Source organism: Anolis carolinensis, chromosome 1 (assembly GCF_035594765.1).
Source record: "Anolis carolinensis isolate JA03-04 chromosome 1, rAnoCar3.1.pri, whole genome shotgun sequence".
NCBI classification, from domain to species: Eukaryota; Metazoa; Chordata; class Lepidosauria; order Squamata; family Dactyloidae; genus Anolis; species Anolis carolinensis.
The window spans coordinates 152,994,840-153,066,928 of NC_085841.1; the positions used below are offsets into that span (position 1 = coordinate 152,994,840).

A 72,089-nucleotide genomic window follows, 5' to 3' on the forward strand; every position below is an offset into this window, starting at 1 on the left:
TCCTCTCAGCCTTCTCTTCTGCAGGCTAAACAATGATTACCAGCTAATAAAGCCTCTACTCATACTGCTTGATCAGACCCTTTTTCATTGTAGTCGGAATCCTCTATACACTTTCAAGCTTGAACGCATCTCCATTTATCTGCGTTGCCCAAAGTTGGACATATTATTCCAGGTGCGGTCTGACCACGGCAGAGTAGAGTGGGAACAGGACTGCCTTGGATCTAGACGACTATATTCCCCTGTTAATGCATGCCTAAAGCCCATTGGATATTTGCTCTGCCGCAAACCATAGTAGGCTCATTGTTATGTTGTTGTCCACGAGGACTCACAGACAGTTTTCTCACACAGTGCTGTCAAGCTAGGCATCCAAAGAAATGTCGCTTGGAGTTACATTATGTTTAACAAAGTGAAGTTTCTTTCATTTGTCCCTGTTGAACTCAATAAAGTTACTTTTGGTCCATCTCTGTAGTCTGAAGTCACAAAGTTTTTTCTCTCCCTCAATAGTGACGCTCTAGAGGTAGAAGGATTTTTGGTGAGAAATTACTCCATGAAATCCTAGGTAGGATATGCATCCTCTTAGGGTTCATTACGAATTTCATTCAATTCCCTTTTTTAATTTTTTTGGTTCAAACATTATTTCCCTCATGAGCCAGGAATTTTTGGTCTTCTCCAGATCCTAAGAGTTCCTGTACAGAAAGAGCAGTGATATATTTGATGAGGATACTTCGGATATTCATTTAAGGTGAAGGAATACGCCAGAGTCATATTTTTTTGATATATCTGTCCATCTGAACCTTTGAGGACGTGTTTTGCCACGGGGATTAATACAACACCTTGACTTTGGCCAGCACTTCTCTAAAGTTTCATCTTTCACTGTCCCATCGGCTTGAGCGGTTGTGGTCGACGCAGTGGCCGCGGTACGGACGCCTTTGGTCCCCCTTTCCCTCTGGCCACGCACGTGGACGGTGGCGTTTGCCCGTCAGGGCGTGTGCCTTTGCGGCTGCTAGTGACCTCTGGGCGCAGGTTCCGTCGAGTGCGAACCGAATTTTGCTGGCTTGTTGGTATAACTCAGAGGGTCAAATCGTCAAAGTCAGAGGAACACCATCAAATTTGGACAAATTTCTCAAAATGTAAACCTTGGGTCCCATCACCTTGAAAGGCTGTGATTGACGCTGTTGCTGCGGAACGGCCGCCTTTGGATGTTCTGGCCCTCTGGCCGCGCACGTGGACGGTGGCGTTTGCCCATCAGGGCGTGTGCCTTTGCGGCTGCTAGTGACCTCTGGGTGCAGGTTCTGTGGCGTGGGAACTTCAATTTGCTGGCTTGTTGGCAGGGACAATAGAAGAGGGTGGAATCACCGCACCGCAGAAAGCAGGACACCTTGGCCTTGTCCACCTCTTTTTCAAATTTTCTTCTTCCACTTTCCCTTCGCCTTTAAAGGCAGTGTACTCGACGCTGTGGCCGCGGGATGACCGCATTTTGTTCCCCCCGCAATCTTACCGCGCACGCGGGCGGTGGCGTTTGCCCATCAGGGCGTGTGCCTTTGCGGCTGCTAGTGACCTCTGGGCGGATGTCCTCTGGCTACGGAAGTGCTTCTTGCTGCCTTGTTGGCAGCGACGGTAGAAGAGGGTGTAATCACCGCACCGCTGAAAGCGGGACACCTCGGCCTTGTCCACCACTTTTCTAAATTTTCTTCTTCCACTGTCCCATCACCTTGAGAGGCGGTTGTCGACGCTGTTGCCGAGGGACAGACGCCTAAGGTTCCCCTCGCCCTCTGTCCGCGCCCGAGGACGGTGCCCTTTGCCTGTCAGGGCGTGTGCCTTTGCGGCTGCTAGTGACCCTTGGGCGCAGGTTCTGTTTGTTGGTAGGACGATAGAAGAGGGTGGAATCTCACCGCAGAAAGTCTTACACTCAGAAGTAAGACTTGTAGTCTTCAACTATCTATGGAGAACTCTCGGACAGATTCAGAAAAGAAATTCCTGTTGGACATCAACGGCGTCACTTCCTTCAAGTCCATGCCATCCTGATGCTATGCCTGTAATATCACTACCTCCTTGAATCGGACGGGCAATAAAACATGGAGGATGGACCAGTTGGATCTTCTAACACTCCCAGGCACTGTCTTGTTTTTCAAAAAGGAATTCTTTTCAAAAGTGCCGTTTTTTCCCACGCTCTGCCTTCCTAACGGTCAAGCTCTCACATCTGCAGGTTTCTGGACTACGGCATTGCGATGACAATGCCAGTATGCGGTCCTCCAATTTTTGCATGAAGTCTCTTTTCTTTTTTTGTGTAGTGTGGACACAGCTCTGCAAAACCTCTACTAACTTGCAGACCACAGTCCACACCTACAGTGAGATGTTGCAAGAATAAAGTAAAGGTCTGTCAAACCCTCCTCATCCAATCCATGCTGTTGACAGTTATACATCTCTGTGGTTCCCTTTGGCTTCCTTCTCAACCCAGCTTTGGTCATTTACCTTTAATAACACCAGACACACACACAACTCTTCCCTCTAGTTCAACGCCATAGAAACATTAACCTGACATCAGAGCCGTAAAACATTCCAGTTCCAAAAAGCCTTCGAGGACTGTGGGGTGGATCGCTGGCAGATGAAGAATTGGTTTCCAGGCAAAGAGTATTTCGCACTTTATTGATTTTTAACTCTCAAACTACCTCATCTATGTGTAATTATTCAGCCCTCGGCCACAGAGCCGTGTTTTTACACCTCTGTTTTTTAAGCAGGTAATGCTGTGACAGCTTTCTTATTTTATGTGTTATTGATGCAACATTTCCTTTAACAAATATAAAATTTTGGGGTTTAATTGTTCACATTGTATTGCTGACGGCCACGCCCCATGGAAGCTGCTCAGAGTCCCTCCGGGAAGATGGGCCGGGTAATAACAATTAAGATCTTACTGTGGTATTAGAACAATCATTATTGATGTCATGATGTCCACGATTTCCCTGTGGAATGCCAGCTAGCTTGTGTCCTCCCGGGAAGGGTGCGGCCAGGGCCGCTGACGGTTTGCTGTCATGGAGTGTGCCTTTGTGGCGGCTACAGACTGTGTTGCTATGGTCTGGTTGACACATTAGTCAGTGGGGCTTGGGCCCACATTTCACTAGCAGATGTGAAGAATACACGCCCTTCCCCATGTGGGTTCTGTGGTGGGCGTGGGGCCAGCCAACGGTGGCCGGCCCCCCTGGTCAGTGGGGCTTGGGCCCACAGTTCACTAGCAGACGTGAAGAATACACGCCCTTCCCCATGTGGGTTCTGTGGTGGGCGTGGGGTCGGCCAACGGTGGCCGGCCCCCCTGGTCAGTGGGGCTTGGGCCCACATTTCACTAGCAGACGTGAAGAATACACGCCCTTCCCCATGTGGGTTCTGTGGTGGGCGTGGGGCCGGCCAACGGTGGCCGGCCCCCCCTGGTCAGTGGGGCTTGGGCTCACAGTTCACTAGCAGACGTGAAGAATACACGCCCTTCCCCATGTGGGTTCTGTGGTGGGTGTGGGGCCGGCCAACGGTGGCCGGCCCCCCTGGTCAGAGGGGCTTGGGCCCACAGTTCACTAGCAGACGTGAAGAAGACACGTCTGAGGGGCTTGCGCCCACATTTCCAGGTATTTTACTTCTCTCTCTGTCTCTGGAAAGCGTGCCGGCCAACGGTGGCCGGCCCCCCTGAGCAGTATTTCAAGGTGCGGGCCTTGCCGCCTGTGGGTGTATCTTTCTTTCCTTTTGTTTTTGCTGCCTCACGGCCTACGTGGTCGTGTTTCCCGCGGTGCACCGCATCTCTCTTCTCTCTCGGCTGTCGTTCTTACCCCTTAGTGCGATTTGGCACAGAAGCCTCCTTGGGGGCGGCCACTCTTTCTTCCTTTTCGGGAAGCGTGCCGGGCAACGGTGGCCGGCCCCCCTGAGCAGTATTTTAAGGTGCGGGCCTTGCTGCCTGTGGGTGTATCTTTCTTTCCTTTTGTTTTTGCTGCCTCACGGCCTATGTGGTCGTGTTTCCCGCGGTGCACCGCATCTCTCTTCTCTCTCGGCTGTCGTTCTTTACCCCTTTGTGCGATTTGGCACAGAAGCCTCCTTGGGGGCGGCCACTCTTTCTTCCTTTTCGGGAAGCATGCCGGGCAACGGTGGCCGGCCCCCCTGGGCAATATTTCAACGTGCGGGCCTTGCCGCCTGTGGGTGTATCTTTCTTTCCTTTTGTTTTTGCTGCCTCACGGCCTACGTGGTCGTGTTTCCCGCGGTGCACCGCATCTCTCTTCTCTCTCGACTGTCGTTCTTTACCCCTTTGTGCGATTTGGCACAGAAGCCTCCTTGGGGGCGGCCACTCTTTCTTCCTTTTCGGGAAGCGTGCCGGGCAACGGTGGCCGGCCCCCCTGAGCAGTATTTTAAGGTGCGGGCCTTGCCGCCTGTGGGTATATCTTTCTTTTGTTTTGTTTTTGCTGCCTCACGGCCTACGTGGTCGTGTTTCCCGCGATGCACCGCATCTCTCTTCTCTCTCGGCTGTCGTTCTTTACCCCTTTGTGCGATTTGGCACAGAAGCCTCCTTGGGGGCGGCCACTCTTTCTTCCTTTTCGGGAAGCGGGCCGGGCAACGGTGGCCGGCCCCCCTGAGCAGTATTTTAAGGTGCGGGCCTTGCCGCCTGTGGGTATATCTTTCTTTTGTTTTGTTTTTGCTGCCTCACGGCCTATGTGGTCGTGTTTCCCGCGGTGCACCGCATCTCTCTTCTCTCTCGACTGTCGTTCTTTACCCCTTTGTGCGATTTGGCACAGAAGCCTCCTTGGGGGCGGCCACTCTTTCTTCCTTTTCGGGAAGCGTGCCGGGCAACGGTGGCCGGCCCCCCTGAGCAGTATTTTAAGGTGCGGGCCTTGCCGCCTGTGGGTATATCTTTCTTTTGTTTTGTTTTTGCTGCCTCACGGCCTACGTGGTCGTGTTTCCCGCGATGCACCGCATCTCTCTTCTCTCTCGGCTGTCGTTCTTTACCCCTTTGTGCGATTTGGCACAGAAGCCTCCTTGGGGGCGGCCACTCTTTCTTCCTTTTCGGGAAGCGGGCCGGGCAACGGTGGCCGGCCCCCCTGAGCAGTATTTTAAGGTGCGGGCCTTGCCGCCTGTGGGTATATCTTTCTTTTGTTTTGTTTTTGCTGCCTCACGGCCTATGTGGTCGTGTTTCCCGCGGTGCACCGCATCTCTCTTCTCTCTCGACTGTCGTTCTTTACCCCTTTGTGCGATTTGGCACAGAAGCCTCCTTGGGGGCGGCCACTCTTTCTTCCTTTTCGGGAAGCGTGCCGGGCAACGGTGGCCGGCCCCCCTGAGCAGTATTTTAAGGTGCGGGCCTTGCCGCCTGTGGGTATATCTTTCTTTTGTTTTGTTTTTGCTGCCTCACGGCCTACGTGGTCGTGTTTCCCGCGATGCACCGCATCTCTCTTCTCTCTCGGCTGTCGTTCTTTACCCCTTTGTGCGATTTGGCACAGAAGCCTCCTTGGGGGCGGCCACTCTTTCTTCCTTTTCGGGAAGCGTGCCGGGCAATGGTGGCCGGCCCCCCTGAGCAGTATTTTAAGGTGCGGGCCTTGCCGCCTGTGGGTATATCTTTCTTTTGTTTTGTTTTTGCTGCCTCACGGCCTACGTGGTCGTGTTTCCCACGATGCACCGCATCTCTCTTCTCTCTCGGCTGTCGTTCTTACCCCTTTGTGCGATTTGGCACAGAAGCCTCCTTGGGGGCGGCCACTCTTTCTTCCTTTTCGGGAAGCGTGCCGGGCAACGGTGGCCGGCCCCCCTGAGCAGTATTTTAAGGTGTGGGCCTTGCCGCCTGTGGGTATATCTTTCTTTTGTTTTGTTTTTGCTGCCTCACGGCCTACGTGGTCGTGTTTCCCGCGATGCACCGCATCTCTCTTCTCTCTCGGCTGTCGTTCTTACCCCTTTGTGCGATTTGGCACAGAAGCCTCCTTGGGGGCGGCCACTCTTTCTTCCTTTTCGGAAAGCGTGCCGGCCAACGGTGGCCGGCCCCCATGGGCAATATTTCAAGGTATGGGCCTTGCCGGCTGTGGCTTTTTCTTTCTTTTCTTTTCTTGCCTCCAGTAAGTTACAACACAATCACACAATAAACACAATCAGAACACCAAAAAAAGCCCAAAACCCACAACAGGCAATGTGCCATGCTTTCTATATTTAGTAATATATATAATACAAAATAATAAATACAGCCAGACTTTTGAGCTGCAAGGATATTCAGTGCAATTCAACCAGACCAATAAAAGATTAACCTTCGAAAAAGGCAACCAGGCTTTGAAACAGTGATACTACTCTGAATCTGACCAACCAAAGATTTCCCCTAGATGGCAAGCACCCAGGCTTTGAACCACCGAGGCTATTCATTACAATTCTACCCCCCTAAAAGGCAACTACCTAACCTTCCAAGCAGCAAGCCTATTCCTTTCTATTCCACCTCACCAAACAAGGATTCCCATAAGAAAATGGCCAGGCTTTCAGGCTACAAAGCTATTATTCACTGTTATTCCACCTACCTAACAAAGAATTCCCATACACCACAGCAACGCGTGGCCGGGCACAGTAAACTATAAAATTGTGCAATAAATCTTAGGAAAGGGCAAACGCTCTGCAATTTAGCAAACAAGCAGGGTGGATTGTGTTCTCCCACTGTACCAAATTTGATCAGTATAGCTGAAAAAATGAGAGCAGGAGAGCCCCCGACCCCCCCCCTGGGGCTGTTTTTGGGCGACCGCGCATGCGCGTCCGCCATTAACGAATTAATTTCGAAAATAACGAATTTTCGTTAATTTCGAAAATTTTGGGGACAAAATTCGTAAATAGCAACAAAAACGAAAAACTGCCCCCTCTAGTTTTGAAACGAGTTTAGAATCAAATTTTTCATGGATCGATCAAGCCTAATAGATATATTTGACAAGGCCTCACATTCTTTGGGAGAATATGCTTTTTTCCTGGCTGTGAAAGTCATCAGCAAATTAAAAACTTCTATCCCCTAGGTTTCTGTTTTAATAAGGAATGGTTTCCAGATGAGTAGGAAATCCCACCCCCCCATTTTTTTAAAGTATCTCTTTGCTACAGTTTGATGTGTCCATTTATTTAATTCACATCATATATTTCTGTTCCTCAGCTCTAGCACTCAGAGAAGATTATATTCTTACAGATTCTTTGTATGTTAATCAATTTAGATGTAGGTGACTTGCATGAATGTCATTAGAAGTTCTATAACAATGCTCATGTATGTATACAACAAAATTGACACATTTTGAAGGCCTCTCAACTATTATACAACCATACATCTGATTTCAGAAGATATTCTATATCAATTTCTGCTTGCTCCCTTACGAAAGGAATAGCTGTTTCTACTCTAGAGGAGATAGGAGCTGCAGGCGCACATGCTCTTTCCCTGCAACAGGCAATTTTCCAAGGCATTTTAGGAAGGCTTCCCATTTCTGAGGGAAGGAAGAGGCTTTGATCTGGAGGTATGCTACCCTGGGTTTCCTTTAAAAAGCCCTCTCTTCTCTCTTGATTTGCAGATGCTGTAGTGATGCCTTTTTCCCCCTCGTGCTTTTCCTTCTAGCAGCTGCCTCTCTCCCTGCACTCCATGTGTAACCAAAAGAAGCCAATTTTTGACAGCCACTGTTCTGTTGAAGCCGGTTAAAAAATGGTGGTGAAGCCCATCCCATTAAAGGCTTCTTAACCAACCAAACCAACCAAACAAGCTAAAGGCAAACGTTCATAAACAATCCGTGCACAAGCCTACTGTTCACTCAACAGTTTAGTAATCTCTGAAGATAGCCATTCAATACTGAGGCCCCTTCCACACAGTCCTTATACCCCAGGATCTGATCCCAGGTTATCTGGTTTGAACAGGATTATATGAGTCCCCACTTCCAGAAAACCTGGGATAAACAAATAATCTGGGGTACAGAGCCTGGGATACAGGGACAGTGTGGAAGGAGCCTGAGTGAAAACAAAGGAGAATTCCTAAAGCAGGCAGTCAAAGATCTTGTAATTTCATTTTCTTTTTCAGTAAGAGAAGAAAATATTAGCAATGAAAGCATTAGAAACCAAATAAACAATTTGTTAAAGGAAATATTCTCTTTCTAAAACCACATCCAACATTTTTGGTCCAACACCTTCTTGAGAAGGTTTTGCCTATTTTGATAATTTTCAGCTGTGTCACTCTCTGATGTGATATTTTAACAAGGGATTTTCTTCCCCTTGTCTTGCTACTAAACTCTGTGTGAGCACATGGTGCCCTTGTGATTCCTCTTCTTATATGAAAATCTCTCATTTGATTTTGTGGCCTTTCTCCAAAGCCAATCTATATTCTTCTAATAACTTTAGTTCACATCAGGTGATAAGATTTGTTTTTTTCATTCTTGCAGGTATTGCTTATCATTTTTAAAAAATGAGGTAGGAATTCTTATGCACATTTTAATATTCACAATGTTACACAAATTTTCAAATTGAAAATGCAACCCGTCAAGTGTTCCTATTCAGTTGAACACACAATGAAATAACAGTAACACCCCTAGACTGCGTGAGCACTGGAAACCAACACGGAGGCCAATAAACAATCTAATATCTTTATTAATGCAATAAAAGAATAAAACAAAAGTATGCAGAGTATATAGTCAAGCAATTGTCCTTTTAGGAAAGATCAAAAATAGTCCAAATAAATTAAGTTATATGTCCAGCATTAGAGTCCAAAGTCTACAATCCAATAACCGAAACACACTCAAACTCCTTGGAAGTTTGAGTGGGGAAAGAGCAAGGATTCACCGGGAGATTCTTGAAGTAAAGTCCAGACATGGATTCGAGGCTAGGCAAGGTAATTCGTGGTGGATCTGAAACGCAGTCCAAACTTGAACAGGAGTGAAAACGCAACTCCCGGTCTACTCATGAGTAAGCACACTGAAGGGCCGCTTAGGAGCTCGGAAACAAGGGACGATGTTCTTCTTTGATTAGTCACGTTGACACCGCAATAGGGAGAGTTCAGTACAGAACTTTTATGGAAGTTCAAGAGCTCTCCCCAACAGGTGTTTAACTCCCCAATTGTTCCCAGAGAAAGTAGCTGTTTCAACATGCCTGCCTCCCCAAAACTTCCCAAGGGAAATGGTTTAATTACAATAGTCTCTCTCCGCTAATCTCGCGCTTCGTCTCAGAAACTGCTTATGGGAGCAATGTGTTTTGAGAAAGGATTTCCTATCAAACACAACACTTTCCGGGGAACCAGGCTCTGTTTCAAGGGCATCTGTAATTGGCTTTGGCATGAAAATGTCAACAGGGGACATCTGGAATGGAACAGAATCTTGCTGAGATGGGAAAAAACCCATATCCTCTTCAGTTTGATCTATGATGGCTAAGGGGTCATGGGTCAAAGGTCCCTGAGACATCACAATAACCAGGTTTTGAACTCTTTTCAAAATGTGGCCAGAGTTGGGGCTAATCTCGTTTCCCGGAAAGTTATCGGTAGCCAGTGGAGCTGTTTTAATAGGAGGGTTGTCCACTCTCTATAATCCAAATAGAAATAAATGTTATTTATCATGGACTGTGGCATAATGTAATATAATCCTTTTTGTGCTATGCATGTTCATCTTAGAATCCCTTGTCAGGGGGATCAACAGCCTCATTATTATGTGTCCACTCTTCTAGGCCTTATTCTGGATACACGATATTTTAAATAGACAATTATTATCCAATCAGTAGCCACCTAGCCATATTTCACTAGAATATCCATAGTAGAGATATCCACATGATTCTGAAGACTTATATTGAGAAAACATACATTTGTTGGAATTCTGTCTTGGTATATAACCACCAGTTCCAGTTGCAACTTATAGTCCTTCTCAATCCACTGTCATCACCATCACAATCACCACCATTAACATGAAAACCTAAGGAATTGTATCAATTCCCTGTAGGTTTATTAGTGTGTAGCGATCTCATCACACTTATCAATTTAAGCATACTAGGTCAGTTGAGGGATTGATGAGCATGCAGGCCATCACATGACATCCCTCATCTTCCAGTAGAGTCCCATCTCAAACCGGTGTGTAAGTGTCCTAGGATACTTCCTTGTCAACATGGAAAGGTTCCATACACTTCTGCCCCATTTGGGTGATACTTTTCCTGTGTGAAGGAGGAAGCATCACCATACCAGATTGATGCATGGAGTGAGAGAGTTGCCCCGCCCACCTGCCATTTCACTTGCTAGTGAAATAAGATAGAGGGAGGACCCTTGTGTGACAAGTTCTCAAAACAGGTTAATTTGTTCTCTTCCAAAATGACAACTGGTTGTAAACATTGATTTTTTTTCTCATCAGAAATTGTGACTCTTCATTCTCATCACCTTTTTGTTTACAAATCTGATCATTTAATGTTGAATACTATCAGGTTTCTAATAACATTTACCATAACCATATTTAATTTTGTTTGGAGAACACCCTGATCTAAAATATTATTTTCCTCATTTCCTCTACCTCTTCTAATCTCCCCCACCCTCCTTGTCCTCCTGTCCTCCTTCTCCTTGTGAAAGTGTGGACAAATATCTGTGACAGGAGCTTATCATTCCCTTTTTCACCTCCCTCAGAGCATTCAAATATCTGAAGACAAGACAGAAAAGGAAGGAAACTTGTAAAATGCCACCTTTGCTAAAATCTGTGCTGGTTTTGGATGAAATGTGCCATATATCTTCCATGTGTTGCCCTGTATGCTTTGTCTCATCACGTTACTTCTCTTATCATGTGTCACATTACCAGAAATTGACCCAGTTTAGTTCACAATAAGACACACAGGAGGAGAGCAGCGGTAGACTCCTTCATAGCTATTCAAGCTAGGCACTTTACCCTTCAGCCTAGAAATGAAGAACAAATGCCACCAAACCATCCAACAATAGCTACTCATAGAAAGGAAAGTAAATTGCCAAATTCTCTAAGGACAATAGCTGAGAGAGCTGATGGAAGTTAATTTAGGGACTTCTGATACATTCCTTGCTGGGCCCAAGCTCTTATTAAAGCTAAATGGCAGGCCATGAACTCCAGCCATGCCTGAGATATTCTTCAAATAACCTGCAACATAGGGACTGAATCCAATAGTGCAGTAGTCTTGGGAAGAGTGGGAAAAAAGATTAAGTTCATTGTTCATCCAACTGATTTGATGAACAGTCACTCCTTAGAATTCAATGAGGTTGCACCAGTGTAGCTGATGAAAGAATCAGGTTGACAGGGATGCAGGTAGTTTTCAATAAACAGGATATTAGGAGAGGAAAAAAAACAATAAAGAGATACTCAAGACAGAAGGAAATCACCCTCAGAAGCAATATCTCATTAAGAGGATGGCTTGTTGTGAGTAAATGTCAAGAGGATTCTGTTTCCGCATTATGTCTATACAGATATAGTAAACTTTATATAGTCATAGCTCCAAGCACATGCTATATGAAACTTTTGCCCTATCTATCTATCTATCTATCTATCTATCTATCTATCTATCTTGCCCATCAATTAATTAGCACTGTTATACGAAAGCCTAAACATTATTAATTAACTGATGGGCAGTTGATGAGGCAAAGTCTTGTCCTTTTTGTTAAGATTCCCTGGGATTAGGCTATCAATGACTCTTAACTATTATAAACCATGGTCTCAGAGGCAATGCACTTCTGAGAACTGGGTGTTATGAAAATTACAACCAAAGTATTTTTGAACTTATTTATTTATTTATTTATTTGTTTTACAGCATTTATATTCTGCCCTTCCCACCCCGAAGGGTACTCAGGGCAGATCACAGAACATATACACAGCAAACATTCAGTGCCGTTGGACATACAAGACACAACAGATAGAGGTATTTATGGCATTTTCCAACTTTGATATCCTGGAGGTTGCATTCGGTTCCCACCACAGTGAATTGCTGTTGCTCCATCCTCTATGATGCTGAGCCCTTTCCTCCTTGTTCTTTGATCACTGGCATTTCTGGTATTTTCTTTTTTTTATGGTGCTGCAAAATATCTACCTGCTTAAGCGGTGCCTAATTTCTCTACTCACAGCTACAGGTGTTTTCGGACTGCTAAGATGGACAGTGGGCTGGGCTGAAGGTCAGGTACTCACCCCAACTCGGGCTTCAAACTGCCAACCTTATATCCCATCTGTAGCTTACCCATCAGTCTATAGTTGTCCATCAGGGAAATGGTGTGCAGAAGTAAACAAATCTTCAGTGTTAGAATACATTTTTTCCTTAATGCAACAACACCTTAATGCAACGACACCATATAACACTTGCCTGTATTCCCCAGTGCTTGTCCCATGAAAGTATTTTTGGTCAGACCGTTGTGGTCATTTCCTTTCTTGGGCTTAGGTCACATTGCCAAAAACATATTTGGGGATTTTTTTTTATTTTGGGCAGGCAGCAGAGGGCAGAGTGTTTCCCAAGATTCCCTACATGGGACAATTTGGCCCCATAAGCTCCATCAGTCGCCCATTCTATAATACACATACAGGAGACAGCAGTGGGGTTTGGTTTGAGGATCTCCTTTAGGTACCAAAATCTAAGGCTGATCAAGTCCCATTATATAGAATGACATCATGAAATGGTCTTCCATGTTTTATTTTATTTTTTTCTAATTGGGGGATCCTGGGAGATGCAGAAAAAGAAAACAATCTAATTTCCAGCTATTACTCCCTGCATTGGCTCTGATATGAGTCTGATCTGAAAACCTTATGAGTAGGTTCTGGTGAAACACATCAAGTCATAAGGGCAAGGAAGGTAAGGACTGGTTGCCACATGCAGAGATGTCTTTCTGCATGATGAAGGGGTTTCTCTTGTCCTTGACTCATGGCTGTGAATTATCAATTTTAAAAATAATTACAGGAAATCTGATATTGGCATTTCTTCATTCCAGCCACATGTTAGGATAGGCACTCTGAAAATTGCTTTCACAGTGGGAGAGCTTATATTCTTTCAAATGGGAGAAAATTATTTATAGCATAAGGAACTGTACTTCCTGGAGACCTTTAAGAATATGGGACAAGTAGCCACTCTGAAAAAAGGCAACTAGTGCTGAATTGACATTTATCTCCAGTCCTGGAGAAGCTTGGACCAAACCAATATTGTTAATCATGCTTAAGCTTAAAATCAATGTAACAACATAGTTCGAAAACAAATGTAAGTTCTATAAACTGTAAGTATTAAGCAAACATAGAGCTCTTAGAAAGGGGGCTCTCAATGTTTTCCCCTTTCTTTGTGGGCAGAGGAATCAGGGGATAAAATGTCATTTAAGTTTATGAGGGCAGTAGGAATTCTCTGATGGCTTTTTGTGTGAATATTTACTGTTAGAATATAATAAAACTGTTAGAAGTGACACTAACTCAGTTCCTTTATATTTGTAAAACTATTTTCTTTTTGCAGCCCTTTTATATACTTTACATTTACAACGACCTGTGATCTAAAACCATTGGGAGCAGGCTTAGGTGCCACTGATTTTTATTTTTAACCAACTTTTAGTTCTTCCTAATGTTTAGGTGGACTCTTCTTTCTTGTCATGTGAATCCAATGGTTCAGAATCTACCATCTGGAGTAGAATTTATTGCCTACACAAACCTCTCTCAGATGCTAGAAACATAGAATCTTAGAGCTGACAGGATTGATAAGGGTGATCTAGTCCAAATCTCTGCCATTCAAGAATGCACAACTAAAACATGATTTTCTCTTGTGCTTTTTATAAAGTTAAGCTGATAATTCTACAAGGAGATTTGAATCTATCCAATTTCCAATTTCAGATTATTTTATTAGTGGGATGTGAAAGCAATAACTACCTTCTAGTTTGTGATTTCCACCTCCAGCAATTGAAAAATCAGGGTGGAATAGCGGACTTTTAAAAACACAGCTGGCTATGGAATATCCAAAAGTACAGATAGGATGACATGTAACATGGTGCTCTTTTTGTGTACTGAAGTTCGTTTAGTTGAGAGGGGAGTGAAAAGCAGCATCACATGGTTCAGTTGAACAACTCCCTCACCCTTTGTTGGATTAGTCATCCATGTCATGACGCTCAGGTTTCAGACAGGACAGACGGCTGAACTTGTTTGGCCTGCAATTCATTTTAGCATTTATAGATGGCACCAGAGCCATTCTTGAAAAGGGAGGAGGGTTCAACTTGTTAAGAAATAGGGATGTGGATAAGGGAATAATTAACTGCAGAATGCTGTTGGGCACAGAGTCTGCAAATCTTGGAGTAGTATTTTCTTCATGAGCCTATATGGAAGAGAAAAAAATAGTGGATGAAAAGTTCCCATACCAACTTCCTTTTTGTGACACAATTTTTCAGGAAAGACAGACAGGCATCCTGGATACAAAATAATTAACTGAGAAAAGTGATAGCAGATGGCTCCCTCAGGAAAAAGTGTTCTGGGTCATTGTCACATTGACATTCAGAAAGAGAAGCCTGGAAAGGGAGAGATGGCAGAAGGAGAGAGTGAGAAGGAAGAATGTTTAAGGAAAATGGGTATTACTCAAAGCTAAGAATGCTCTGTACTGTCAAAGAATCACATCTGACTTTCAAATGTAGGAACTTTGCTTTATTAGTATTAACTTTTTTTTTCTTTTTGCTTATCATTGAAAGTTTATAAGAAGCTTTGTGGGCATACTTTAAAAATAAAGCATTGTATTGCATTTTAACTTTACCAAAAATGCAATTTCTACAATACAATGGTGGAAATAAAAAAGGCGGGTTCAATATGCATTTGTTGACAATGAATGACAGATTAGTCATTGGCAATGGAATTAGGAAAAAGTTACAATTAGACCCACTTTCACCTGCTTCTTTTGAGTAATAAGTAACCCATCTTGTCTATATGAAACATGGAGACTCTAGTATAATGATGCACATAGGCACCACATATCCAAATTATATTACAAGATTTTGAGTTTTTATCACACAAAAATGTAAAAATGTTTATCTGTGTTTAAAAAGGACACATTTCTGAACACTTTTTGAAAGTAAGCATTATCATAGTGATTTACATCTATTTTTTGCATTTTTCAAGTTATTAATTTTATATGTCTTTCATAACGTGAATGTTTTTACTCAATTTTTAGAGTTGCATCGGGTAAATTACAAGCTCATTAAAATGTGGTTTTCTGATCGCAATTTCTATTGGGACTCATGTCTAATTGCAGAACAGAATAAATTTTTATAAATTTACAAAAATCAATTAATTTCTCCCTAATCACATGTTCAGGGAAAATTATTATAATTTTAAATGTAACTTCATTTCCTTTGTTTCCTGGGAGTGACAAAGAACCAACCAAAGGAGGATATTTCCATGCCATCCATCCTTTCATAAAATAGGGTTGTTGTGTGTTTTCTGGGCTGTATAGCCATGTTCCAGAAGTATTCTCTCCTGACGTTTCACCCACATATATGTGGGTGAAACTTCAGGAGACAATACTTCTGGAACATGGCCATATAGCCCGGAAAACACACAACAACCTTGTGATACTGGCCATGAAAGCCTTCGACAACACTTTTATAAAATGATTCTAGAAAAGTGGGGTTGGTAATATATGGGATTTTAAAAGAAGAGATTGGCAATAAGGAAGATGTTATAGAGTAGGATATGGCTTAGTAACTTAAGGATGACTCAAAAAGCTCTCCATGGTGTAATATTTTGTAGGGTTCCTGGTTGAGTCCAGATTGTTGTCAGTGGAACTATGTTAACAGAAATTGATCCCTCGACATGCTAGCTCAGGGTAGCTCTGAAGATCACACTAAATGAATTTAACTTTGGGATGCTTTAAACCAGAGAGAGGTATAAGCAGAATCATTTTATTCATGGAGAGCAGAACCCTTGAATATGACCATCTTTCTCTAAAGTAATGCTTGTAAATGTTTGGTAAATCTGTCAAATATTCCTTGAATTGTAGGTGGCAGAAAAAGAATGGCAAGCTTTTTAGAAGTGTACTCTTTCTAATGAGTGGTGCTAAGTCCAAACTTTATTGAATGTTAATCAGTATTGCCAGAACATTATCAATGCTGTTTTCTCATCATCTCCCTCTCACACACACCCATTTTGCATTACTTGAATTTTTTTTCTACTGTCTCCCAAAGAGCTTAGAACCAATTACTTCTCTTGTTTTCCTAAAGAGATCATCAGAGTACATTGTTACCATGAAAGAAGATTGCGGGGCAGTAGGGAGGAGGGAAAATGAGAAATCCATTTGCTTTAGTAACATGAAAGAGCAGTGTTCTAATGGAATCTCATACCACACTTAGAAATGCTAACACTGAAAAATAATCATCTAAATTTAATATGGGAAAAGGATATGTATGTTAACTATTGCTTAAATGAGAAGTCATATATATACACACACACACACACACACACATACATAAACACACACACACAGTCTATGTAACTGAAGATTATTTTACCTGTGACTTTTAACTGAAATTGAAATGTACAATTTCTTAGCTGGCATGGAGACAACACCAGATGCTTTCATTATTGTAAACAGTTCTTGTAAGAACACAGATGATACTGAATTTTCAACAAATAGAATATTTCACTATTTCATGCTGGTAACATCCCAATTAGTAGGCATGGGAGACAATTTTGTTCATTTCAAATTTGATGCAAATTTTGCAGTTCTCAGATCAATATGAAAATGGGAACTTGGTTTGCCAGTTGTGTTTCCTCAGATTTTGTGGTGTAGTAGTTCTTAAAAAGAGAAATAGGCAAATAAAAATGCAAAAGTATGTACAAAGACAAATTATTTACTGTACTCACTTGAGGAAATATGTACAAAAATGTAAAAACACATACCAAAATTATTAGCTAGTTCATTAATATATTATCCTTATTCTGTGCATCACAAATGTACCCACAAGAGTTCCCTCAAGTACAATTTCACAACTACAACAGTGCCTGCAGAAGGCATGCAGATTGGGATCAATATATTTTAAAATAAATTTTCAAATTGATCTGGGTGTGAAAAATCAAATGCTAAAAAAATGGGAAATGCAAATCAATAGATTTTTCCACAGCCTGCTTCACACCTCAGAGCTAGGGTGAGATTTTTTAAAAGGAAAACCTCCATTGAGATATCTCCTTACCTAAGATTGTTTGAACATTCTGTGCTGAATATGAATAGAAAAAAATATGAATAGCAATGAACTAGGCAGTGCTAGGATTCAGCTGCATTTGGTAGATATCTCTACATCTGGTAAGATTGATGGGGAACTGAAATCTTTTAACAGTGAATGAATAATGTCTTGCAGTGGAATCACTCCTCATATGGGACCTCTATTTGCACTAATTGATATAACTATCAGAGTATCTCACACATACATCTAAGTATAGACAAAGGAAGCTGTTACTTTTTCTATCTCCACTACACTTTGCATTACAGAACTGTTCAATCAATTCCCTGCAGTAAAAGCTGACCAATTTCCCACTCCTAGCTTGGGCTCATCAATATTCCCCCCAGCACACCAGCCTTTAAAGAACTTCAGCACATTTTTGTAGTTCCATTCTCATCTTCTCAGCTCTATTTAAATGCCACGAACTTTACTTGGTTGAGGCCATCTCACATCAGTTCTAGTTTCATCACCCTTCCATTGTTAACTTCAACTAGCTTTGTGTATAAAAAGCAAGCTTAAAATTAAAGATATCCTGAATTAAATAAATAAATAAATAAATAAAATAAAACACTGGAAGCCTGAGATATGGTGTTCAAACAGATCAGCAAATTAAAGTAACTCTCAGAGGTCCTATTTATTTGTTAAAGCACTTCAGAAAATATTTCTATGCCTGACATAATAAAGCATATTTGTTATGCTTCAATAACTTTGGATTTCTTACTCTATAAATTGTTAAAAGCTAACACCACCAGTTCCTTCTTGTTTTCTTGTTCACAACACAAAGGCTATACTGTATATGACCCACCAGTTAGAAAAGATGCTATCAGCAAGGCATGTTGGCTCCAGGACTTCAATACACCCATTATTGCTTGCCAGAAAATATGGCTACTAGGTTGACTTGATGGCCTCAAGTTATGCATGGCTGAGCACAGATACATCAAATGCTTCAGCATGATTTAGTTATGACCCTCTTGCATGTAGTTTCTTGATTTCTATTTTCTAAAGGCCTTGGTAGTATTGTATTTAATAAAGCATATATCGTCTCGAGCTATATACATACAACTCCAGCAGGATATTTGTTAGGTCAGAGAGCTGTACCAAACTAGGGGCTTCACAAATTGTCCAGTAGACTTAAAAATCAGGAATGGATGAATAATTCTCTTCACTCTTGTGAAATCCATTCATTGTGCAAAACAATTTTTCACAAATAATTTTTCCCAAAAAGGGGTTCCCATATGAGAAAATCATTGAAGAATGTGCAAAGGTAGTGAGCAGAAAGATTTCAAAATTGTTATTCCACATGTGAACATGAAAATAAATGAAGATTTACATGCCTATTCTGAATGTGCAAGCTGTGCTAAAAGTAAAATTGTAGGATGAAAAAAGATAAATTGTGTTTCAGAGCATGTCTGCAGTTTCCTTCCAGTTTCTTTAAGACTACATACCTCATGGGTAAATCATCTGCTGCTCCCTTCTTCTCTCTGTTTGCATACATGTCTTAGCTAATAAAGAATTCTTGAGAACTTGAAAGTGTGCACTATACAATTTGTGCTTTTTAGACCACCTAGTAAAAGGCATTATTATTCTTTATTTTTTTGTTTTGGCCAACAAAGCTTTGTATTTATTTAAGAAGCATCTGGCGTACATTAATCTGTGAAATAACCAGAGTAAGAGGATATTCCATCTAGCTATCTTTCTTTCATAGTCTCATTCCTATCCTGAAACACATTTTGATACCTAGGGCATACCCTGAAGCAGATTAGTATTTGCACTATAATTAAAGAAACTGAATGGGGCCAAAATAAACAAGAACCAAGACATTTTTAGATTTGCTTTCTTTATGTATATGTTTTGAAGTCAGGGAGAAATGAGGTGTAGGACTGAGGAAGAGAGTGTGACATGCATGATAATATTCCAAAGCAAACCCCATGCTGTGGGCCAGATTTGCTGAACTTGTCTCAGAGAGGTGTAAATTACATTTCCATGCCCAGAATGGCAAGGAAGATTCATGTTCAATAAATTGTGTCACATGGTTACTTTCTCAGACAAAAGCTGTGAAGAAGCACATCTTCCCTAGTCCTCAGCTATTGACACCCCAACAGTTTGAAGCAATATTTGCAATCTGAATGTGTTTCTGAATGTTATAAAAATCCTTAGATTTGGCTATGAAACTTTCTCCAAAGAAAGTGAAATGGGAAAAGTTGAAATGGGTCCAATTTACATTTTCTCTAGTCAAACAGGAATATATGTATCTCCCTCATGTAATGTGTAGTCTTTCTAGGCACAGTCACCCAAGTTCCTTTAGTTCCACACATACCCTGTTTCCCCTAAAATAAGACATCCTCAGAAAATAAGACCTAGTAGAGGTTTAGCTGAATTGCTAAATATAAGGCCTCCCCCAAAAGTAAGACCTAGCAAAGTTTTTGTTTGGAAGCATGTCCGTCAAACAACACCAAAGCATGCAGGATTGGTAAATGTACGTACCATAGAGTGTTGTACGAGGGTTATCCAGAAAGTTCAGTACGTTTTGGAATTAAAAATAAACAAAGTATAGGAGAAAACATTTACCATATTCAGTTGAAAGCCAGACCCAAATACTAGTTTTCACCATAGTCCCCACTGAAATCTAGGTAGGCTGTCAAATGGTGCGCTCAGCTTTCCGATCGCTCTTTTGTTTTGCAGATGCTTGCAAGGAAGGTTTTTTGGGACAGGAAAGGTGTGCTTCTTGAAAAACCTTAAAAGAGCACCTTCTTTGCAAGCATCTGCAAAACAAAAGAGCGATCGAGGAAGAGCGATCGGAAAGCTGAGCGCATCATTTGACAGCTGAGGGAAGGGAAACCAGCCTGGTTCAGGACGCAAGCCAGGCGGAAATCTTGGGGGGGAGGGCTTTTCAAACACTTTTATCGCTATGATAACTACCTAGATTTCAGTGGGGACTATGGTGAAAACTAGTATTTGGGTCTGGCTTTCAACTGAATATGGTAAATGTTTTCTCCTATACTTTGTTTATTTTTAAATTCCAAAACGTACTGAACTTTCTGGATAGCCCTCGTACATGGAAATATTAGTAGTAACAAGAAATTATTGATAGGATTCAGATTTTGTCTGGTTATGCTGGCTTGTGATGACAACTACTGTACAGTATATAATAAAAGTTCATTTTTTTCAACAATAAATGTGAATTCTTCTTCATAGAAAAATAAGACATCCCCTGAAAATAAGACCTAGTGCATCTTTGGGAGCAAAAATTAATATAAGACACTGTCTTATTTTCGGGGAAACACGGTACAACAGAATAGATAAAATTTCCAACTATGTAATAGAAATTGTCTTCAGTGATTTGGCTGATAATCAAAAGAACGTGATCTCATAATTTCTCCTAGATTATTCAACTACCTTTGCTGATATCAAGTCTGCTAAATCTGGGGAGATCTCTGTGCACACCATGCTGAGAGGAATTAAGCTAAACTTAGAGTTAGATTTATGATAGTGAAATATAGAGGGATATTTCCCTGTTAAAAACAATCCCAAATCTGGTGTCATAAAAGGTTTTTCTTTTTTTGAGGCAGTTGCTACTCCTTGCCTAAGATGACTATATTGAGCTAGACCTACAACAGTTTGAAATAGTTTAAGATTCAAGACCATCATTAAGCATTTTGGCTCTTTAACATTTTCTGTCATTTAATTAATAAACAATGTAAGGGGAACATCTGGAATAAATATAGTACAACCCCCTTATCTGCAGGGAATATGTTCCAAGACTCATGCATGCTGTGTATTCCTGAGACAATGGATAATAGCAAACTCAATATTTTGACTATACTTGGATGGGAAGCATGCATGAAATTGCACTGGCTTAGACCCACAAAAAATAGGGGGAATATTTTTTGGGGGGGCTTGGGTAAATAAAACCATGGATATTGAATCAATGGATAAAGAAATCATACTGCATTGAAATTTCAAATTAGGTCAATCACTAAATATTTATCCTTTTTTTTTTAGCAATCTCTCTCTTCTGTATAAAGAATTCAAAGGGAAATAAAGCCTCAAAGGGAAATAAACCCTCTGCCTTCATGGGCAGATACCAAGGTAAGGCATTGCCTAAGAAGTATGAAGTACAAGTGGGACCCGAGGCAGGAGGCAAAATGGACAAAAGAGCAGAGAAAGATACTGGCCTAGACTACAGCTTTCTCACTGTGACAAAGATCCAGCAGGATGGAAGGAGAGACTAACCCACTCAAAAGGAGGGGAAGGAGAGACTACACACATGCACAGATGGAAAGGTAAGGAAAGTTCAACACAAACACAGACAGGAAGAGTGCTTCCTCTCTCTCCCCCCCCCCCCCCAAGACCTCAAGGCTAATGAAGCCCTCCCTTCCTCTCTCTCTCTCTCTTAGGGTCCACTTACAATGGTCTCCATCATCGTAACTCCTGGTTCACACTAGCACCACTTTCCGCATGCCCTCTCCCTCCCTGCCACTCATACACTACCAATACTGTTGTATCACTGTTCCTGCACGGTAGTGCAAGTGGAACTAACAAATTCCAGGAAGAAATAAGACACCTCTTCCCTCTCTTTTCCCTTTCTCACCTTTTTGTTGCCTCTGCCCTATCTTCTGTTGACCTGCCCTTCCAATGTTTTTGCAACCCTCATGCTAAGTTATGATGACCCCATTTGAGGTTATGATCCATAATTTAAGAAGCTTTGATATAGAGATCACCTGCCTCTTCCATTTTTAAAAGTATAATTCACAGATATCTCTCTAAGCATTTCAGTCATACACAGTCCTTTTCCATTGACATAAATATAGAACTCCTTTGTCCATCACATGGCATGGAACCAGGTAGAGCTACTGATGAGCAGCAGGCATGTCCTGTTGTACCCACTGCAGCACTATGATTGGGCATTGTGGCTGCCCTATTGCTGCCAAGGTAGCTTGGGAAATTTGTGTCTAGATGCATTTTGTGACTATGTGGAACTGCCAATGGTCCAAACAACAAGATATAGGGACCTAATCCCAAGACTGTGGGATTCCTTCTGTTCAGACCAATTTACAGGCTGCCATTTACTTTGTAGGAAATGCCTCTTTAACTAAAAAGTAAATGAATGAACACGTCTCTAAAGTTATACACAGTCTTTGTGTTTTCAGAAATTGAAATAACATTATTATTGTTATTATTATTATTATTATTATTATTATTATTATTATTATTATTATTTCCTGCCCTCATCTCCCTGAAGGGGCTCGAGGCAGCTTACATGGGGACCAAGGGCTCGGGCTGTGGCGCAGGCTGGAGAGCAGTTGCAATGAATCACTCTGACCAGGAGATCATGAGTTCGAGGCCCGCTCGGAGCCTATGTTTGTCTGTCTTTGTTCTATGTTAAAAGGCATTGAATGTTTGCCTATATGTGTAATGTGATCCGCCTTGAGTCCCCTTCGGGGTGAGAAGGGCGGAATATAAATGCTGTAAATAAATAAATAAATAAATAAATAAATATAAACAAAAATTTACAAGCTAAGACACAGTTAAAAACATAATAATATATAATATAACATAAATAATCTAATTAAAACAATTAAAACCAGCAAAGTATAAAAACATCATAAAAATGTATCAAAATCAACCTCAACCATCAGTAACCAAGAATATGGTGAGCATGACCAGCTTAGAGAGTAAGTAAGTAAGTAAAACTTTATTTATATACCGCCCTTTCTCCCCGAAGGGACTTAGGGTGGTTTACAAGCATAAAAACAGCAACATACATTACAAGAAACACAATACACACATTATTAAATAAAATTAAAGACCTATACAACTCGTAAAACAGTGAAGACCATAAGAAACAATCACAATAACCAGAAGGAACACTAATACATAATCAGATGGGTTGACACCGACCGTTATTAGGGATAGATGATCCTTGTATAGCATGTTTACAGGCCAGGGGTAGGCGGTACACCAGAGAAAATTATTCAAAGACCCGCCGAAACCACCAGGTTTTCAACTCCTTGCAAAAGGAGGACAGAGTAGGGGCTTACCTAATCTCCTTTGGCAGGAAATTCCAGACCTGGGGGGGCACTACCGAGAAGGCTGCTCCCTCGTCCCCACCAGTCGCGCTTGGGACGAAGGTGGGAGCAAAAGGAGGGCCTCCATGGACGATCTCAGGGCTCGCACCAGTTCATAGAGGGAGATGCTATCACAGAGATAGGCCATTCAAGGTGCAGGTATTGACCTATAAAGCCCTATAATTGGGCACGGCAGTGAGGGTGTTGTGGACTCTAATCTGGTAAAGTTTAGAATTACTGTGACCCCTAACCTCCACGGGGATGGTGGGCCCATTAAGATGGTCTGCCCCAGGAGGCTTATGGATCCAAATGGATTCCTGATGGCTCTTGGGGATGTTCCCGCCTCCTCGGTTAGGTGATTCTGTTGATGGTCTGGTCACTTTCTATAATGGGGAGATGGCCAGGGCAATAGACACGATCGCTCTGGAGCGGCCCCTCGCAATGTGCAGAGCTAAACTAGTTCCCTGGTTCTCCGGGGAGTTGGCAGCAATGAAGCACAAGACGAGTCGCCTGGACCATGTGTGGAGAAAGCGACGGAGCGAATCAAATTTAGAACAGGTTAAAGCCCAAAGGAAAGCATATTGCAAAGCAATGGCTGCTGCTGCTGAAAAAAACCCCCCTATTATAGCTCTAGAATTGAGGCAACCAAAAACCGTCCTGCCGAGCTTTTTAGAACCGTCAGGGGGCTGCTTAATAACACCTCTCAAACTGTGCCCGCAGATGACTCGGCAGAGAAATGTGAAGCTTTTTCCCAATTGTTTGCAAAGAAAATTGCTTTGATTCGTTCCGAGCTTGACACCGCGGTTAATGCTATCTCCGAAGATGTAGCGAGAACATCTGCTCATCTGATTTTGATGGATTCATTTCAATCTGTGCAACCTCAGGACGTGGACAAGGTCCTTGGAGAAGTGAGAGTGGCCACATGCATCCTAGACCCCTGCCCATCCTGGCTGCTTAAAGAAGCCAGAGGGGGGTTGGTCGAGTGGGTAAGAGTGGCGGTGAATGCCTCCCTCTGGGAAGGCAGACTTCCAGCCAGCCTCAAACAAGCCGTAATAAAACCACTGTTGAAGAAGCCATCACTTCACCCCACTAATTGGAATAACTTTTGCCTGTTTCCAATCTTCCCTTTTTGTGTAAGGTCGTGGAACGCGTGGTTGCCTCGCAACTCCTGGGGTTCTTGGTCGAAACTGATTATCTGGATCCTGCACAGTCTGGCTTCAGAACTGAGCATGGAACTAAGATGGCCTTGGTCTTCTTGGTGGATGATCTCTGCAGAGAGCTGGACAGGAGGAGTGTGTCCCTGCTGGTTCTCCTGGATCTTTCAGCGGCCTTCAATACCGTAGACCACGGTATCCTTCTGGGTCACCTCACGGGAATGGGCCTTGGGGGTACTGCATTGCAGTGGCTCCAGTCCTTCCTTGAGGACCGTACCCAGAAGGTGTTGATAGGGGACAGCTGTTCGACCCCACAACCATTGTTTTGTGGAGTCCCACAGGGTTCAGTACTATCCCCTTTGTTGTTTAACATCTACATGAAGCCGCTGGGTGAGATCATCCGGAGTTTTGGAGTTCGGTGTCATCTGTACGCTGATGATGTCCAACTCTATCACTCCTTTTCTCCAGCTTCCAAGGAGGCTGTCCAGATCCCGAACCGGTGCCTGGCTGCTGTGTCAGACTGGATGAAGGTGAACAAATTGAAATTGAATCTAGACAAGACAGAGGTCCTCCTGGTCAGTCGTAAGGCCGAACAGGATATAGGGTTACAACCTGTGCTGGATGGGGTCGCACTCCCCCTGAAGGCACAGGTTCTCAGTTTAGGAGTCCTCCTGGACTCATCGCTGAGCCTGGAACTCCAGGTTTCGGCGGTGGCCAGGGGGGCCTTCGCACAACTCAAACTTGTGCGCCAACTGTCCCCGTGCCTTGGGAAGCCTGACATGGCTACGATGGTCCACGCTCTTGTTACATCTCATTTGGACTATTGCAATGAGCTCTATGTGGGGTTGCCTTCAAAGACTATTCGGGAGCTGGAACTAGTCCAACGTTCCACAGCCAGGTTATTAACTGGAGTGCCATTCAGGGAGCATACAATTCCTCTGTCGAAGCAGCTCCACTGGCTGCCTGTTACCTTTCGGGCACAATTTAAAGTGCTGGCTTTGGCCTACAAAACCTTAAACGGCTCTGGTCCAACTTACCTCTCTGAAAATATCTCCCCCATGAGCTGCCCCGCAGATTAAGATCTTCGAGTGAAGCCCTGCTCTCGGTCCCGCCCAGGTGCATTTGGTGGGGACGAAAGACAGGGCATTTTCGGTGATGGCTCTGCGGCTGTGGAACTCCTTGCCAAGGCAGATTAGGGAAGCCCGCTCACTCATGTTTTTTAGGAAGCAGCTGAAGACCTGAATGTGGGCCCAAGCTTTTGGCCCATTCTAGGATATGAGTTGATATAACCTGATGTATTCGTTGGGTTAATGTGGAGTTGAATACAGACTGGCTCTGACTTTTGGCCCAATGCTACTGGCCCTGTTGTAATGGTTACACGGTGTTTTACTGTTTTAATTGGGTATGATATTGGTTTTTAAGTGTGTTTTATGATTGTTGGTTTTTACTATATTTTGTATTATATGTGGCATTAATTTTGCCATTATGTAAGACCGCTCTGGGTCCCCCTGGGGGAGAAGAATGGTATATAAATTAAATAAATAAATAAATAAATACTCTTCTGCTTCTGGAGGTAGAACAGGAGGCTGAAGAGGTAGCACTTGGGGGTTTGGGGCAAAGGGTTGAGGAGGAAGGAAAAGGTGGAGAAGTCCCTACATTTTTAGAATTGCGAAAGGCAAAAGAAGAAAGGAGAAGGTCAGCTAGAATCACAGCAAAAATGCTGAACAGTCAGACTTCACTCTGGGAACACCTGTGCTGGGAGTCAGTGCTCACTTGGTGTGTTTGTGTTCCGGACTTTCCACAGATTCTTGTTCTTGATTACTGCAAGCCTTTTTGTCAAAGACTCTTGTTTCTGTCTGCTGTGAAGACTTGTTGCCAAAGACTTTTGTTTCACATCTGCTCTAAGACTTGCAATGCTTTTGAACTTTACCTTCTGTTTCCTTTACTTCTGTTTGCATTATTATTATCATAGAATCATAGAGTAGTAGAGTTGGAAGAGACCTCATGGGCCATCCAGTCCAACCCCCTGCCAAGAAGCATCATCATCATCATTATGATGATGATGATGATGATGATGATGATGATTATTATTATTATTATCATCATCATTATATTGTATGACACAGTAAACAAGATAGATATGCTGGATTTCATTTCACAAAATCACAAGTTGAACACTTCCCAAGTGTCTAAGACTGTTTGATGTATTTTCGGATGATGCGTGCAGATCCCAGTAGGGTGGCCTTTTGCAGTTGACAGATCATAATTTTGTCGATGTCTATTGTTTCCAAGTGCCGGCTGAGATCTTTGGCACGGCACCACCACCGGGACCACCTGCACTGGTTTCTGCCATAGTCTTTGAAGTTCAATCTTGAGGTCTTGATAGCGGCTGAGTTTTTTCTGTTGTTTTCGTCAATGCGACTGTCACCTGGGATGGCAACATCAATGATCCAAACCTTTTTCTTTTCCACAACTGTGATGTCTGGTGTGTTGTGTTCCAGAACTTTGTCAGTCTGGATTCGGAAGTCCCACAGTATCTTTGCATGCTCATTTTCCAATACTTTTGCAGGTTTGTGATCCCACCAGTTCTTTGCTGCAGGGAGGTGGTACTTGAGGCATAAGTTCCAATGAATCATTTGGGCCACATAGTTGTTCCTCTGTTTGTAGTCTGTCTGTGCGATTTTCTTACAGCAGCTGAGGATATGATCAATGGTTTCGTCGGTTTCCTTGCACAGTCTGCATTTTGGGTCATCAGCTGATTTTTCGATCTTGGCCTTAATTGCATTTGTTCTGATGGCTTGCTCCTGGGCTGCAAGGATCAGGCCTTCTGTCTCCTTCTTCAGGGTCCCATTCGTGAGCCAGAGCCAGGTCTTCTCCTTATCAGCTTTTCCTTCAATTTTGTCAAGGAACTTTCCATGCAATGTTTTGTTGTGCCAGCTGTCAGCTCTAGTTTGTAGTGCAGTTTTCTTGTACTGGTTTTTTGTCTGCTGTGCTTTGAGGTGTTTCTGATTTTTGACTTCAATAAAAGCAGGTTCTTCACTTTGCTTTTCATATTCTGCCAGGGCATGTTCTTCTTCTTTGACTGCTTGTTTTACTTGTAAGAGTCCTCTGCCCCCTCATCTTCTAGGCAGATATAGCCAGTCAACATTACTGCGAGGGTGCAGGGAATGATGAATGGTCATGAGTTTTCTTGTTTTTCTGTCCAAGTTGTCCAGTTCCGCCTGTGTCCAATTTATAATGCCAGCAGTATATCTTATGACAGGTATGGCCCAGGTGTTTATGGCCTTGATGGTGTTTCCTCCATTGAGCTTGCTTTTGAGAATTTTTCTGACCCTTTGTGTGTATTCTTTGCTGACCACAGTTTTCACATGTTCATGCTTGATGTTGTCCAGCTGTAATATGCCCAGATATTTATAGGCCTCTGGCTGCTGACACTTTATTGTTTGACCATTAGGCTTATTTATGCCCTCACTTTCAATGATTTTTCCCTTCTTCAATGCCACAGTCGAACATTTTCCAAACCAAACTGCATGCTGATATCAGTACTAAAAATTCGGACAGTGTTGGTCAGAGACTAGATTTCAGTTTTCGTTTTCCCATACAGCTTCAGGTCATCCATGTACATCAGATGTGAAATTTTGTGAGATTTCTGAGATGTTTGATAGCCAAGATTTGTTTTTTGTAAGATTGTTGACAGAGGGATCATGGCAATAATGAAAAGCAGTGGGGACAATGTGTCTCCCTGAAAAATTCCTCTTCTGATGTTGACAAGTCCATAGCTTTCATTTCCAACAAACAGTTCAGTTTTCCAGTGCTCCATCATGTTTTCAATAAAGGTGCCAACGTTTTTACAAATCCCGATGGCATCCAGGCACTTGATGATCCAGCTGTGTGGGAGTGAGTCAAAGGCCTTTTTGTAGTCAATCCACGTCATGTGAATATTAGCTTTTCGGCTTTTACAGTTCTCTAGAATCATTTTGTCAATCAATAACTGGTCTTTTGTGCCCCTACTTTTCTGTTTGTTGCCTTTCTGTTCATCTGGCAAGATGTTTTTTTCTTCAAGATAGTCTTGAATTCTGTCAGCTGTGATGCCAGTCAGTAGTTTAAACATAGTGGGTAGACACGTTATTGGCATGTAGTTTCCTGGTGCTGCTCCTTTTGCTGGATCTTTTTGTATCAGGTATGTTCTCCCAGTTGTTAGCCATTCACTGATACTTCCTTTCTGCAGCATCTCATTGAATTGTTGGGCCATTTTTCCATGTAAACTAATCAGATGTTTGAGCCAAAATCCATGAAATTGATCACTACCAGGCGATGTCCAGTTTTTGACTTTTTGCGCTCGTTTGCTGTTCATTTCAGTTGTTATTTCCATCTGTTCCATTTTGTTCTGTGAGAATTTTCCTTCAAACTCCTTTATCCACCCAGCGTTTTTGTTGTAGTTCTTATTATTTTCCCAAAGTTCTTTCCAGAACTTCATTGTTGCAGTTTTCTCTGGCTTTATGGTTACTGTATCTGTTGTTTGGTTCAGTCTTTGGTCTGATTGAAATAATTGATTTTGTCTGTACTGGATGATTCTGGCTTCATATCTTTCAATTTTTCTAGCTGTCGCTGTAATTTGTTCTTTCACGATTTCCAAAGCTTCTTCAATCTTTCTGGTGTTCAGCCAGTACTTTCTGACCAGGTATTGCTTAATTTTGTCATTCTTCAGTTTCTTCTCTTTCATATTTTTCAGGTTACTTGCATCTGATCTAAGTTTCTTGATTTTCAACTCTAGCCTGACCTTCCACTTTGGTTTTCCAGTTGATTTTCTTTGGGGCTGCCTTGGTTGTAGGAGCCCAAGCTCTTCTGTTATTATCACTGCTGCACTGTAGGCATACTGGTTTGTTTGTTCAATTGATGTTATTTGGACAGTGGAGAGTACTGTATTCACATCTTTCATGAGAGGCGCCAGGTGTCTCCTGGGCACTGTTTTTAGAGTTGGGAGCCGCTTTCTTATTGCATTTGCTGCAGCATGAGCCATGATCTTATCCTTGAGCTCTTGTTGTCTTCCTGTCAAGGTTGCTGGTGGTTCAACAGGTGTTTCAAGTGCTGGTTCATCAAATTCTTGCAAAAGCTCCATACTTTCTTCTGGTTCAATCTGTTCCACCATTCCAAGTGTTGCTGGAGTCTCTGCTGCTGTCTGTGCTGTGGTCTGATGGTAATTTGCAGATTTTCATGATTTCTTCGAGTTCAACTTCACTGAAGACTTTGTTTCTGATTATGAATTTTTATTGGTCAGCCAGTTGGGGTTCTGTTATCTGTGAGTCAGGGTACTCTTGTTTCCATAGCTGATGCATCTTTTTTTGGTAGCTGCGTTTTTGAGGTTCAGAGTTGTAATAGAATTTCATAACTGTGCGGTTTTCTGGCATTGTATATTTTTGCCGCTTCTGTGACTGTTCATTTGTATTTTGATTCCCTAGCCCACTTGTCGATGGATGTCCAGAATCAGCAGCGTCCTTTTTATCCTAGGTGATGACTGAGCCAGTATAGACTTCGTTTTGGTTTGATTCTCCATAATGCTAATGGGTTAGGTGCTCTTAGTTCTGCTCCTCAGCTGAGGCCTCTCTGGCTTGGTTGGACCTGCTGGTAGTTACACTACCACCAGCACAGCCCTCAGTCATTATTGGAGTGGTTAAGCCCCCCCCCCCCCCCGCCACGTCAATGTTGCACCTGCGAGGGGGATTATTATTATTATTAGTATTATTATTTTGCTAAAGTAAAATTTCTTTTATTTCTTTTGTGTGTGTTGTAATGCTGTTTCTTAAGCAAAGCAGGACAGAGGTTAGGGGAAAGACTTATTCAAAATGCAGTCTCTGGGGTCAGGGCTGGGGGTAAAGTGCTGAATAAACCTTATCAGCAAATTAGGGCTGGGCAGTCATGATCAGGGACTAAGCCATTATTCAAAAGCACACTGGAACATCCAGGTTTTCAAAATCCTGTGGAAGGTAGACAGAGTGGAGGCTAGTCTAATCTCCCTGGGGAGAAAGTTCCAGAGCTGGGGAGGCCACTGCTGAGAAGGCCCCCTCTCTTATCCCCACCAAACATGCTTCTGATAGTGGCGGGAGTGAGAGAAAGACCTCCCCAGCAGATCTTAGAGCCTGCACCGGTTCATAGGGAAAGATATGCTCATGAATATAGGCAGGGCCCAAATGTTTAGGGCTTTGTAGATAATAACCTGCACCTTGAATTGGGACCGGACACTTATCGGCAGCCAGTGAAGCTGCTTTAGTAGCAGACATTATTAACTTTATACCATATCATGATATGTTAGTTATAAATTGATATATGTTGCCCTACCAAACATTCAATCCACATGCAATTTTTATCTTGCCACTAAATTTAATTGCAGTTCTCACTGTTATACTATCTAGACTAATTTTGAACTCTTCTATTTCTTTCTCTATTTTGTAGCACCTTTTCTGAAAAAGAATTATGGAGAACCTTGTGTTCTTTGGTTGGACTTAATAAAGATATTGGCTAGCTTTGGATTGTTTAGTTGCTTCCTATGTAATTATACATATCATTCATTATTTAGTATGCATAAAGTACCAGAGCTGTAAGACCTAAGCTACAGACCATTAGCAATCACCATCAGTTAGCAGTACTAATGATTAGCAGCACTATTTTATCAAAAATGGAGGGTGACCCAGAAATATTAAGTGGACTGTCAGATTTTAAATATATTGATGATTCACAGCAAGAGAGATATTATGGATAATATGAAAACAAAGTAATTACTGTGAGATTCTGTTGCCAGGAGTGATGGATAAACTTTAACTCTATGCCTAAATTTGTTGGGGCTGTAGGTTTCTGTGAGCAAAACTTTGAAGCTCCTTCCCACTTGAAATTAAAATACTCCTCTTTCTTGTGTGTCCCCCCCCCCCCTTTTCTCCCCTTTCTGGCTCATCATTAAATGTGTCGAATTCTGTGTTCTTACCTGGGGGAGTATGCAAGATTTGTAATATTTATAAAGGGAACAGCTACTCATCTCAGGGCCATTTCTGTTGTATGTATTATTTATTCTTTGGCCTCCCCTCCTACTGTGCTAACGCATCTTTAAGAACTGTGATTAATAAAACATACCAATTTGAACACTGTGTGCCCAGTTCCCAAATATAGTTATTCAGGCCATTTCTATGCAAATGTCACAGGAGAGAGAGCGTTTCTCTAAAAATTAAAACAACAACACCCAACAAACTTAGTCTGGGTTGCATCTCTTTATATTATGTATTTTTGATGCATTTATTTCACTGCCTATCCTCATAACGATCCCCCTAAGGGATTCTGACATTCCAGCATAGAAAGATGCTACAATTAAAAAGCCATTAAATCTTCCGTTTTTAATAAGGAGCACACACAAAGTACCCCATCCCTAGTGCTCAGTTTGTCCCTCTATTTTTAAGTTCTGAACAATATCAATTTATTTTTCATGCCTAAATAAAAAGCGAGACAAAGGAGTTTCATTTTGCCTAACATTCATTTTATTTCACATTTATCCTCTACAGTTTCTGTCACCAATGTGGCAACTGATGGGAGTGCAAAACATGAGATGCTAACTATAGTAGATAGTACTGTGTGCTCTCAGGCATATTTACTCAGAAGTAAGCCCCATTTAATTCAGTATGGTTTCTTTCAAATATGTGAGTATCTACAGTTTCAAAAATCTGAAGAGAATAACAATACAATTATACTACAACACTTATATCTGGGGGACATATATGTCACACTTTGGCAGAGAAGGCTAAAGATTTTTTTTAAAATTACAATCGCCATGATTCCGTAGCATGGACCCAAGATAGTTAAAGTGGTGTCAAGCTGCATTAATAATAAAGTGTAGATGTACCCTAAAAATTGTGGCAAAAAATAAAAGATCTACTATTCCAATTGATTTGGAAAGACTCAAACTCTGAAAGCCTGTTCTAGCTTTGAAAGTAAGTATCTTGATTATCCATGTGCTCCTTTTGGTTCTGCTTCTAACAGATTGATATTCAGGTGAACAAACAGCACAAATTAGAATGCTCCATTAAGTGATAGTCAAAGGCAATCAGAGAAATCAGTCAATTTTTTTGCTTTATGATTTTTCTCATTTCAGGCAACAGAAACATGCCAGGTGACCCTATGAAGGTAATTAAAAACAGGTGGGTGTTCAATATTCAAACAAGCTTCTCAAAATTATCATCTGTAATGCAGACTTGATGCAAGGAGAAAATAAGGAAACTTGCATTATTTAAAGTGTGTTCAGCCTATAAGCACAGATGTTCAATTTTTAAAGAAGATATGTGTTTTTGAACAGTACTAGAAACATATGTGGGCTGTTCATTTGTGGGCTCTCTTCCATGATAGTGATTGATGCCTGCATTTTTATCCCAGAAATCCCTCCGCAATAAAAATGCCAAACATGGGATGCAAGCTCCTGATGGAAGAAAATTCCATTTGTACTATGTTTGTCAGACTACATTTTGATTCCAGGTTTGGACTGTGATCAGTGACATGAAGTCACTGTACCTGTGTTTAGCCATAAAATAGGTAAACAGATCCAGCTGCAGTTTGTGACTATTTTGTTCTGAGGCAAGGCACTATTATAATAGCAGACTTTTTATCATATGCTATTTTGCATATATGTTAGTTACAAACTTTGTGATTGATGATAATCCTATGTATTTAATAGACAACAGACAAATAAAGAAACCCCAGAGCAACCAAACCTGGACTGTAACTACCGGTAGCAACCAAGATTACAAAACTGAGGTTATAGTCCTTGGGACATATCTTGAGATAGCATAATTCACTGGAAAAGATAACAATGCTGGAGAACATGAATGGAAATAAGAAAAAGCAAAGAGCACACCATGGATGGATTGATCCATTTAAGGAGGCCATGGACTGCTAGTCTATAAAAAATGAACAGGGTTTTGATGTTGGGGAGCTCTGAAAGTCTGCCATTTGTGGTATTGCCGTAAGACAAATCTGAGTTTATATCCAATTTCAACAAATATTTCTACATTCATTATTTATAACTATGTTTACTGAAATTTCTGTAGATAAACAAGTTTCAATTATTCATTAAGATTCTTTGTATGCAGATGGACATTTCACTGGGACAGCTTTGTAGATGTTACCATAATTTTTGCTTGTGTCTGAAGCCTCAGATTTTGACATATATTTTATGGACCTTAGAAGTGTGCAGAAATTTGTTTGTGCCTCGTATGTCGGGTATATTTAATTAGATTTGTACATATGCAGTGATATTAAGAAATGTAGGGGGCTCCCACACAAAAAAACTTAAGAATCAAAACACTGACCTATGATTTTTTGTTACAGTTCAGTAAACCTTTTAAGTCTTCCAAAGTCAATTTCATTTTCAGCAGCAGCATTTTTATTTTCACAAGCAGCAAACTGTACAAATGGTGCAAAGCCAAAGAGGCCATTTTGCTTTAAATTTAGGAGAGACAAGTTGCCTGTCGCCATTGTGGAAGGGGAAGTGAGCTGGGAGGGAGACTAAGAATTCCTGGAAATGTAGTTTGGGAAGGTAGGACCCCCTATGGAAGAGAATTCAAAAGGCCCTGCCCTAAACTACATTTACCAGATTTCTGCTCGCATCAGAAAGCCCCAGTCAGGTAGGGGATAACTATTGTCCATCCGTGGCAGCAGTTTGAGTTTAGAGATCTAATACATTATTGAATTGGCAAAGAGGACTGATAGCAAATCTGTGCTGGACTGGGAGGAAAATCCCTAAATTGAAGTTATATGGTATGTGTTGTGTGTCATACAGAGACATTCAAGGGGATAGCTGTTGAAACATTTTATTAAAAAAAACGTTTTTATCAAAACTTTTAAAAAAATCCCCAAAATTTATAAATGTTCAAATCTTTCTGAAACATGGGGTGAATGATGCCCTGGTTATTTTGTGTCATTGTAGACAAAATTTAGCTCTTGTAGGTTTTTTAATGTTGTTTGTAAAAACTTTAAATTTCCCCCCAAAATCAGTGGATGAATGAAAGGTTCTGAAATTTTTTTTGGGGGGGGGGTAACATTGGTAAATGTGTTCTAAAATTATAGCAAGTTTCATCCCAATAGCTGTAATGATAAGGGAGAGAGAAGTTCCTGAAGTTTTCCCATTGACACAATTACTTAAAAAAATAACAAAAATGTTATATCGTTATAGTTATGATACACACCCCTTATGATATTTTAGAAATAGTTTAGTAATTCAGTGCTCCCCCTAATTTAGTAATGAGTCTTGAAACTTTTTTCATGGATCACACAGGCCTAATCGACCTAGATATCAGGCTGTATGTGATAGATGCTGTGGCAAGAAAACTGATCTGATTTTAGAGCTGACAGAAAGATCTTGCTACACCATCTCAGTAAAGGCCAGAATCAACCTTCAACTGGAAGATATAAGACAGGGGTAGGAGAACTTCAGCGATCCAGATGATGATGGAAGTTACCATCCATTAATACAGTTGGGTGGATAAAGTCCAGGGTGTTTTACTCTTAAAACATCTAAGGGATCACAGACTGAAAGGTTGCTCCTATTCTCCAATCCTCTTTGAAAGTATCATATCTTTCTGATATTCATCCATTATCTAAAACTGAGATGGATTATCCTTTTAAAAAAGTGTTTGATAGAACAAATTCAAGGAACAGATTAGTTGCAAAAAGATCATATGATTTTCCATTGTGTAGGTCTGGAGTGGGAGCAATGCTAAGGATTCTGTCACATTTCTGGTCTAAAGAAATTTGGTAGTCTAGCTCCATTTTTTTACAGAAATAAATTATTGTCCTTTACCTGACCTTTAACTTTGTTATGTATTGTTTCTACTTTCTACTCAGTCTGGAATATTACTTGGACTGCTTCAAAAAGAAAGAAGAAAGGTAGGCTTAGGAGGCAGGTTAAGGTTTTCACTCCAGATAGAAAAATACATAGAGCACACACATTTTAGCCATGGGAATTCTGCAAGTTGGGAACTGCATGACCCCCCTCAGAGCTGAACTTACCCTAAAATAAATGAGCTTCCAAATTAGCATTATTGTTAGAGAAGTGGTTCCCTTTTCTAAGGCACACTCTAAAACTTGTCCCCCCCCCCATGATATTTTACCCACCATGGTCTTTCCATCTTTAAGTAGCACATACACATGGCAACCATTACAATGAATTTATATTTTACATCTATTCCACAGTATACATATTTTTAGGGACTCTTGCATAATAATGTATCTTGTATTGACTTTTGTTTCATGCTGATATAACTTCTTTTCAGCTTAATGTTCATTTTGATTGGTGTCTGCCATTTAATATTGACTCATGGCAGTTAAAGTGGTGTCAGGCTGCATTATTTCTTTAGTGTCATTGTGCTCTTAATAAGAGAAATTTCTGTATATTGCGTGATGTCCTCTCTGTGCAACAATAATATAATCATAGAGTTGGAAGGGGCCTTAAGGGCCATCTAATCCAACCCACACCATGCAGGAAGACACTACTAGAGTCCTCTTGAATTATTTTTATCATGTCAGAAGTGACTTGAAAACATATTTCTGGTGTGAGAAAATTAGCCGTCTACATAGGCGTTGCCCAGGGGATGCCCAGATGTGTTACCATCCTTCTGGGAGGCTTCTCTCATGACCCTGCAAGCTAGAGATGGGAGCTCACCTCATCCCACGGATTCGAACTGACAACCTTCAAGTCAGCAACCCAACCTTCAGGTCAGCAGCCCAGCCAGCACAAGGATTTAACCTATTGTGCTACCGTGGCTCCTCTCTTGAATGATGAATATCTATTTTCTGCAGAAAAAATGAAGATCCCACCACCCTCTGAAGCAATCAATTCCAGTGCTAACCAGGTCTCACAGTAGTGTTTCATGAAATATTTGGAATTGCCTGTCAGACAACTTTAGTCCCCCACAAAATTATCAATCCCAGGAACTGGTGGAATTGAATATGATAGTTAAAATGTTGCAATGTGTAATATGAATGAACCCCTTGATATCTGCATAATTTCATCATGTCATGAATGGGTTAGATCTAAAGGTGTTATGAAGACAGTTTTACATATGGAATCTCCCCCTTTCCCCCAGCTCATTGAGAGGGATTGAAGACTGGAGAGAAAATAGGTGCAAGTCACCTTCCTTTTTCAGTGAATAAAATTGGACAAACCTGTCAATTTCAGTTTGCATCAGTTTCAAATTTTCCCCATTGCAAGTGCATTCCATCAGGCTTCAACGCCTACTTGTAGTTTTCTCTTTCTTTCTTCCCTAATATATATTCTTTTAGAATGACTATCTAATGTTAATACATTTTGTATGCATATTTGCCAATAATAGATATTTGTGAGTGCTTTCCCTGAAAATGGTAACATTGTTTAAATGTGATCCTGTTCTGCTCATATACTTATTTTTCTGTGGAACTTCCCTTGATGTGCACATTGTTGTACACATTTCCCCCTTACAAATGATTTTTTTGAATAAGATGATTTCTTTGTGTTACTGTTTCGCTTTGGTCAAATAATTGCATCCTACTTTTCTGAGAAATGCAGACCAAGTGTATTCTAATCCCTTAAATGATTTAATGTATATGAACTAAGTTGATACTTATCAAAAATTGATCAAAATTCTTATCCTTCCCCATTTATGAACAGCAGCCCCTATTAGAAATTCGTTTCTTCTGTGAATCAGCTTGGGGGAACCTTTATATTATTGGGGGTGGGGATATATCTAGATCTCAAACATAAAACTCTTAAACTAAAAAAAGTTCAATTTAAAGCAGAGCCATTTGAATTAAAGGGACTTTAGTTATTTATGACTAAGTAAGTGATTCTTCATTAATTTTATTCTTGAATAAAAAAATAGTAATTTTAGCAAGGTTATGCCATCTGAAAGAGAGTCTGTATTACTATTTGTGGAAGCTATTAGCAGTTTGAAACTACGAAAAATAATATTGTCCTCTGCACTTAAAATACTGTTTCATGCACACTAAAACTGTGTGGGGCACACAAATATGAAGTTAGTGAAGATTCAAGTCTGAACTGCAAAGATTCTTGTCAGTCCAGGTTTCTCTTCATTTGGGTTTTCTGATACTTGAGAATATGTTATTGACCACTTTGGCAGACTTTTCTAATATCATTGACTAAGTTACAATTCAATGGATCTACTCTACCTATTCATTTCAGGGGATGTACTCAAATTGAATTCCATTGTATGTTTGAAGTAACAATGATTTGGAAAATATTGTTTGAGGGTAATACAGATTTCTATTTCTATACAGCTGCTGCAGAACACCTGGATGCACTGGACAATGTGTCCCTAAACATACAGAGGTACTTCTGTGTAAAGAAACACAACTTTCAAGATGTATTGATCCAGAAATTGCAAGATGTGTATAAAATGACTTTTCTCCCTCCTGGCTGGTAGAAGTGCTAGGTAAAATGGCATAAGAAATTGCTTTCATTAAAATGATATTTCCTGTCTGCCCCTTACTATTACAATCATAGCTTTTTCTCATCACATGCACTCTGCAAAATTATTTTTACATTCGAAGAGACTTTTGAACTCCTTTAAACAGAGAAGAAAACACTCTCAGAGATGTGATTGAATAATGGAAATCTATTGAAAAACACTCAGCATCAACTATATATTGCGTGATCCATTCTTCACAGATGGCAGGCACACATCAATTGGATTTATTGTTACAATAGAATGGAATGCCCTTCATTCCAAATGTAAAAGTTAATTGGGGAGTTAACTCAGTTTGATGACACGTATGGTGCACTCATGGAACATTTTTCCCTTTTTAAATTGTGATATTTCAAACTGATAGTACCTCACAAGACTTACTTAAAATTGTCATTAAAATGTGGCAGAATTCACCTCACTCTACAAGGGCAAATTGTCTCAATACTCATCCTCATCATAATATCAGTGTATTATAGAGATAGCGAAGCAAACAGACAAAAAAAGAAATATAAGAATGAGGAAATTACTGCATAGGTAAGAGAACAGTACTGCCTTTCTGAAAATATTATTCATTCCTACATTTCAAGTAGGCAGTCTATACGCTCACGTATAGCTACATTTAAAGTGCAGGGCCAATCTGAAGCACCAACATTTTGAATTGACCCTGGGGGCATCTACACTCTTTATGCTCATCACACAATGACAGCGGGACAGGGCCAAGGCCCTCAAGTAATGCTAAAATCAGTTCAGCCTCTTAGGGCTGTCACTTTACCTTTACTGCCCCCGTTTCTAATGTCAGAAAGCCATGAAGCTCCAGGAGAGGTCCTGGCCAGCGCTGGGATTGTTTTGTATGTCAGTGATTACCTTCCTTTTCCATGATTATATGGACATTTCTTTGGCTGCCTGCTGTGGTGAGGACAAGAGATCCAATCCATTCCCCTTTCCCTGTGCCACCAAGCACAGGGGATGGGAGTGGTGGTCCACTTGGACAATGGATCAATTTAGGTTAAGCAGTGGTTCTCAACCTGGGGTCCCCAGATGATTTTAGCCTACAACTCCCAGAAATCCCAGCCTGTTTAACAGCTGTTAGGATTTCTGGGAGTTGAAGGCCAAAAACATCTGGGTACCCCAGATTGAGAACCACTGGGTTAGAGCTACTCTAGATGTCCACACTCATTCCTTGTCTTTGCTTAACATGAGTTTAAATTGGGTTACTCTGTTTTAATAACGTTAAAGACTAGAAGTCTCTGGACATCCAGGAGCAACTTTGTGGTAAAGGGCCATTGTAGAAAAATCCTCTGTCACTTTGATATCAAAGCTCAGATTTAAAACCACTCTTCTTGGGGACATAGGGTCAAATTTGATGTGAAGTGGAATGTTCTTTCCACTCATTGACCCATTTTGGTTCCCAAAATGGCAATTTTTAAAGTGATGTATGCTTCAGAAATCAGATTTTATGATTAAGCCCCTGTTTATTTTGCAATGCCCAAGTGCTTTGATTATATATTATTTCATGATAGAACTTTGAACTGTATAGTTCTTGTGGTCTCTTCCAGTTCTATGATTCTGTTTCTGTTATTCTCTTGCATGCCTTCATTTCGGAATAGAGATCAAGAAGTGTGTCTAACCATCTCCCTTAAAATTATCTCACCTTTCTCACTTTGTTTTTGCGTAGTATAGTTTAATTACTCTTTAGAACTGCATATCTGCTGGTTGTGTGATAGCAACATCATGGCCAGACGTCATGTTTGGGAAGCAACTCTGCCCTTTTTGCAGTACCTTTGTAAGCGTTATTTTATTTTATTTTATTAAAAAAAAAAAGGCTATTGCTTCAACAAACTTTTATTCTTTAATTGCTGGGAGGGGAAATGGAGGAGAGAAGAAAAATCCTACCAATTGATGTCATTTTTGTGCCAGCATTTGACATAGAAGTGGCAGGAGATCATTGTACCAGTTAAGTAGCAGCACTGTGGCATGATCAAAGACTAGTGAAGGGGTACGCCCATCAGTAGAAGCAAACAGGTTTCTTGTGGGTAGGTGGAAGACTGACAACTTGTTGCACACAGCATTGGTGATTGGAACTGTCACTACAGGTAATGGGCCAGTTTGCCACCTTGATGCAATATAATCCATAAATTCATCCAAAACTATCAATTGGATCTGAATCATTACTTAATGTAGTTTTGAAACAATCATCTCAAAATTATATAATATCCAAAGTGAACCATTAGAAACAGCTGTCCTCTATCATCGGAGAAGAATTTGTAGCCTTCTAAATATAATTTTTTTCCAGTTTCCATCACTTCCAGAAAGCATGACAAATAGGAAGTTTGCCTTCCAAACAATGAACAGCTGCTTATAAAAACAGACAAGAATCTTCTTCAAAAGTGCTAGTACAAGCACATTTGCATCTCACCTAACTGTAAATTCCAGGTTATAAGAAGTGTATTCAAGTATGCCAAGACTGAATGGTATTTTTTTTCATCTGTGCCCTGACAAAATACCTTTACTCTTACTGTCAGTATTTAAAATACATATGTCTCCATTATGGAACTTCTCACCAACTTTCAAATGTGAATTTTTTCAACTGCACAGCTGTGCTATTGGCAACAGATCCTCTATAATTTCATCTGTGAAGCTGTAGTATATTTTTACAGACACTCTCCTGCCCTCTGGATTCCTTGGTTCCCATTATTGATTTTTGTAGTCCTTGGGGCTGGCACTGTTGAAACAAGATGTACTGTAATTTTTCATTTTGGGCTTGCTTTTATTACTTTACCCGATTCACTAGCTCGGTTATTGCATTTCTGCATCATTTTGAAATTTACGTCACTTCTAATTGCATTTTTATTTTTCTTCTTAGGATTATGTTAGAAACAGAGCCTTGGAGACAGGTTTTTAAGGATTAAAGTTTAGTTTTCTTCAAAATACCCACTGACTCAAGAAAACTGACACAGGGTTTGTTTGTAGAGGTAGACATAGGAACAATATATATCACATAGACATATGTTTATTATATATATACAGTATCAATGACTACCTAAAAGTAAACCCCACTAAAAGGAAAGGGGCTTACTCTTAGGGAAATTTGTATGTGATTTCAAACTAAATGGCTCATTGTTTGTATGAGAGTTCTGTCTTGATCCCTGGATAAAATTAATAATTTCTGTAGATCAGGTGTAACTTTAGTGCTGACCCTTCCAAATATTTCACGTTGGTGACACAGTTTTTAGATATGCATCATTGTGTGACACACTAATTCAATTTTATTAGCAAAAATGAAGTTAAAAGAGTTACAGACACATACACAAATTGTAATTACAAAATATAGAAAAAACAAAATATCTCATGAAAAGATTTTATTTATATATTTTAAATTATATAATTTGTAAGATGATAACATAAATTTCTGAGATTTTTGTAATTTCTTATTGCATTTGCATGACACACCTATACACTGCAGCCAAAATACTAATGTGTCATGACACACAGTTTGAAAAGCTCTGCTCTGGTGAGTCCAGGGACTAAATTTGTGCCCCTGGGAATTTTTTAGACTCACAAATGCCATCAAAATCCTAAAAATGCCAGGGAGGACAAAGCCATCTATGCTCATAATAAATGGATTAGAGATGAATTGTTATCTTTAGGAAATAGGAGTAATTTCCACTTAAAACAAGGGTTGGTCTAGAGCAGGGGTCCCCAAACTTTTTAAACTGGGGGCCAGTTCACGATTCTTTGGACCGTTGGAGGGCCAAACTATAGTTGGCCACCGAGCAATAATAATAATAACAACAACAAAAAAGAGGGTTGGAAGAGACCCTTTGGGCCATTGAGTCCAATCCCCTTCTGCCTTTGTGCACCAAAAGCACAAGCAAAGCACCCCTGACAGATGGCCACCCAGCCTCAATGTTAATAATAATAATAATAATAATAATAATAATAATAATAATAATAATAAGGGTTGGAAGAAGAGACCTCTTGGGTCATTTAGCCCAATCCCCTTCTGCCCTTGTGCTGTGGGGGCCGAATAAATGGCTTCGATGGGCCGCATTCGGCCCCCGGGCCTTAGTTTGGGGACCCCTGGTCTAGAGACTACATGTAAAGCTGCTTCTGCAGCTTTTGGTAACTCCAGAAATCACAGACTACCCTCTTTCTGGATGAAGTGTCACAAGATATAGCAATTCACCTCTTAAATAAGTTGTTTGAGTATTCTCATTCAAAACAAGAGTATCTCATTGTTGATTCAATGGCCAGGATTAAAAACATATGTAACTGATTGTGTAGTATCTGGAATTCTACACATATACGAGTACTGTGATGTCCCAGAGACGCTCAGGTCATGACCCTGTATTCGTTGCGGACCAGAGCGGCGAGGATATAGGGGTTATGCTGACTCAGCAAGATTCCGTTCCCTTCCAGATGTTCCCTGTTGAGAGTTCAAGCCCAAAGCTCATTAAAAAAGCCCTTGAGGCCGAGCCTGTTCCCAGCGGTTCCCCTCCCTCTGATAGGAGGCTGTTTTGGGAAACAAGTCACTCGGAGAAGGCTAACTTACGGAGAAGCGCGAGATTAGCAGCCAGAGAAACCGCTGACTAATTCGTTTCCCTTGAGAGTTTCCAGGGAGGCTCGCATCTGGCGAAGATGTTGTCTCTAGCCAGTTTTCCCTTGGGAAAAGTGTTGGACACCTGTTTTGAAGGGAGATTTGAAGTCCCTTAAAAGTTCTGCGCGCTGGCTAGCCAGCGCGGTGTCAACATGTCAGTTGGAGGATTAACGTCACCTCTAGTTCCTTGTGGCGCTCTACTCTCAAGTAGATTGGGCGTTGCGCCTCGCCTTCTAGTCAAGTCTGGACCATGATTGGATCCACTATCTTCAGCCTTGCCTTGCCTTGTTTCCTTGCCTTGCCTTGAACTCCTTTGCCTTGGACTTGCTTCCTGGGACTCTTGCAAAAGACCTGGATTATTCCCCACTCAAACTGCTTGGAAGTTTGAGTGTGTTTCGGTTAATTGAATTATCATCTTTAAACTCTAATACTGGACATTGGACTTTATAATACTGGACTATATTTGACCTTTCCCAGAAGGTCTATTGTTGGACTATATATTCTGCTTATTTTTGTTTTATTTCTTCAATTCTTTAATAAAGATATTAGATTGTTTATTGGCTTTGGTGTCTGGTTTCCAGTGCTCACGCAGCCTAGAGTATCACAGTACAATATACACATAGCTTGCAGAGCCATGATATGACTTCTGCGCCCAACCTGAAAAAAAGAGGGTTTTTTTAACCAAAGAGAGTTCCAAAAGTCTGTAGTAGCAGAAGAGGAATTGGCTGTTCAAAATAAATAAATAAATAACACCAGATTTGTCAGATAAATAGAACACATAACATGGATTGACTGCAGTCATATGCATGCTGTTGTGGACTACTCTTCTGCTTCTGAGGAGGAGGTAGAACAGGAGGCTGAAGAGGTAGCATTTGGGGATTTGGGACGAAGGGTTGAGGAGGAAGGAAAAGGCAAGGAAAACATACTACAAGTCCCTACATTTTTAGAACGGTGAAGGGCAAAAGAAGAAAGGAGAAGGTGAGCTAGAATCACAGCAAAATTGCTGAGCAGTCAGACCTCATCCTAGGAACATTTGTGCTAGGAGGTCAGGGCTATAAATTAGCAGCAAAGCCAGTAGTCAGTGCTTGCAGCAATCAAGCTACTTGGTGTGTTTGTGTTATGGCTTCTGTGCTACAGCTACAGCATTGGCTTTGCAAAAGACTTTTTGCCACAGACTCTTGTTCCTGTATAATGTAAGCCTTTCTTTTGCCAAAGACTCTTGCTCCTGTCTGCGGTGAAGACTTGTTGCCAAAGACTTTTGTTTCACATCTGCTGTAAGACTTGCATTGCTTTCTTATCTTCTGTTTCCTTTATTGCTGTTTGCATTATTATTATCATTTTGCTGAAGTAAAGCTTTTTTGGTTACTTTTGCTCATGTAGTAAGGCTGTTTCTAGAGCAAAACAGGACACATGCCTTCTCATAATTTCGTGGGGATTCTTCCTGGGTAAATTTACATATGATTGCAGCCTAGGATCTTTGAATCTTAGCCAAAATAATAATCTTCCATTGGAACCAAAGTGGAGCAAATGGCAAAAGTGAAATATTTTGCACTGAACATGATATTAGACTAGCATTTTGTACAAACCCTTATCCTTCCTTCCATCATAAGGATGTGATTCATCGTTTGTTTGTTCCATGTTGATATAATTAAATCGGAAAGGTGATGATTGCTTTTGAACATCTGTCTTTCGCTTTCGGATTCTTCACACTCTGTTGATTGGGTTATGCTTTGTATTATTTTGATGTCCACAACTGTCAAGAAAAATGGGAGAGTGCTCAGATGAAGTGGTGATCCAGAGTCAGAAGCAGTACTTCATTTTTTAAAAAACAGTAATAAACTATGACAGCTCTAGCACAGAATGAATTGTTTGCTATGGTTTTGAGCAGCTGAATCTGTTGCAAACTGGAAAGTCACTCATTTTTCTATCATTTGAAAAATAACGGATGGTGAGAAGGTCTTTATTTTCAAACTTGTCAGGTTTTTTTAAAAAAAAAAGAATACCCTTTAAAACAGCAGTGTTTGACTGCAGCATTTGTTGGAAGATAAAATAAAGCATTTTGTAGAAAGGGATAACAGTATATAACCAACAATGCAGAGCACCCCTCTTCATCAAATTGGATCCTGCTCTAGGAGAAAGGTGGCATATAAAGTAAATAAATAAAAAACAAATCCTAGTGACTTCTGTGTATATTACCCATGATCCACAGCCACCAGACATTATAGAACAATCTAGAACAATTTAATATTGTAATTGTAGCACTGGACATCACATTTTATCCTAAATTAAGGCCTGAGCATTGCGTTTTATCCTGATAGATGAACATTCCCTCTTCCTTTCATGGTATTTTGGCTCAAGAATCAACTTTAGCCAAAAGAATGCAGCTGAACTTCATGGATAACATCTTAGAAATTAATATATACTTGCTATTTAATTTAATTTTATATATTCATTCTGAAGTTGATATTTTTCCCACTAGCTAACAATGGCTTTTGTGACAGCAAAAAACAATATAATGAGTTATTTAATCATGGTTTTTTTTCTTTATTGCTTTGGGACAGGGAACAATATCTGTCCAAGAAAAGACACTGATGGTCTCAGCACACCATGCTTTGTAGTAATTGCCCACTGTGGCTTCTCAATGTTATGTTCCTTCAAGATGCCTTCAACTTATGATACTTTTATGCTAAGGAATGGTTGCTTACCTGTAATCGTGTTTCTTCGTGTGACCATCTGTGAAATTTGCACATATGGTAGTTTATGCGCCTGAACAGCAATCTTGGAACCTTCCAGAAAGCTTTCAGGCTCTTGTGGCTATAGCCCTGCATACCTTCTCCAGAAGGCATATAGGCTGTGGGAGGGGCTGTAGCCTCAGCTCCCTGCCACCGTGCAGCGGTCAGGTATGATGATCAGTAGGGAGGATGGGTATGGATGTGCGAATTTCACAGATGACTATTCAAAGAAACACAGTTACAGGTAAGTGACTATTCCTTCTTCCTTGTGGTCTCTGTGAAATTGCACATATGGTAGACTAGCAATCTACACACCATGGCTGGTGGGCATCATTCCATTGCTGAGAAGAAGACTGCTCTGCCAAATGCTGCATGCCACTTGGAGATGACATCCACTTTATAATGGGTGGCAAAAGTCAGCAGAGTGGCCCAAATGGCTGCCCAACAGATGTCTTCCAAGGTGCTCCATGCAGGTGCGCTGCTGAAGTGGCCATAGACCTGGTGGAATGGCCCCTGACATGCAAAGGGGGATCCTTCCTCGCAAGCCGGTACACAGAGCCAGCCGTAGATATTTTTCAAGTGTAGGCGAACAGAATTTTGGCGCCCCCCCCCCCAAACCAATCACTGAAAAATAAAAGTGTTGGATAAGCGAAAATGTTGGATAATAAGGAAAGATAAAGGAAAAGCCTATTAAACATCAAATTACATTATGATTTTACAAATTAAGCACCAAAACATCATGTTTTACAACAAATCAATAGAAAAAAGCAGTTCAATACATGGTAATGTTATGTAGGAATTACTATATTTGCGAATTTAGCACTAAACATTGAACAAGGATATAGGGCAGTGTGGACTTAGATAACCCAGATAGCCCTCAGTATTAAAAAAACCCTCTAAAATCAGGACAATAAATAAAGAACAACACTCTGAAAACAGAAGAAATCCAGACAGTAAACAATCAGGGACAGCTAACTCCTCCCAAAAAAAGATTCTCCCAGGCAAGAAGAAGCCAGGCCTTGAAGCCACAGGGCCATTAAATGCTAATCAAGGTGATTAATTACAACATTCACACCTGCTTCAAAGAAAAGTTCTTTCTCCCACCCTGGACCTTCTGCAGATATATAAACCCCACATACCTAGCTTCCAAGTTCCCACAGACCTCACAATTTCTTTTCTTTTTTTAAATAATTTTTATTAAGTATTTTTGCATACAGGTTTAAAATAGTGGGGTTCAAAAATGGGAGAGGGAAGTAGGGGGTAGGGAGGAGGGGCTGGGGCTGGGAGAGAGGTTATAGAAGAGGGGGGAGGAAAAGGGGGAAAGGAGGAGAAACAAAAGCAAAGGGGGTGGGTTTTAGGAGGGTGGGAGGGGGGAGGGGGCTAGAGAGAGGCCCGGGAGAGTCGGTTGAGTCTTTGGATGTCAGAGAGTAGTCCCCTTGTGGTGTCGGCTAGTCCATGGGTAACTGTCCATTTGGGTGGGGAGGGGGGTCCGTTTGCCTCCTGAAGCGACATGTTGTGTTGCTAGATTTGTATATTTCTGGTTGTTCTTGTGGAATTTCTTCGAGGTATGTCCGTCTTTTCCTTATGTATTCTTCAAATATTGACCAGTCGGTTTCTTTTATTGGTTTTCCATGGTGTTTCTTCATCAGGAAGGTTAGTCTGTCCATGGTCTTTATTTCCCATACTTTTAATAGCCATTGATTGATTGAAGGGATCTGGTTTGTTCTCCATAGTTTGGCGAAGGCAATCCTGGCTCCTATAACCAGATAGTTTAGAATTTTTTCCTCATCTGTGTTCAATTTCAAATTTTTAAGGCCCAATAGGTATAGTTCTGGTCTCATATGTAGTTTCTTTCCCATTATTTTTACACATTCTTTGTGGATTTTTTTCCAGTACCTCTTTGTTTCGGGACAGGACCACCACATGTGGTAGAAAGTGCCCTCATTCACCTGGCACTTCCAACATTTTATTTGAATATTTTTGTTGTAATGGCTTTTTTTTTTTTTGGAGTGATGTACCATCTGTAAATCATTTTGTATTAATTTTCTTTTAAGTCGGTTGCATATGTGTGTTTTATATTTTTCTTCCAGATTGATTCCCATTCCTCATATCTTATAGGCCTTCCTATGTCTTTGGACCATTGCACCATGCTTCCCTTAATTTGTTCTTCCTCGGTATTCCACTCCAAGAGTTTCTTATATATCTTTGTAATTAATTTGTTTTCAGACTCCAGAATTTTGTCCCATTCTGAGTCTTTCTTCATGAAGCCATCTTGTTTATCCTTAATATATTCTTCCTTTATTTGCCTGTAGTGGATCCATGATAAGTGACCGAATGATTTCAATACTTCTTCTTGTGATTTTAGTACGTATTCATTTTCTTGACTTGTGAGGACATCTCTGTATGTGGGCCAGTTTATGTTGCTTTGGATACTCTTCTGAGTTATTGCTAGTGGCGATAGCCACATTGGAGTTTTGGTGAACATTCTTATTTTATATTTCTCCCATATGTTGTTTAGTGAAGTTCTTATTATATGGTTTCTGAATATTTTCTTATTGTTTTTGTCTGCTTTGTGCCATATATATAAATGCCAGCTGGCTTTTAGGTCGAAACCTAGATTTAAGATTTTCTTGTTCTTTAGAAATAGCCAATCTTTGATCCAAGTTAAGGCACAAGATTCATAGACCTCACAATTTCTGAAGGCCCCGAAGGTGGGCTCCCGTGGTGCAAAGGTGGGTCTGCGCCGGCCGGAAAGCCCAGCACGGGCACCGGGAGGCCCAGTGTGGCTACAGGAAGGCCCAAAAGAGAAGAAGGTGGAGAGTGGTGCCCTCCTCCCAGGACGATGGCACCCCTGGGACGATGGCGCCACAGGCAAGTGCCTAGTTCGCCTTATGGTTGGACCGCCTCTGCCGGTACATCAGTCAGATTGGAGACACCACCCATGCCAAAAGCTGCTAGGATGAGACTGGGAGGCCTTTTGTGTCATTTTGATACTTCAGAAAAAGCTTAGACGATTTCCTGAATCCCTTTGTCTTATCGATGTAGAAGGCCAATGCCTTACGGACATTCAATAGATGGAGGGACCTTTCCAGGGCCTTAGCAGGGTTCTGGAAGAAAGCTGGCAGAACAATATCCTGTGTCATATGAAACATGGAAGCAACCTTTGACAAGAACACAATGCCCATGCATAGTGTGACCTTATCTTTGTGGAATTACAGGTATGACTCGCCCACCCAGAGGGTGCAGAGCTGACTGGAGCCCTCCAAGCAGAAGTAATCACAACCAAGAATGCCATCTTCCATGACAAATATGAGAAATCTATTGATGTAAGTGGTTCAAAGGGCAGCTTTGTTAGAGAAAAAAAAGGACAATCTGAAGGTGCCAGGAAGGCCATGCATCCCCCAGACAGCCCTGTTACATGTTCCCCAGCAGTTGTGCACAGTAGATTATTTCACACAACCTGCGAACCATCAGGAACCATCAGAGTCCAACCACCCATTCTCTGAAAGATCTAAAAACTCAAGGATATGTATATATGGGATAATATCTGGACCCAAGCCTTGTGGACCCAGCTCTACTAAATAATTCATTGCCAGGACAGACCACAACATTTATAATACACCATCACCAACAATCAATATTAAAACTTACAATGAATTAATCCTCCAAATTTAGGTTTTTCAATTCCCTTTAGTTAAAAGGGAAACATTTAAATTTATGTCAAACTCTACAATTTGAATTAGAAGAACTTAATTTTGGTGGATCATCTTCAACTCCAATTGCTGAATTGTATGAATAAGTACTATACAAGTACTATACACACATAATGTTCATTTCTCAAATGAAAGCTTTCTCAGTGAAAACAATTTGTTCATTGTAAGCAAATCACAAATGAACGATCCATGAACAAAGAGAACATGTGAACAAAGGTTTCAAGGAAGTGATAAATGCTATGATTAAATCCATGTCCAACTAGCAAACATGTTATATTTGCATGGAACAATACATCTGAACAAAAGTAGGGTTAAATTCAGGTACTTCAATGATTCACTCATAAATGTAGATGACCCACTGAAATAAATGGGACAGTCTGAGTGTTAGCTGCCATTTAGAAGTAACACTTTCAAAGTACCTGCCATGTTTTTTGAGGGATGGAGTTTTTCATGCCAAGATGTCCAGTAGCAAATATTCTTTACATCCTTGCTGTTCTCTAAGGAAGACTGAACTAACCCACACTATGAGATCCTGGTTGCAAGATTTGATTTTCTGGCAGAAATCCTCCATGATTATTTGCCTGCAAAATTTTTGAAGCCTGCCCCCCTTCCTCAAACATTTGTTGTATTATTAACTATTTTCCCCCAGAAGGGTTTTATATCTCTGCCTATTGCTTACACATGAATAGCTTATTGAGATTTTGAACAGCAATGTTTACTGCTGCTCTTAGAAAGTTCACTTCTGTAGCTTCTAGCCAATTTTCTATATTGAAAGATACACCAAGGTAGCTGTAGCATTAAAGCTCACCTCAAGGTAAAGTTATGTGAAGATATAATTAACTATTTTATAGTGGATCATAATTGTTTTTCCCTTGCAGCAAGAAAATATTTTGATTTCCACAACAATTATAGGAAAGCAACACATTTAGCAATGATGTCAGTGAGCTGAGCTTGCACAGAGTGGGTTGGGGTTTCAATCAAACAGAAAGCGCTTGTCGTTAACTCTAGTTTATCCCTCAAGCATTTTAATGATAAGTAGCAACCAAGAGGTCTCTTATGCAAGACTTATGAAAATAATCAGTTATCAGACATGCTACCTGAGGGAAAATTTGTCATCCTCGTGGCCTTCTTTTTATAATAATTTGAAATATGTTTGATATACCTGGCGAAGCCAGTATGGTGTAATAGGAATGAAATGGAACTTAGGAGATTCAACTTGGAGAATGACTCCACATTGTAGAATTAATACAGTTTGATATCATTGTATTAATTAATATACAGGCAGTCCTCAAGTTACAAACATCTGACTTACAAATGACATATAGTTAAGAACAGGGATGAGATAACAGAAAGTGAGATAAATCTACTGCTAGGAAGGTAAATTCACTCCTGAAAGAATTATCATGGGAAAGGGGGGTCTCAACTGACACTTTATCACCAATCCTTTCCACAACAAGCCAATTTTTTTCCAAATCAAATGAGCACAAGGACAAAAAGTGAGGTGGACTCCTTTGAACAGGGGACAAATAGCAAAAGAAACATTACAGCAGTGTTAACAAGCCTGTGTGTGTGTGTAGAGAGAGAGGGAGGAAGAGCTGGAGTTACATTTAAAATGTACCTGTTCTGACTTACTAACAAATTCAACTTAATGCAAACATACAGTTGTTCAGTCTTGTTCACAACTTGGAGACTGCCTGTAATGCCAACCATGTAAATGACACTTTGGAAAGACTAGGGACTTTATCACATTAGCTGCCAGATTATCCATGGATCATGGTGAATCTGTCAGGGCTCGGTGTGGGGAACCCATCATCCCACACCCTACATTGCCCAGCTTCCCCTTACCCCATTCAATGGAGGGGAGTGTCCACCACCTGGCCAACACAACATGGGAAGCCTTCCATGTTGCCACCACAGTGATGTACTCCAGTTCTTCTTTACTTTCGCCATGGAGTCCAACTGATAGTAGATGTATGTTGTGGGATGGGAGCCAGTGGGCTCTGTGGCAAAGGTTAAGAGGAACTGGTGTTCACTGCTGAATTTGGCTTGTCTGACTGATGAGGTCATAGGAGTACATTTAAATGGCAGAATTAATGCAGTATAGCACCGCTTCAACTATAATGACTCAATGCTATGGAATTCTAAGAGTTGTCATTTTACAAAATATTTAAACTTCTATGTGTAATAGTTCTGTTACCTCACTAAACTATTCCATATTCCATAGCATTGAATCATGGTGTTCCATAGCACTGAACCATGGCAGTTAAAGTGGTATCAAACTAAATTAATTCCACAATGTTGTTCAACTGAGCTTACTAGGCAACGTTAGATTCTCACATTCCCTTACTAGACAATGTTAAAATCTCACACTATCAGGATTTGCTGTTGTGAAAATAAAAAATCAAAGGTTAGGAACTATTCACTCCTCCAGCTCATTCAGAGAAAATGCAAGCTATATTAAAAGAAAGAAGATGACAACCATCCTGGAAATTCTGAGAAAGTTAGCTCGCTATCCCAGCTAACAGAGCAAAGGATGCACCAATACATCGGATAATTAATTTTACATGGCAGTGGTTCTCAACCTGTGGATCCCCAGATGTTTTGGCCTTTAACTCGCAGAAATTCTAACAGATGGTAAACTGTCTGGGATTTCTGGGAGTTAAAGGCCAAAACACCTGGGGACCCACAGGTTGAGAACCACTGTTATGGGGATAGGAATTTTTTTACCACGTTCTTGATGACTTTGTCTGTGATTTGAATAAAAACTTAATTTTACAAGCAATATCTATAATTCTTAAAATTTATTTCACACCAAGAAAACTCTAGTAGGATAGTTGGCCCTGAATTTATACAAAATTTTTTCTTCTTCATGGTGTCTGTGGAATGCACACATATGGTAGTTCAATGCACCTGTCTAGCATTTCCAGAACCCTATAACAGCTGTAGAGAGTTTGGCTATAGCCCCACCCACCTTCCCCTGAAGGTATATAGCTCCTGGTGGGGTTATAGCCTTAGTTCCTTTTTTCCCCGCCATAGTGTTGAGGAATCCTTCATTGGATATTTTTTATGGACTATTCAGGTTTGGCTATTTTGTTTGACTCCTCTTTGTTGCAAGGCTCGGCTAAGCGCAATGGCAATACACCAAGAGGCCCTGCTGCTGTCAAGGGCCCAGAAGGATATGGCCAAGCATACTGCAGACACAGCTGGATGTATGTTTGCCACATCCACGGCCATCCGTAGACACGCCTGGTTGCGGGCATCTACCCTCTCAGAAGAGGGGAGATCCCTGGCTGAGAACATGCCTGTACATGATACCGGCCTCTGCAGTTTGGACACAGATGACCGGTTGAAGCACAAGAAGGTCAGACAAGCTGCCTATAAGTACGTTTATAGAGGTATAAATAAATTTAATAATATTCATTATAATAGACTCATATAATAAAGTCCAAAACAGATAATCTGTATTCAAAATATGGATTATATGGCAGTATAGAATAGATCCAGACTAAGATGAATATTCACACCGGATTGGACATCCATAAAACTTTCTTAGCACATATCAAAAATTAGGAGCAGAACCGGTTTCTGGAAAAGAACAAAGGAAATTAACATTACATACAAATGGAGAATAAATGTTTGGTAATTGCATACATTTGAAACAACAAACACACCACATTTTGATTCTTTTGCATATGTCTTAACAAATGTATAGCGTTTGTAACATAGAACAGAAGAATAAAAAAACTAATTATAGATTTGAATATGGAGAAGAAAAAGAGTTTTTCAAATGGGAAAGTATGTACAAATGGCACCATTTCCAAATATCCAATTCTTGGAAGAAATAATGAGTTGGTGGATAACAGAGAGAAAGAGAGGAACAGATATTGCAGTTCTAGTATATGAGCTAGCACAGTACAATAAAGTTTAATTTGATTACTCAGCTTTGATACTGAGTATTTGCATATCATAGTAGATAGATTTGTTGCCTCCTTGGAATGAAAATATTTACTCATGGCTTGTACTTCAAGTAGGGTGTGCCTCTATGGTTTCCTTATATACACAAAAACCCTGAGTAGAAAATTAATTATTCTTCATGGAGAAAAGAGGCTGCGTTATGCACATTCATGAACAATTCCAAAAATTGGAATTGATTTAGTTTTTTAATTGTGAAAAACCTAAAATCATACAAGCCATGTAAAAATGCTGCTGGCTATATGTGACTGGTGTAGACTATATGACATGCTGAACTTTACATTCTGTGACTAGATTCCAAAAAACTGCTTCAGGTGCCCCTCAAGGCATGGATATACTCTGTGGGATTTTAAACTTCTTTTCTTTGAATAGAAGACAACACATATGCACACATACCATGCATTTTTAACATTTCTTATTTCCTGGTTTTCTGAGGTGTTCAGCATGTAGGATAACAAAACTCAAAGCTAATTTCAACATGGAGGATGGGGCACCAAGTTGATTGGATCTGAGGGCTCATCTACACAGCACCTAAAACATGGAATTTCCTGAGTTAAAAGAGGAGGGTGGCTACATGATGCTAGCAGTAAATCCGCACTAATTTGCTGCAATGGATGAAAAACACGGGATAAAAAGGTACCCTTTTATCCTGATTCCAGCTAAAAAAATGTACATATTTGCATCACTGTATATCCCTGTATTTCCATGTGATTTCCTTCCCTTCCCCCTGTGGAAACTGCTCCAACACATGTCTATTTTTTAAAAACCCAAAAACAACTGATAAGCTGATTGGGCTGTGAAATGGACACATAGCTGATTTAAAGGAAGCATGAATGGAGAGCAATTAGAATTTTCTGAAACTCTTTTTAAAAAGAACTTTATCATATTAAACAGAGCTTTAATAAACAATTGGGAGAAGAGAGAAATCCAGTGAAAGTTTTTTTAAAAAAAAAATCCCACCTTTATATGCTAAACCTCATACATATACAGTAGAGTCTCACTTATCCAACACTCGCTTATCCAACGTTCTGGATTATCCAACGCCTTTTTGTAGTCAATGTTTTCAATAAATCGTGATATTTTGGTGCTAAATTTGTAAATACAGTAACTACTACATAGCTTTACTGCGTATTGAACTACTTTTTCTGTCAAATTTGTTGAAAAACATGATGTTTTGGTGATTAATTTGTAAAATCATAACCTATTTTGATGTTTAATAGGCTTTTTCTTAATCTCTCCTCATTATCCAACATATTTGCTTATCCAACGTTCTGCCGGCCCGTTTATGTTGGATAAGTGAGACTCTACTGTACATGAGAATCTGCTTGTACTTATATTAAGATACTAGCTGTACCCGGCCATGCGTTGCTATGGCCTGGTCTGGTTAAATGGAAAAGAAAGAAAAGAAAAAGAGCTGGTTTCTAATATGTGTAATTTCATAATGCTTGTGGTATACAATATTTTTGTTGTTCCATTGTCTGTGCAGGTTTGGTGACTCTAGAACAGGGGTCCCCAAACTAAGGCCCAGGGGCTGGATGCGGCCCTCCAAGGTTATTTACCTGGCCCCCGCCCTCAGTTTTATAATATAATATTTTTATATCAGTTTTAATAATATAATATATTATATATTCATATAATATTGATAATAATATTATGTTATACAATATAATACTAATAGTAATACCATATAATAATATTAATTATATGTTATATATTACATATTATATAATAGTATAGTTCAATTTAGTAATATATAATACTAATATTGTGTTATGCTAATATATTGTATGTACATACAACTGCTCTGAGTCCCCTTCGGGGTGAGAAGGGTGGGATATAAATGTAGTAAATAAATGCTGTAAATAAATAATTAATTTTAGACTTAGGCTCGGCCAAAGTCTGAAATGACTTGAAGGCACACAACAACAACAATCCTAATTACCTTGACTATCCCATTGGCCAGTAGCAGGCCCACACTTTCCATTGAAATCCTGATAGGTTTATGTTGGTTAAAATTGTTTTCATTTTTAAATATTGTATTGTTTTTTCGTTGTTGTTGTTGCACTACAAATAAGACATAGGAATTTGTTTTGTTTTTTTTCAAATGATAATTCGGTCCCTCAACAGTTTGAAGGATTGTGGACCGGCCCTCTGCTTCAAAAGTTTGGGGACCCCTGCTCTAGAACATGCAACATATAATTGTCCATGTGAGAAACAATCTGTGTGTAGATCTGATCCGCAGAATTCTAAAGATTGGCCCTGAGCATAAATTATGTAGTATAGTGTGAGTTGCTTTGGCGTCCAGCAGATGGTGCTTTTTTCCCACAAAGCCTATTTTTACCTGTTACAGCTCAGTGGTTCTCAACCTGTGGTTCCCCAGGTGTTTTGGCCTACAATCCTAGCCAGTTTACCAGCTGTTAGGATTTTTGGGAGTTGAAGGCCAAATCATCTGGGGACCCACAGGTTGAGAAACACTGATCTAGCTCATAACAGATTGATTTTTTTGCTGGATGTCCCTCATCTGCTCTCCATCTTGTACTGTTACAGAGAAAGCCTGTGAGGATAGAAGGGGAAGAAAACCTGGGACCCACAGGTCTGTGTGAGGACATGTTCTCAGGTTCCAGGTTTTTTTGTCCTCCATTTAAAAGCCACATTTTCATTTTGTCTAGAAGCACCTGAGAGGCCATCCGTACTACAGAATCACAGCAATTTGACACCACTTTAATTGCCACAAAAAAGGGTAAAAATCTCTCTCTGCCTCATCTACTTGACAGAATGTTTATGAGTATGATGTGAAAAAAAGGAAAGCTAGTACAGAATTCTGTAGCTTTGAAATAAGGCAGTTAATGTGGGCTTTAATTCTGTACTAGTTTTCCTTTTTTTCCACATCATACTCAAAAAAATCCAATAAAGTAGATGAGGCAGAGAGAGAAAAAGTAGGAGATCCAAGATCATCCAAAGATCACTGTAGAATTAATGCAGTTTGGCTGTCATGGTTCAATGCTATGAAAATTAGCTTTCTATGCCAAAGAGTGCTGGTGCTTCACTAAACTACAACTCCCATGATTCCACAGCATTGAGCCATGGCAGTTAAACTGGTGTCAAAATACTTTACAGTTGAGGTGCATCCCCAGTGATTTTTAAATGGGACTAGAGGCAGTTCTCCTACGCCACAATCCAGTTGCAACACTTTGGTCACATGGCTTTTATCATGGCTTTCAAGGCATATAAATAACATTATCATATTCACAAAAATGTATGCGTTCTTGTATAAAAATGTGCAGTAATAATGTTTGTTATTAGGATGCAGAAACAGGAGCTAAATAAAGATAACACTCGTGGTTTTAGTTTCTTATTCATTGATGGAAATGAATCACCTGGCCCCATCACTTGAGAGGATAGACGGAAAAAGTCAGACTGAAATTGCTGATGTGATAGCCCACATGCCTTCATATTAAGGAAATCCAGACTTCATTTGTGCTGCCGGCAAAAAAACTAATTAAGCCAAATCTACTTCCAGCCACATCTTCTGATCAGTAAACAAAATTGAGGGCTACAAATTGGAGGGTAGGCTTCAACATAGTAGACACTTACAAAAAAGCAATACAGAAATTAAGGGGAAAAAATGATTTACTGACTCGTAAATCACCCTCCATTTTCTCACTGAAGTAATATATTGGCTGTTGATTTGCTTCTGCCTGCCTTTTGGTAGAACCTTTAAGTGCAAGTTACACACTTCATCTTTTGGACTAATAGATTTCCTTCACAGGGCATTGTGGTAGTTTTTAAACAGCATAAATACCCTTTGAGGATTCAGATGTATTTTTGGGACTTGGTACAGTTATAAGGCCTCTGATTAACTGCTAACCTGCACTGAAAATCTTAAGACCTCCTGGATGATGATAAAGAAACCTTCAGACCTTGATGAATTTTCACAACTAGAACTGACATTTTCAGTGCATTGACCTCCTCACAATTCTCATTCATTGTATTAGTTACTAGGCATGGGCAAAAAAATCAAAAAAGTCAGAAATTGTAACAAAATTGGAAGTTTAGTAAGTCAGAAGCCATATCTAAAGCATTTACATGGCCCACACCAAATATTTTATAATTTAAACTTATGCCTTATCTTTTTGTTTTGTAAATCTCAGAAGGCTTTCAAAGTCACTTTCATATTCAGTGCAAGGAAACAAAACCATTAAGCCAAAAAGGCTACTTGCCTACCTTGCCATTCCTCTCCCTGGAGTTAATGGTGTATCGGCATTAGCAGTGGGCAAAAGAGGGAGCAGTGCATTTTGGGAACGGCACAGAACGCTGAGACATGTAGTTTGGGAAGGGCAGAAGCTGTATGCCAAAGAATTCAAAAGGCTTTGCCCTAAACTACATTTCCCAATATGCATTAGCATCAGAAAGCACCAATCAGGAGAGATCAGTCTGTAGCCACTCCCAGCCAGAATTCCTGTACATTTGTTAATATTCTACAATTTAGCAAAGTTTATGCCACAAAAGCAAAGTTTCTAGAGTAGAACAACTACTTTCAAAGTAAGGACTATACAATTATAAAGAAAATAACACTTTGAAACTAGGAATAGATTTGCTTTATTATTAAAAAATGTTTATAAAAATTTTAAAAGTTCTCCAAAAATCAGTGGATAAGTGAAACATTCTGCAACTTGATAAGCAAAGAGTGGTAACAATGTTCTACCATTGTAGTAAGTTTCACCCCAATAACTTTTAAAATGAAGGGAATAGGAGCCCCTGAAGTTTCCCCAATTATAATAATTTAATTATGCACATGCACAAATGTAGTTTAGGAAGCGAGGAGCCATATGGCTGCCCTAAACTACATTTCCCAGACTGCATCAGCATCAGAAAACACCAATCAGGATAGCAAAGAGAGACCTGTCCCTCCCTAACAGCAGCCAGAATCTGTAAATAGGAGAACTGACTGATACATCTCTCTCTAATAAGTAAGTCAATATCTGTGCTGGGCTGGAAATAAATAATGATCTAAATGCATGGCCCTTGGGGGTCCCCTCTAACTCAATAGGGGAATCATATTTATTGTATGTCAGGAAAGTTTGGATGGTGGTTTTCTGCTTGGAAGAAGGGATGACCCTTGATGGTGTCTGTACTATGATTTCTGTTTCTGGGATATAAATGGCAATTCCTAATTGGTTCTGTCATAAAAACGTGGTGAAAGCTTATTACACTGCAAAAACCTTGTCTTTGCACAAGGGACTTTGTCTATAGCAGCACATTTTGCTTTGTTGAGTCTCCAGCAATTTAGCAAAGTTTCTGCCACAAAAACAAAGTTTCTGGAGCAGAACAACTACTTTAAAAGAAAGGACTACATGATCAAACAGGAAATAATACTTTGAAACTAGAAACAGATGCGCTTTATTATTAAAAACGTTGTTTATAAAAACTTTGAAAATTTGCCAAAAATCCATGGATAAGTGAAATGTTCTGAAACTTGATGGGCAAAGTGTGGTAAATGTGTTCTAGCACTGTATCAAGTTTCACTTCAATGGCTTAAAAAATTTTGGAGATAGGAAGCCCTGAATTTCCCCCAATTATAATAATTTAATTATGTGCATGTGCAATTTCTGTAACGAAATAGTAACAATGGTTTTTTTAATGACCTTTGAACCATTTTTATGTATTGCACATCCCTATTATTTACTGCTTGTACATTCCACTCATTTAAAGTCAGTGTGAATAAACTGATAATATTTATTTTAAGAAAAACATAATAAAGCTCCACAATTAAGCAGCACTTCCTATATCATACACAGACAAAACTATAGAGCCAAGAGTGCCTTTTGATGTCAAACAGATAGATGCATATGTGTCACCTCTCAGTTTGATTCTTTACTGCCTATGCTTATCACATGCTGATAAGACATTTGTGTGAAAGCTAATGGAATATTTTGAAAAATGTGAACTTTACCGAGAAACATGGACGTGGCAGTAGCTCTCTACGAAAACAGTTGCTTTGCATGCAGATGATTTCACATCCAATTCCCCATATCTCCAGATAACCTAAGTATATAGTCTGGTTGAAACCCTGGAGGGACTGTACTGTTCAGTGACACCAGTATTAGGATATTGGCACCCTGCCTAGATATACATCAGCTTCTTTTATCACTTGGCATCAATATGTTCACTAGGTATGCCACACAAAAGTCTGCTAACTATAAAAGCTAACACTCCTAATACTTGCATCCAAAAAAAAGCAGCTCTCTGGTGAAAAGCATGTTAGGAAAGCCAATCACGTTAGATTACAATGACACCAGCTAAGAGACTTTTCTCAAGATCTACAGAATGAGATGGAGAATTTTCCCCAAATACAATATATCTTAGTAGAGTTGTCAGAGAAATCTACCACAGATTTTGCTGGTGCTGGATTTTCTCTATGTTGAATGCTGGAATACAATATCTCAGCACAGTCTGTGGCTTGGTGGGAAGGATTCCCTGTCTTCAAAATTTATGGAGACATTTAGAAATATGTATTACTTTTCAAAGTGATGGATGATGATGAAAGAGATGCAAATAAATGAGAAGGAAGATGAAGCATATTTTTGCATACAGAAAAATACAAGTGTGCCTTGTAGAAACATCCTTATTATTTTAGATACTATTTTTAGCCATAAATTCAGTTGTCTGAAAATAAAAATTGGAAAAACCACTTCACATACAATGTAGCAGATAAGAACGCTTGACCTACTGAAACACATGTGGTCAGAGTATGCTTGATTACCAAATTAGTAATACTTGTTAAATCAAGTGAAAAGTATAGAGTAAAATGCAGGTGAAAAGAGATGATCTAAAACAGATTTTAGACACAGAATGGGCGGAGGAGAGAAAGTGGAATTAATTGGAAACTGTAATAATGGTACTGCAGTACAATAAAGTAGTGCAAAATGGGTGGATCCCAGTATAAAATGGGGCTGGAAAGACAATAGCCTTTAACAATAATACAGAAGGCTCTTCCAGAAAGGCCCTATATCCCAGGATCTGATCCCAGGTTTTCTGTTTATCCCAGATTTTCTGGCAGTACAGACTCATATAAGCCAATTTAAAGCAGAAAACCTGGGATGTGCTAGACTTTAAAATAGTGCTATAACCTTATAAAACAAGGGAGGAAGCCTTTTGGAGGCCAATTTAAAGGATACGCATTACGCACACACACTTGAAAATTCATATACACAACCAATCACTTTAAAGTAATAATTTAGACTTTTTCCCCTAAATTGATTCAGATATGATGGAAAGGAACAAAATTGCATACAAATAAACAAGTTCTGGGAGATAAAAAAATATGCATTCATTTCAGTTATAAATCCTTTTGTTTAATTCCAGTGTAACCCAATAATTAGCATACCTCTAGTCTTTGAAGTGTAGCAGATTAATTACAGTACTGTTTGGTAGGATTTGATATAACCAAAAATTCCTTGAAAGCCAACCCCTACTAGAAAACCCGATCTAATAACTTCTCCCTGTCAGAAAAGAATACTGTACTGAAATGTTGGGGCACGTATTGTCCTATTAAATAGATGATGAGGAATATTATGTTGGATTTTGGTTGTGTCAGTGTATGAAATGTGAATCAAGTGTTTTTGCTGGTTTGCAAGTGTGTGTTTCAGCAATGAAACAGTTAACAGCAGGCCAGTTTGACTGACAGCCTGCTGTGGCCTATATGACATGATTTCCGGCCTAGGAGGTCGGTCTTCCTTTGGACTAAGGAATGTGTTTCTTATCAGTTGAACTGTGTGTGCTGAGCCAAGCGGCAAAGGAAGAATGCCTGCTTCCAGCAATGGGCTTTTGCTGCGATGTAAATATCTTTGTAAATATTAAATAAGTGTTTGAACTGCAGATGTCTTTGATTCTGTACTGCTTCTCAGAATGAGAGTGAGCAGTCTGACATTGGAGAAGAATTGGTGAAGGGCAGAAGGTCACCAATTCATCAGGGTGCTGATGCAGAGCTGATGATCTATGGTTTTTGAAGAAACCTACCCACATGTACCCTGGTTGACATATTAGAGTAGTGTCAAATTGAAGTAATTTTGCATTGAGGGTGCACCCTAATTCTCACTGAGTAAACACAATATATCAGCAATTGGAAAGAGGCTTTACAGTAGGAGTGAAAGGACATTGACTTGCCTTGGGTACCAGTTCCCATTTGCCTTACCCATTTGCCTGGCCGCTGGAAATGGGGGAGGGCACAAAAGGCTTCCCATACTCTGGTTCCCTGGGTCTATATATGCAGTGACAATCTTGGCAAGTATGTGCAGAGGAATTATTAAGAAAAAACTATGAACATGGTGGATCCATTCTATTGTGCTTGTGGTGCTGACTTACCACTGAGGCCCCTTCTACACTGCCATATAATCCAGATTATCAAAGCAGATACTCCACATTATCTGCTTTGAACTGGATTATATGAGTTTACATTGCCATATAATTCAGTTCAAAGCATTTCATATGTCAGTATAGAAGGGGCCTGGAAGGGACTTGAGATGACAACAAATTCTCTTTATTTTCTCTTTTCAACAGGATTCTAGTCTTTAAATCTATGTGGCTGCTCCACACACATGCCAGGCACGGTCTTCTGCATGCTGAAAGTAGATATGCCTATGCACATTGATTATATTTTTGTTTAGTTTTGTATAGCTAAAATTTATAAACAGGAAAGAAAGAACTTGACATTTTTGAGTTCAATAAAAAAAATTAAAATCTGCTTTTTGTCTGTTACTTTAGTTTCTTGGATCATCATAGAATGTTTGTTTGTTGTTGGATACACCATGACCCCTTCTACACTGCCATATAATCCAGATTATCAAGGCATATATAGTCCTGGTTCTCTGGGTCTATATATGTAGTTACAATCTTGGCAAGTATGTGCAAAGAAATTATTTAGAAGAAACCATGAACATTGATGGATCCATTCCACTGTGCTTGTGGTGCTGACATATCAATGGGGCCCCTTCTACACTGCCATATAATCCAGATTATCAAATCAGATAATCCACATTATCTGCTTTAAACTGGATTATATGAGTCTATACTGTCATATAATCCAGTTCAAATCAAATAATCTGGACTTTATATGGCAGTGTAGAAGGGGCCTAATTCTCAGGGGGAGTAATCTCAATGTGAGAGTGCTACCTTGAAAACTATTAGTAACTATTTTCCTTATTGGTTTAGACTTGGACCCCATTTACACTGCCATATAATGCAATTTCAGAATGCAGATTAACTGGGGGCCCATCCAGACAGGCCCATATCTTAGGACCTCTCACCTCTAGTAAAACAAAATTAATTCAGAACAAAGCAGGGTTTTGGTAAGACCCAGATCTTCAAGCCTGTGATGCCTCATGGGCCTTGTAGTCCTGTTCCTAGTGCCATCGAGGCAGATGAAGACGAAAACATGGGGTTTTCGCCGGTTCAACATGAGCCGGAGTCTTTTCACCTGCCGGATGTTGATGTTTGTACCCAAGAATTCAGTAAAACAGACCTTGGGCATTCCTCGCCTCCGTTCCCTAGGAGAGAATCCTATTGTGCTGACAGAGGAGTCAGGGAACAGAATCGCAGGAGTTTACGGATTGCAGCCAAACAACAGGCTGATTAGACCTGCTTCCCTTGGGAAATTCTAAGGAGTCTTGCATCTGGACAAAGTTGGGTTTCGCTTCCCGTTCTCTAGGGAAAGAGGTTGTTGGCGGGAAAACGAGACCCAATATAGGTGCCTGACGCGGGAGAATCTTTGCGGAGTCAACAGAGCTGCTTCAGGAGTGAGATCGTGTGTGGACTTCGTAACCCCAGTTCCTTGCTTCCCGGATCAAGAATTCAAGTACTGCCTTGCCTTGCTGTTAACCACGGACCTTGTTCCAAGATTCACTGTTTGCCTTGTTCCTAGTCACGGACCTTGTTAAAGAACCAAGATTATTTCCAGCCTTGTTGTCAAGTTTCCTTGGATTCCTAAGACTCTGGCATTTCCCCACACTATTGCTTGGCAATAGTGTGTGTTTCGGTATTGGATTTAAACTTTGAACTCTAATATCATTTATTGGACAATACATTTTTGGACTATTTTTGACCTCATTTGAAAGGTCTGCTTCTGAACTATATTCTTCACTTGTTTTTATTACTTTTATACATTTCCTTAATAAAGATGTTAGATAGAGATTGTCCTCCGTGTATGGTTCTTGGTGCCCTGCTGCCAGGGGTCTGACAAAACCATAATAAAGTGAAAGAAATTCTAGACATCCTACATAGTAACAAGAAAATGACAAATCCTAAAGTGAAACAAGAGGAGAGGAAAGGCAACATAAACATGAGAAGAGGATCATTAACAGATGACATCAGTTTGAAAGATCTTATGAAAGAAATACAGAAGATATTGGAAAAACAAGATGCCTACCAGAAATTATCAGAAGACCAAATGTTAAACCTGAGAAAAGATATTACAGATGAATTGAGCAGAATGAAAAAGGAAAAAATGGATGAATTAAGGGTGATGAAAAAGGATATGGATGTCCTTAGAAAAGAAATAAAAGAATTGAAACAAGACAAAACCAAACTAGAAAAAACACAAGGCAAGATACAATCCAGAGTGGAGAGCCTAGAATTAAGGAATACCAAAATGGAGAACAGATGAGAACAAATTGAAAAAAAGAACTGGAATTCCAACTAAGATTTCGAAATGTCCAAGAAACAGTGAGAACAAAGAAAACGAAACATCAGACAAATTATAGTGAAAATGATTGCAGAACTACTTTAGATAACACAAGAAGATTCAGAACAAGATATCGACAGAGTGTATAGAATCAAAACAAATTTCACCAAAAGAAATTAACAGAAAGCTAAAAGGATCTTGTAAAATTACAACTGATGTGATTCCATAGTTTAAGACACCTGGAAAAGCAGAGTCTGAGGCTGGATCTACACTGCCCTATATCCCAGGATCTGATACCAGATTGTCTGCTTTGAACTGGATTATATGAGTTTACACTGTCAGATAATGTGGGATAATCAGTTCCTGGGATATAAGGCAGTGTAGATCCGGCCTGAGAAACACTGGCCCAATGCACTTGTGTTTCAACTTGGTTTCCTGTCACTTCTTTTCTGACTTCCTTTAAAAATTTAAATTTATATCTACATACACATAAATTCAAATAGTTTCAATTTTAAAGGTTGGAAATCTTTGACAGACATGCATATATGTGTTTAAGACTTTTGTTTTGCTGAGTTATTATCTTTAATCATTCTAGCATTAGATGTTTCCATCAGAAATTTTAATGCAAAATTAATATCGAAGTATCACCTTAATATATCATTTTAAAAAAAGAACATGTCACAGAGACCTAGAAAGTGGCTATAGCATCACTTATTCACGCCTCCAAATCTCCAGAGATGACATTATCTATTCTTCAGAAGATACTCTAGAGACATTGACGATTTGTCAAATGACATCATGAACATAATCTAGTGTGAGGAGGAGAAGGAGGACTTTTTTTTCCAGAAAAGTCTATAAAAAAGAAATGTGAGCTCCTGAATGAGAAACTACTATGAATGTATGCATTATGACTTCATGGCCTCAAGTGATTTCAATATCCTGAAATGATGCAATTAATATCTTATTTCAGAATGGACTTTCTAGAATAAGAAGGGCAAGAAATATATTCTGCAAAGGTGGATTCAAGATTTTGTTTCAAGGGTTGAGGGCTGTCTAAGGGCTCTTCCACACAGCCATATAATATCAAGGCAGGTAATCCACAATATCACTGGGTTATCTGAGTCCACACTACCATATATTCCAGTTAAATGTGGATTATATACAGCTGTGTGGAAGGGGCCTAATTGGTGCTATACCCATTTTGAATCTGGATGTCAAGCTCCATAATGCAAAGCAAAACCCTTTAACCTGGTCTTACCCCACATTAAGGGAAGTGCAGAGCAGCCTCATATTTTGAGTTTAGTGTAGACAGCTGGAACAGACCTAATCCGAATTGGTTAACTGTTCACATGACCCTGCACTGTGGCACAGAGAAAAGGGGACAGATTGGGGACTTCCAGACATTACTAAATCCCGGGAGGAACTAAGATTTTTATCCCAGTTCCTCCTGGGATTTAGTACCCACTCCCAACCCAAACCCCGGGCTTTCTTGTGGGTGGGAGTGGCTACATGCCCTCCCAGGTTGACCAGAGGTCAACTAAAGCTACTCTCCTCTCCCAACCTCCCGACACATTATTTTCACTTGCTAGGAGCTCTCAGAGGAGGGGGCTGAGCATGCAACCAGGGTCCTCAGGTAAATGTTGGGGCTGAATGGGGGTCTGGGAGGGGAGAGTGGGGGCACCATCCCACTCCTTTGAGCTCTTGAAGTCTGAAAAACTGGAATCAATGTGGGAATTGACCCCCAGGATTGTGAAATCAGTTCCGGGAGTCAATCCCCACAGGGCCCTCATTTGGAAAGATTTATCCCTTATATTAAGGTCCTGATCTTTCCAGGTGTTTTATTAATCCAGAGTAAAGTGGGAAATCCTAGTTTACTCTGGTGTCAGGACCCTGATTTCAGGGCCTGTACTCTGGCGCCAGAAATCAAGGACGCTGACATCCTGGACTGAACAGGCACCTGCGACTCTTGGCCTTAGGAGAAACAGCTGTCGGGTTTGGCAGGTGGATTTCCCGGGGTTTTCTCTTGGCGGGAATTATAACTTTGAATGCGGGGGAGGGTATATAAGGGAATTTCTGTGAGCTGCTCGGCACTCTCGGCTTTTTACATGTCAACGTTTCCTATAGTAAAGTTTCCAGTGATAATGGAGCGAGTCTCTTGTCTTCATTTGGGAGCGGCTATAGTGAGCTGACACTCTGGATTAATTCAGGTTTACCTGAGGCGTTGTCTGTCTGGATGAGTCCTAAGTATGAGTTATATTCAGATTGGTCCCAAAGGTGTTAATAAAAAAATTGTTCATAAAAAATGCAAAAATCAAATTCCCCACGCATCTATAATTTGCACTTTACAATTGGGTGTGCTGTCCTTCCCTCTTGTTCCTTTTTTTAAAAACTTGATTGATTGCTCTCACTCAGGCCCCATCTGCCCTGCCATGCAGTTTAAACTGGATTATGTGGTCAGTGTAAACTCAAATAATCCAAAATCAACTGCATTGAACTGGTTTATATGAGTCTACACTACCATAAAATCCAGTTCAATCTTCATTATAATGTCAGTGTAGATGGGGAGCTCAGTGGCCTTTTTGAATAGGGGAAAGTGTCAATTTCATCAATGTAGATCTTCATATCATGACACTCCTCATCAGGCCAAAGCATGCTAACCTTCCTTTTAATATAGAGTGAATCTACATTGGTAGAATTAATACAGCTTGACACCACTTTAACAGTCATGTCTCAATGCTATGGAATTATGGGAGTTGTAGTTGTACAAGGCTTTTAGTCTCCTGCGAAGAGCACTGAAGCCCTCCTCCCCAATTTCTAATTAGTTGGTCTTAGCATTTTCATCAGCCCCACCTGGCATAACCAAGGTTTGGAATAATTTTTTCTCATTGTTTGAAAACATAACACAGGATGTTTCTCTGGAGGTTGTTTGGCAGCTAGGCTTTTTCCCTCACATAGAAAAGGAAAATGCTTCTTAATGGATACACATATCTGTTAGGTTTTGCTAAATGATATAGCCATTTATCTGGCTGAAATGTATTTTCAAGCAGACAGCAACACAATTAACAAGAATAATAAAGTTGGCTGGTCATCTTTCAGTTAACACAGACCATTTTAAAGAGCTACAGCTATTAAACAGCCTCTGTAGTTGTCCAATGACCATTGATCATTTTAGATATACCCTTGCATGCTAATTGCTTATGAAGGAGGGAAAATCATTCCATCAACCAAATATATTTTCCTTTAATTCAAGATTGGACAAATAAAGCATTTATTCCTTGACAATGTAATTTTGAGAAAATATGCAGCCAGGCGCCTGTATGCCATTTGTATTTACCTGATGGGATCTGCAAAATGCAAGATCAGTAAAGAGAATGGATATCCACCTGCCCACCTTAGGTTGGTTTGCTTGGATTGCGATGCCATCCTGATAAATAATGCAGATTGCCTGCGGTTGTCCTCTTGCTCCTTGACAACTGAAAAGCTGGAAGGCAACTCTGTCAGTCTTGGCCTTTATAGGGGGTTGGCACTGGTGTGCTTGAAGGCAGAAATGTCTGTGAGCTTTCAAATTGGACCTTGATGTGAGAATAAATAAACATCAGCAAGAAAATGGTCCATCATTCAAATGGAAGCCAGCTAGTAAGAAATGACCTGGGTCTTTCTTTATCAGGAAGTAATGAACAAATATTGTGTGGTTCACTATCACCTCTCACTTGTCCAACACAGAACTTAGGAAATAATTTAAAAATAAATAAATATCATGTAACATGTTCCAAAGCCTGACAAAAGAAATGCATTGCTTTTTCCTGACAAGTATTCTTTTTAACAATTGCTTTGTTTTATATATATATATATATATATATATATATATATATATATATATATATACACATACACACACACACACACTTTGAAGGAGCTGGGGGTGGCAACAGTCAAGTGGGAGCTCTGGTGTGGGCTGGTCCATAAGGTCACAAAGAGTCGGAAGAGACTGAATGAATAAACAACAACATATATACACACACCTTTGGACTGGTGAAAAAAAGTCATAAAATTGGAAGACTTTGCTCAAAATGGATATAAAACCTCAATTAAAAGGCAATTCAAAAATATAAAGGGGAAATATTATTTGACACTACTTTTTAAAATTTTATTGTTTTATTGTGTATATAGTAAATCAAACAGACAATCAAAAAGAGAGAAAAAGAAAAAAGGGGGAGGAAGAAAAAAGGGGAAAAAAGATATACAAAAGAATAAACAGGTTTCCAAAATAGTATACAGCCAGTGTTCATTAAACGTATGAAAAATCAATTTTTTTGTACAGTTATTATGTCTTAACATATCTTATCCCTCTAACCCCATGCCCATGAACCCAACCCCCATGACATGTGACTAAGGACTGTATCCCACATCCCCAGTCCCCCATTTTAAAACTCTTCTAATCCATTGAAGATACGATTTATGATGGAGCTCCTCCCATGACGTGGGAAACTTCCTGTCAGCTCTGTCATGCTTCATTAGTTGAATATTAGAGACAGTCCAAAAAAGAGGAGGGGGAAAATACAGTCTAAGATCGTCTTCTGGATAAGCTATCAGAATCATCTGCACTGAATCGAATCTAAGATATGGGCAAATGGACTATCCTGTGGGCAATTTCCTCAGTAGCAGTGAGTCCTGAGTACTCTGCCATAATGCTGCCACTCAATCCTTTTTGGTAATTTTTTGGAAAAAAATTAAAACTAAGAAATATTGCTACTTTAGTCAATTGCCATTTTTCTTTGCCTTTAATAGTGAGGTTTTCTGTTTTTTCTATCCTTTTTAACACAATTCTTGATACTGCAAGAGTTCAGTCCCTCACCTTGTCGAAGTAAGAGCCAATTTTTAAAAAAGGGGGGAAGAGGGCAGAGAATCCACTTGCTCATGGGATGTGCTATTATTACTGAAATCATACTTTTTAAAGGGCCTTTTATTCATTCTTACCACTCATTGCCCTTGGTGATTCTCATTCCATCATCATTTTGCCTTCCATTTATAGCTGGCCTTTTCTGTCTTCATCTCATGTATTTTACACACTTCTGGGAGCAAAATGTTGTAGCCTCATGCTGCAACTGTTGATGCCTGTTCCTTCTGCTGTTTCTGCTTATACATTTCTATAGTTTAGAAATTAGATGTAAATGTACTGTTTTTCTTAATTGTCCAACCCGCTCATTAGCAATCTATGTGCTCTTTCAAGATTGTAATCCCATCCCAACAGTTTAGTATTTTCTGTGTATTGACTTAAGGTGCATCTTCACTGATATTTTACCCCCTAAATGGGTAAAGTATTAGCTCTATGCTGATTGCATGATGTGATGATTGCATTCTGCTTAATGTGGCCTTGAACTGCATTAAGAGAAGTTACCAGGATACTTTGGATCTTCCCCAAAACTCTAGAGTAAACCACAACTTTGGGCACATTTAACCAGTTTTCCACTTCCTGGAACTGGACAACACTTGGTACAAGAAATGCCGCAAGCCAGAGCAATGAAGTGATCAAAATAGGGTGGGGGTGAGGAAGGAACAATTTCTTCTTTCCCCCTCCTCTCTTTTGCATTGCTTCATTGATCAGGGGTGTGAAATGTAGCCTCCAGTTATGCTTATGCTGAGTATCCCACTCCAGATCAGCATAGCCACTTCTGACTTGTCAAGATACACTCTAGTTTCTTGTGTTTGACAGTTCTGATATGCCATACTTGATACATTTTACAGAAGTCACTTTGTGAGCATTGTATTTGGAGTAGAGGAGTTGTGTAATAAAGCTTGTAGGGATGGAGAAATCAGGCAATTTCCAATTGGTGTCACTTTACCATGGGTTTACTTTGGATATCATCATGACACAGTGCTACATTAATCTAATGTTTTACTCAAATGTGTAACACACATACACATATATTAGCAATTTATAAATAAATTAACAAACATACCTTGACAGGATATAGGACTGGGCATGGCAATGAAATTAAGGGTCCATCTACACAGGCCCAAAATCCGTGATGCATTGTGATTAACCCGAGATATCCAAACTTGATTTCCCAGTTTACTCTGGATTAATAAAACACCTGGAAAGATCTGGACCTTAATGTAAGGTTCAGATCTTTCTAGGTGCTGGGCCCATGGGGATTGACACCTGGGGCCACCTTCCATAATCCCAGGGGTCAACCCCCATTGCCAAAGAGTGGGACACCCATCCTTCCCTCCCAGCTCCCCATTTCCCCTCCAAATTTACCAGAGGGAAGTCCCTCTGCACCAAAGCTTCCAACACAGGGGTCCCCAAACTAAGGCCCGGGGGCTGGATGCGGCCCTCCAAGGTCATTTACCTGGCCCCCACCCTAAGTTTTATAATATAATATTTTCATATCAGTTTTAATAATGTAATATATTATATATACATATAATATTGATAATAATATTATGTTATACAATATAATACTAATAGTAATACCATATAATAATATTAATTATATGTTATATATTACATATTATATAATAGTATAGTGGTATAGTTTAATATAGTAATATATAATGCTAATATTGTGTTATGCTAATAATATAATATATTGTATGTACATACAGCTCCTCTGTATGTAAATGTAGTAAATAAATGCAGAAAATAAATAATTAATTTTAGACTTTTGCTCGGCCAAAGTCTGAAATGACTTGAAGGCACACAACAACAACAGTCCTAATGAACTTGACTATCTCATTGGCCAGTAGCAGGCCCACACTTCCCATTGAAATCCTGATAGGTTTATGTTGGTTAAAATTGTTTTCATTTTTAAATATTGTATTGTTTTTTCATTGTTGTTGTTGCTCTACAAATAAGACATGTGCAATATGCATAGGAATTTGTTTTGTTTTTTTCAAAGGATAATTCGGCACCTCAACAGTCTGAAGGATTGTGGACCAGCCCTCTGCTTCAAAAGTTTGGGGACCCCTGTTCTAACATCATTTTGATGCATCAGAAGCTTTTTTTCAAGAAGCTTGAAGATGCAGCCTGGCCCTTCCGGTAGGTTTTGGAGGAAAAACAGAAAGGCTGGGGGCTGGCTAGATGTGTAAAGAAAATGCTGCCATTATAGCAGTGATTCCCAAAGTGGGCACTACTGCCCCCTGGTGGGTGCTGCAGCGATCCAGGGTGGCGGTGATGGCCACAGGTGAAACAGGTAAAAACATTAATACATATATCTTTCTGTTTAATTGCTATTAAAATTTTAAAAATTAATTTCCAGGGGGCACTGAGTAATATTTTTTCTGGAAATGGGGCGGTAGGCCAAATATGTTTGGGAACCACTGCATTATAGTAATGCACAAACACTACTGCACGATAGATACTATTCACTACTTAGTTAACCCCTAAGTGTGATTTTATAGTAAGTAGAGAAGAAAAGTATGTCTGAAAAAAGTAAATAGTAGGCTTGATCGATCCACGAAAAATTTGATTCTAAACTCGTTGCAAAAGTAGAGGGGGGCAGCGTTTCGTTTTTGAAGGTATTTCCGAATTTTGCCCCCAAAAAATTTCGAAATTAATGAAAATTCGTTATTTTCTAAATTAATTCGTTAATGGCGGACGCGCATGCGCAATTCCCAAAAACAGCACAGAGGGAGAGGACTTTACAGGACTCTCCCACCCTCATTTTTTGAGTGATCTTCTTCAAACTTGGTACAGTGGTAGAACACATTTAACACTGATAGCTCACCAAAATTTGGAACGTTTCCCTTATCCTCTGATTTTTGGCGAATTTTCATAGATTTTATAATAAACCATTTTTTAATAATTGCAGAAATCTGTTCCTGGTTTGAAAGTCTTATTTCCTGTTAAATTGGGTTGTCTTTACTGTGAAAGTCATTGTTCTACTTCAGAAACTTTGTTTTTGTGGCTGTAACTTTGTTAAATTGGTGTGTGTGTGATATATACTGTGTATATATATATAGTCCCTGCATATGTGTGTGTGTGTTTGTGTGTGTGTGTGTATAGGTAAAGGTAAAGGTATCCCTTGACGTTAAGTTCAGTCATGTCTGACTCTGGGGGTTGGTGCTCATCTCCATTTCTAAGCCCAAGAGCCAGTGTTGTCCATAGACACCTCCAAGGTCATGTGGCCGGCATGACTACATGGAGTGCCATTACCTTCCCGCCAGAGCGGTACCTATTGATCTACTCACATTGGCATGTTTTCAAGCTGCTAGGTTGGCAGAAGCTGGAGCTAACAGCGGGCACTCACTCTGCTCCCGGGATTTGAACCTGGGACCTTTCGGTCTGCAAGTTCAGCAGCTCAGTGCTTTAACACACTTTGCCATCGGGGCTCACTATATATATATAATATACATACACATCCACACAATGTGGAGAATATGTGGAAAGGTAGATAGATAGATAAGTTGGGAGCCACAGCGAAGGCACCTTCCTGGGAGCAAGGTCTAATAATAATAATAATAATAATAATAATAATAATAATAATAATAATAATAAAATCCCTTACAATATCCAAGATGGGTACCATTATTGGCAGAGAAAGCCAAG

General features: G+C 40.1%; 1 long non-coding RNA gene across 1 annotated transcript; it reads left to right on the forward strand.

Annotated features, from left to right (window-relative positions):
- The first annotated feature begins 20,826 nt into the window (after window positions 1–20,826).
- On the forward strand, window positions 20,827–37,904 carry LOC134295582 (uncharacterized). The gene is made up of 3 exons (XR_010002213.1): window positions 20,827–21,417; window positions 32,488–32,533; window positions 37,659–37,904. It is a non-coding gene; the product is annotated as an uncharacterized LOC134295582 (long non-coding RNA).
- Window positions 37,905–72,089: the final 34,185 nt, after the last annotated feature.